Raw genomic sequence first — 68816 nt, 5'->3', positions numbered from 1 at the left:
GCATCAAAGTCATGCCTCAGAATGCAGAGATGAAAGTGTCTGGTTGTTGTGGAAGTGAACGGAGACATCAGTGAGGCTACATGGAGTAGTTTATGTTCAGCATCCAAAAGGTTCTCTACTACAAATGGTGGCAGCAAGTTCATAGTTTGCAGCCGGTCCGACAAGTTTATATGAATGAAATTTACGCAAGTGGTTCAAGCAACATTCAACCTTTCACCTCAAGCTCGCGCACAATGTCCCTTACTAGCCCACCTATGTTTTGTTTGTGAGAATAATGGGATGTTTTCCCTCTGACCCTTGTTGGCCAAACCTTTTGATGATTTTCTTCACATAATAGTAGAGTGCGCGTAAGGCATGCTCATGTTTTAAAACTCCCAATAAACAAGAATTTTATATCATTAAAAATGTAGTGAACACTAATTTTATGTTTATAATGGATACATATATGACTTTTCTTCCACTTCAAGGTAGTAGAGTGTTTCTAGAAAGATCTATGTAAACAAGAATTTTATGTTCATGCAAAATGTAGTAAACAAGAAAATTATGTACAAAACCACCCAAAGTTAATGCAGTATATATATTTGTACAAGTAACCAGAAAATAAAATGGGTAATATGTTCTCCACCATTGCATCTTCCAACATGACAACATGAAGAAAAATAACAATAAGATAAATTACTTTAACTAAAGTTCGGGCTTCCAACAATCTCCAGATAAGAAAACGTGATTAGTATAGTTCAGTGAAGAAATATATGGATAAAACACCATTGTTAAGGTAGAGTTCAGTACACTCGGCCTTTTTTATGCTTCCATTATATCTCTATAAACAATATTCTTTGTTCTTTTTCAGTAGGATCGACATCCTTGTTAGGCTTAGCCAATACCCATGCAATTTTTTGGGGAAATACCTCTAGACAACACAACATATAGCTGACCATGCGAGAACATAGGTTCAGGAAGGTACATGCCAACATTAGGTATAGTTTGCCTCTAAGCTTTGTTAATGGTCATCATAAAACTCAATCTGATTGAAAACTGCTTCCTTTTAACCTTGAATGAGAGTGTGATGTCCTCTAAAGGTGACAAAGGTATCCTTAGGTATAAAAACCCTCATCCCAGTATGCTGGTCATTGGTAATCTCAGCATCAATTATATTGTCTTCCAAACCCCTCATCACCAAACGAGTACCATTACAACGCCAGCCCATTATGAGGATCAAGGTTCAGAAAGGAGTATAACTGGACAATTCTTCTTGACCCTAAGTTCATGAGGAGGTAACTCATTTGGTTTAATTGAATTAAGAAAATCAAGGGGGGTAATAATCGTGTGAGTCATCATCAACTGAGTTATGGCTATAATACATATTTTCTTTGCCTGGAAATATGTTAATCATCTTAGCATTCAGCCCATCAACATGCTCATTCCTTGCAGATAGGATTGTGGGCTCGCTTATATAGCACAGGTATAATTTTCTTTGAGATCCTAAAACACACACTCTATAAGTGACAAAAAGCTTGCAGCTAACTCGGCTCGACTTACGCTAATGAGCCAGCTTGAGCTGATTTTTCTGCTTATCAGCATAACGAGCGAGTTCGAACCAGCTCGCAAGCAGCTCACGAGCTTAACAAGCTGACTAGTGCAGCGGGCCTGCAGCAGCAAGCAGCGCACGAGTGCTTTAAGGCCCAGCATCGGCCAACAATCTCCTGACTCTAGCGCTCCCATCATGTGCTCCCCGACGTTATCCATTCGCGTCACGCACGCTCGTCCTCTCGCTTCTCCCGATCCCGCCTCCCTCACGCCGTCACGCGCCGCCACCTCCACCCTTCGCCAGCGAGACAATTCCAAGCAGCCAACCCCGTCCGCCACCCATCTTTGCTTGGCTCTCGCTTTCTCGCTCCCTCCATCCCTCGGCCCTTGCTGTCCTCGTCGACACCGACGGCGGGCAAGCCTGATCGATTGCCGCGGATGAGGGCTCAAGGCTTCACAGAACCGACAGCCAGCAAGTAGATCGAGAGGCTCAAGCTGAAGTGGATTTGCATGATCCCAATTGCAGTTTGCAATCTTGTTTGCCCTCGGGCCCGGTCCTGAGTTTTTATTCGCCCGGGGCGGAACTAAAAAGAGAGCCCCATAACAATACTATAAACTAACAGCAGTAATAAAACACTTCAATATATCCAAGGCAATATTTATAGCATACAATTTATATTATTACCTTAAAAGTTTCTTCTACCATTTCTCTGCTCTGAGCTCCTGTTTCTTGCTTGGACCTGATCCAGTTGTATGTATATACTCATGTATATGTATTTGAATTTTGGAGGCCCCAACGTTTTGGGAGCCCGGGGCGGGGGCACTGCTCCTCCGCCGCCCCCCCCCCCCCCCCCCGCGGGGCCAGGCCTGTTTGCCCTTTTGCCTCTTTCACTCGTTGCCTTAGGCTCGCGAGCTTAGCGAGCCAGCTCAAGCAGCTACCAAGCTGAGCAGCATTTCGTGCTCGTTTCGATAACAAGCCGAGCCGAGCTAGCTCGTTATCTAACGAGCTGGAGCGAGCCGATCCGAGCCGAGCTATCCAGCCCTAACTAGGTGACTTGTTAGAGTTGTACTCGATCACGATCAGTGGTGGAGCTATAGGTGGCGAGCAGGGGCCATAGCCCCCTCTAATGCTGCCCAAAACTTTTATAGCCCCAACGTTAAGCGCGATAGAGTGACATGTTAAATGATCATGGCTATTGGCTGCACCTAGGCTTAGCTTAGATGTTCTGTCTATGTGATTAGCACCCTTTCAAACTCCCATCCACATTCCGATGTGTCTCGTAATTTCTTTCGCGTTTAATGGCATGCAAATCAAGTATTTGTGATCCTATTAATTTACATGTGTAGAGTGAATAAAAAAGCAATTGATTCTTTCTACAAGAGGAATCGTAGGGAAGTCAGATAATCTATTGTCCTCCCTTTATTTTTTTTATATCGTAAGGCTAACTGTTATACAGTGAATTTGTTCGGGCAATTTTATTTGGTGACCTTTAATACCATCTTAAGTAAACTAACAGTCTACCATACTTTTATTGTCATATCTCTTGGCAATCCATGCTTATGTTAATGATATATACCTGCCCCCCTCTATGATTAATTCATGGCTCACAACTGATCCAACTTATAATATATCTAACTATGTACCTTGAAAATACAAACCCGATCGAGTACCTGCAGGAGTAATTGACAACTTGATCAATGTCGCTTATTAAAAATAAAAAGCAAGAATAAAAGCAAGTCAAATGAAAACAATACATGTTGCAGTGGTGAGGCTCGTCATCAACGGTGTCATTGAAGCTCGTGAAAGAGAAAGTGTGTGTTGAAATAATGGATGATCTTTCTTAAATACAATGCATCCCTATATGTGACTTTTTGAACAAGTGACAAAGCCGATCGAGAACATCTGAATTAAATATATTCACCTTCCTCTTCCTATAGCAAAAATTGGGCCTTCACCAGGGAACTTTATAGCACGCCACAATACTCCCAATTTGGCACCTTTTGCAACACATGGTGCGTAATTGACAAAATGATCTTTATAAACTCCGTCAAAGGCATCATGTTCTGGGACAATGATGTTAGAATGGGGTTCGAATCTTGGAGATCGCATGTGCGCAATTGACACGATGGCCTTCATTTGTTTGAGTTGTTTCCTTATTTTTTATCTTTCTTGAATTATTGAAATGGATTGTTAGGAGCGGACTATGCCATTATCCATAGCATGAGCCATTCCTAAAAATCATTTCATTTTCAGCTGCTAAAAGCAGCTGCGGGCAACGTGACCACCCCAGCAAAGTAGTGTTTTGACTGGCCGTAAAAATGAGTTATGTAGAAGTGTTTTCAAAAAGTTTTTTGGGAGTGCTGTATACCTTGCGGAAAATTTGATGTCCTTTCTTGGAGATGTTCCGTACCCACTCACTGTATCTAAATTCTTAGATGTGAGATACGTAAGGCATCAGAATTGGATGTTCCACAAAAGCGCATTTCAAAGAGAACATGCTTAGCTTCACAAAACTATAACTTTTGAGACCTATTTTCAGAAAACTACAAGTAACAACTTGATAGTGTGTTGCAGAATCAAAACTTCCACACTGAGACCTACTTCTGTCACCATGGCTCCGCCTGTTAGCCTAATAAGTGGCATATATATAGCACTTCTGATCCTGTTTCCGAACTTTCATGACATGATGTCGGTGGACGGGCCCATGGTGTCAGTAACAAGTTCTTGCAGTGATAGAGAGTCGTATGTGGAATGCAGTTGAAATAGTTCTAGTTTTTTACACTAAATATAAAAAGTTGCAGTTTTGTGCAATATATATCAGAAGTAGTTGTATGTTTTGAAACTGAAACTTAGTATACTCTAAAAAAATTAACAATGCGCTATTTATTGAAAATTCCCTATATAGCGTCAGAAGTGAAATGTCATCATCTTTTCTTTCTTTCTTTCTTTCTTTCTTTGCAAATGGAATAGATAATAAATTTTAACATTGGTAACATTAAATATGAAAGTTCCCACAAAATATAAGTTGAATCTAGTCTCGGAAATCTTCTTATTTATTACAAGGGAATTTCTACCCCCTTATTGTTTGTTTGAAGTGTGCATGCATGTAGTATCTAAATATTATTAATTCTTGTCTACCAATATCTTTAATTTTTTTCTGCTCAAAAGTTGATAACTATAAATCAAATGTGATGAAAAAGTAATTTATATTTTTTCTAAAGATTTTAGCTTTGGCACCAGTTTATGTTGCAATAGCACTTTTTAAGAGTGTCTTGTTATTTTTTTGAAACAAATAATGCTTTGTTATTTCGTTTCATAAGTTCTTACGACATTTCTCCCTTATCAATTAAACTAGTATTGACCCCCCCCCTAAAACAACGTTACAGGTACATTGTTGTAATTGATGATGTATGGACGAAAAAAGATTTGAAACCTATCATGATTGCATTGCAAAAGAGTAGTAAAGAAAGCATAATAATTACAACAACACGTATTCATAATGTATCTGAAGCATTCCGCTCTTCACATGGTGCTTATGTTTACAAAATGAGCCCACTTTCTCGCGTGGACTCAAGAAAATTGTTGCTCAGAAGAATATTTGGCTCCGAAGATAAGTGCCCTGCACAGCTCAATCAAGTTTGTGATGAGATATTGAGAAAATGCGAAGTTCTACCTTTTGCTATTAGTTCCATATCTGGATTACTAATCAATAATAATCCAAAGAGGAAGGGAGAATGGGATAAAGTGAATAAGTCTATCGGCCGAGCACTAGAAAAAAAATCCAGAGGTTGAAGAGATGACACATATACTGTTACTTAGTTACATTGATCTCCCTCATCATCTAAAGGCTTGCCTACTGTATTTGAGTATATTTCCGGAGGATTTTATTATTGATAAGAGATGCTTGGTAAGGAGATGGATTGCAGAGGGGTTCGAAGAAGAAGAAGAAGAAGAAGAAGAAGAAGAAGAAGAAGAAGAAGAAGAAGAAGAAGAAGAAGAAGAAGAAGAAGAAGAAGAAGTATGAGTTAGGGGAGGTGTTTCAACGAGCTCATCAACAGGAGCTTGATCCAAGCAGCAAGCATGAGTGTGTATGGTGAGGTGACCGCTTTCCGAGTCCTTGACATCATCCTTGATTTTATCACAGTACAATCTGAACGGGATAATCTTGTTACTGTACTGACTGATGGTTACCAATTGCCTCGTCAGCATAGCAAGGTCCGCCGCCTCGCTCTCCACGGTAGCAGTGAAGACACCGTTTCGAAGCTGGATGAGCTGGATCTCTCTCATGTCCGGTCACTTGCAGCATTCAACTATTCCGTGGGACTGCCTTCTTTGCCAGGCTTGAGATTTCTTCGTGTTTTGGACTTGCAAGGGTTCAGGCAAGTGACAGTGATGAATTCCCTGGTAAATATGGGGAATTTATTTCAGTTGAAGTACCTGAGGCTGCCAAAACACATAGATTTGTTGGATCTAGAGTACCAGGAGGCACTGAGATTTCCAGCAGGAATGGAACTGCCCGCATGCACTGTTCAGCTCCGAAGATTGGTCTACTTGGTTTGCAGTATATTTGTGAAGCTTTCAGCTGGGATTGGGAGCATGAAGGCACTGGAGGAGTTAGAATGCATTGGTGTCTTCAACCAGTCCATTGGCGTTATACTGAGATTGGACAGCTGAAGAATCTTAGGAGCATTGCCTTGTTTCTGTGCTCTGATTACTCCATTGAAATCGCTGAGGGCTTCCAGCAACTGCAGGGGCATGTGGATAGTATGGTCTCTTCTCTCTGCAAACCATGCCAGCTTCATTCTTTATCCATTAATGTTGACAGTGCAGACCGCCTCATGCACCAAAGTGAAAGTGGCCTCGAAGAATCTGCAAGTGTTGCTGCTGCGTTTGAGCACCACAAGCGTGCAGAAAAGGTATTGTGCCTAGACTCGGTAAGTGGTGCTGCTCCACTTGGCCTCCGGCGATTCCACATGACCGGGGGTTACATCTACAAGGTTCCAAACTGGATCAGGTCCCTCACCGATCTCCAACTGCTGACCCTCCACGTCAACGAGTTGGAGGCACAAGATGTTCTGGCGCTGGGGCGCCTGCCGGCTCTTGTTTCTCTCCGGCTGACAGCACACGAATCTTTCCGAGGAGCAAGGGTCCGCATCGGCGGGCTTGATGGGTTCCCAAGCCTGAGGAGCCTGGAGTTCCGGTGCGCCGTGCCGGTGTCGTTCGGTGCCGGAGCTATGCCGAGGCTCGGGAAGCTCTCGCTCAAGTTCTACCCGTTAAGCACCGACATGCTGATGCTGACGAGCAATGGAGAGGAATATCGACGGAAGATCTAATGAGCTAGAAGAAGTTGCTTTGAATTGAATGGTGTGCCGAAGTACCATTCAATTAAACTGAGAAAATAAGGGGGAGAGGAACTGGATGGCTAGGTGCTCTAGCTTTGGAGTAAGCAGCCCGAAATCGAATCCTGTTAGACACGTTTTCACTAGAGTGGAGAGCGGTCTGATCGGGGCTATAGTGCTCCGGAGGCTAGCGTTCAATGAGGCAGGAGCTACTCTAGCTTTTGGGCCCTCCTAAACCGAGAAAATAAGCTGTTTATTTACCCCTTAGAGTAGCAGCTAGTTTTCCATTAGTTTTATCTATGTTGTGAGTATTTAAGATATATTGTCCAACTCTCAGACAGGATAAAAAAGTATCAAATTTTCTCAACCCGGTCTGATGATGATACTCCTCTCGTTTTAAATTATTAGTCGTTTTGGAGTTTTTAGATGCATAGTTGTTTTATGCATCTAAATATATACTATATTTAGATGTATATAGTAAAATTTATACATTTAGAAAATAAAAATAACTAATAATTTAAAATGAGAACATATCAGGTGCAAACCAGGGCGTCCGTGCAAACCCATGCAAACCAACTAACAAAAGTCGCAAAAAATTCTTAAAAAAATTATATATATACTTCATAGACTACTGTACCACTGTATAAAATTTCAAGTTCAAATTCATCATATGTTAAGAGATACAAAAAAGAGAAAGTTTTAAGAGTTTTCTCTTTTATTTATCTCTCAGAAGTTTCTCTTTTTTTAATCTCTTAACATACGATGAATTTGAACTTGAAATTTTATATAGTGATATAGTAGTCTATGAAGTATATACATAATTTTTTTAAGAATTTTTTGCGACTTTTGTTAGTTGGTTTGCACGGAGTTTACACGAACACTCTGGTTTGCACCTGATACGTTGCCATTTAAAATAGGGCGAGTAAGATTCAATCGAGGCATGTCCCGGAAGTTCGGAGCTGGCTGTCATCGGTCTCCCCGTTCCTCCAAGTGAGGTCCACCCGCAAACGAGCTACAGATCCTGTTCGAGTCCATGACAGTGGGTCCATCTCAGAAGCAGCTCCCACCGGGAAAAAGAGGAGGCCGGACACCAAATGTTTTTTGTGCCGTAAGAAGCCGCTTCGCTGGCAGCTTGCAAAAAGGTCAGCTTGTGTAAAAAGATTTTTTTTCTAGTGGTAATTTCACTCAAACAGTTCAAACGAATAGCGAATACGAAAATTCTTTTTGGCAACAGCTTGAATGGCTTTAGAGAGCTTCACTTAAACCTATGCTAAACGAGTATTTTATTAACAGCTTCATCCACGAAATACCTGGTAAAAGTCGTTTCTAGCTTACACTAATGAGAAGGAGTTGAAAATCATAGCTTCATCTAATTTCTTTCATATGTTCATATTTCGGCAAATAATTTTGAAAACAATTTCAGTTTGCTTGATCAGATATGCTGCTTCAAAAGCCGTCTTGAAAGAAGCTGGAACTATATAAGAAAAAGCCGAAATTGGCCCCATACTCTTTGCTCAAGAGTTCCTCCGACCAAACAAGCACGAGCATCCCACACCTGCACGGACCACGATGGCCACACTGCCACCGGGCCCCACAGGCAGTGGGCCAGGAAACACACGCGTCGGTGTACAAGGCTTGTCTCCCGACCCCACCGGTCTGTCTCGCCGAGCCTCTCCCCTTGCTTCCCTGCCCACCCGCGCCGCCGCCGCCGCCGCCCCACTAGGGTTTAGGGTTCTCACCACCGCCAGCAGCCGCCGCGGCCGCCCGCGATGGAGGCGCTCCGGGAGGCGGAGGCGGAGCTCACGGTGTACGTGCACCCCTCCAACGCCGCCGACGTCCCCCGCGCCGTCGCCCGCCAGCTAAGCGCGCTCCTCTTCTCGTGCGTGCCCCCATCTCCCTCTCCCTGCCTCATCCTCCCGCTCTTGCGGGAGCCATTCTCTTGCTCTGTCCCATTCACCTGAGCCAGGAAGAACCCTCGTAGCGTAGCAACGCCAATCCGCGTCGATTTGGGGGGCAATAGTCTCCGTCGCTTTGGCTGCTTACGAGCTCAAGCTCCGGAGCAAATTGATAGGTGTGGATATGATACTAGATTATGCTATTTGATTTGGTGTCCTCATATCCAATCCGTAGCATAACAAGTTCGAGGGAGATTACCATGAGCTGTAGAGCCTCCCATCCACGGGCCATGCTGCTCTGTGCTTTCTTGCATTTTTCATTTTCCCTTTTGGGGTGTTGCGGAGCTTCAGAATTCTGCGATCAATTTTGGATCATCCTCGTTTGCGACACAGGTACGAAGAGCGCTTTGATGGTGTGCTGCTGGCTCATGAAACTACATTAGTCGATGAGGATATCAAGGATGATGGAAGTGAAGTCAAGGGTAAGAAGAAAATCAGAGCCAAAATCCTGAATGGCTTGGTACCGTACTTTGGCGTCCGTGTGCATGCGAACCTGCTGATCTTCTCTCCCCAGCCGGACATGATCCTGGGTAAGTTGCTTTATTTTTTTGGCACACCACTGTAAAAGCACTTCTGTAGACCTGCTCGGCTGCATTTTGTATCAGCTCATACCAGCAGCCAGGAATGTTGCTCTTGGGGATACCACATCATATATATAACTTTCTGTCCCTATTGTAACAAAGCTTATCAGCGCTTTTGCTAACGGCTTATCTGCTTTCATATCTTGTGTGACGAATATATATATATATATAAGCCTGGTATCGAGTTTGAAATGCATAGCTCTGATGTTTAGTTGTTTGCTAACTTCAGAAGGGAAGGTTGAAATGCTCAGTAAGGAGTCGATTCATGCCATTATATTGGGAGTTTTCTCAGTGGCCATTATGTCTGATGATATTCGTGAAAAGTTCAAATTCAAAAGGGTAAGAACAACTGTTCTCTTGATATGATGAAAAAAAAAACACTATTTTACCATGATGGTTTCAAACTCCACTTTGTTCTGTTTCAACTTTATCAGCTCTTTTAGTTCCAGTAATCCTTTGTTGATAGTGTCCATGTCTTTTTTCTATTGCCTCATAAATTTTGTTAAACGAAATATATCTCCATAGAAGTAGGAACAACATATGGAATTTTATTGTCATAAGACAGCAGAAACTCTGTTTATTCTTAATTTGTTTCTATCTCTAAATGTTAGCATTTGCTTGCTTTCATTCGTTGACATATGTTGTAAATATGTATAAGACTATGTGTTTATGATGGCTAAAATTTGCTTATTTGTTGTAGTAATGTAGTTATGCGCTTGTGACTTTTGAGTGTTCTTTATACAGTAGATCTTCGAAGGTTTTGATGACAGTATTAGGATCAGCTTTACTCTGTTATATTATTTTTTTGAATCGAGGCCATACCCCATTTCCATTACATGAACGCAAATACTTTACTCTGTTATAATAAATTGGACTATTCTCAAAAGAATTTAAAGCTAATTGATGGTGTTTTACAATTGTCAATTGTCAAAAGATTCTTCTGGATGGGCAATTCCAGTGAAGCATAAATGTTTTTTTTTTAACTTTCCTATACGTGTGTGCACACAAGTCCTTTGTAGTTTTTACATGTTTGTGATGTTCTTCAGAATTCAGACCATTGTGCGGATCTTGTTATATTCTATGTAACTGCTAATTTTCATCAAGGATAATCAGTCTCATAAATATGTAGCCATAACATTTTTTATGTTATATTTCGACTTTTGCACAGAAAAGTGATGGGGGGAGATTTGTGAGCCGCTCGGATAGACAGCATGTGATTAAAAGAGGAACAATGATAAGGTTTCTTGTCAAAGGGTATGGGCTGATCTTGTTCCCCTTTTTGTCAGTGTGACATTGTTTCTCTCAACCTTTTGTTTTTCAGATGTCAGATACCTGTAGTTTTCTACATTTGTATTTTTTTCCCATGTTAGTTGCACCATCTATATGTTGCTCATGCATCTATGTGCCTGTGTACTATGGTAGCATGCTTTCTAGTGTCCTCCTTCCCTCTGCTGTGATTATGAGTGATGCCCTAAAACGTGTGATTGTATTACAACAGCACAGAATAACATGTCGTGTACAAGATGGTAGCTTTTGAATGTATCTATCATGGTTCAGCAATGTAGCAACATCTTTTGCTCATTGCATCATATACTTCGAATGAGCTTGAGCTCATCCTTGCAATGTGTTACTTGAGAAGTGTATTATATCATGTTGTTGAAATGATTGGAAATGGTTTGTGGATGATCCACATTCTGAGACTAAATAAATTAATTATTTTTCTTCTGATGTTCAATCGCAGGGTGGATACAGAAATGAATTGTCATATTACTGGATCTTTAATCCCACCTCACACTGGATCGATGCGTTGGTTGTCAGTACACGATGCTGAATATGCAGCAGAAATCAACAGGTCTGGATATGCACACATGTTTTCATGATACTATTAGAAATTTTACTTTTACCCATTCAGCCTATTCAAGCTCTCTGATAATAAGTGTTCTGTTCAAATCTTCAGTGGTAACAGAAGATCAAGGAATGTCAGCATCAAAATTGAGCAGAATGAACAAGAACACAGAATACTCAAGAATGAAGATAGCATGGTGAAATCTGAACGGGCACACAAGTCCCGAAAGAGGAGCATTGAGAACCGATAATTCATGGAGGTTGTGAAGAATTTTGTTTGAATGCAAGAATGTTGGCTGGATAGTTTTGTGCAAAGCAGACAATGAAGGCCAAGTGGGCTTGTATGTGGAAGTAATGTTTTGCTTCAATGGTTCTTGCTGTCTTTTGATGCTTACTGGGGAGAAGGTGCATCTCAGTTCAAGAAATGGTGCTTCAGCCTGTTCAGAACCTGGCAACCTGCTTCCCCTGTGGCTTAGAGAAGTGTACGGTGATGTAAAACAAATGAGGATTGCATTTGTAATGATCACTTTGTCTACGAAATGGTCACTGATCTCATCCAATGAACCAATGTTTAATGGCAAATCTGATGTTTCATGTTTTTTAAAAAAAACCCTGATGTTTCAATTCTAGCCTCGTGACTTAGGTGTTATTTCTTGGTCTTCCTATAAAATCGAAGCTGTTTTTTTGGTGTCGTGGTGCCTTTATTGTATACAACTCTTTTAAAGATAAAGTACTGCTACCAAGGCAATTCAAATGCAGATGACTTCAAGAATACTTGCTGCATATCAAGCTGGGTGTCAGCTGCATTCGAAGCAAGCATAATTGAAAGAGTTGCACACCCAATATATCCAATTTGAATCAAACAATATCTGAACGAGTTCAGACCCAGAGTTTACAAGACGATGTACAGGACGCTCTTGCACCTTCTCACATATGCACAGCTAGAACACGAATGCTGAGTAGCATCACCAACAAAAATCAAAATGATAATTATGCTTGGATGCTGCTTATCTACTTCCCCCATGACCACGGTTTTAGGGAGAGGATGACGACAAGCACGATTATCAGGAGGATGATTATCGCTATGCAGGTCCATTTTCGTGTGTTCTTCTGCAGCTTCTTCGCTTTCTGGAGAAGGTTTGTTCCGGTCTGAATATGCTCAGCTGCGCCTGTGACCTGAGCGGAGAAAATCAGAAGTCAGAACAGCCTGAATCTTGCAATGAGTATGGTACCAATAATTCCGTGCTGCACGTCCTCCAAAATAACGATACATTAGTGACAAGCACCAATCACCATACCTGTGTCTCAATGTTGTCCAGCATCTCTCCTTGAGCTTCGACCAAGACAGCCAAGTCGAGGAAAATCTGCATTCAGGAGCATTTTATACCTGGTAAAAGCAGCGAGTCCTTGAAACCTTAATGTTGGAGGATTGGCCATTCATTACCTGCTGCAGATCAAGAAGCTTCTTCTCAATCTCTTTCACTGCATCGTGTCGCTCCTGGATCTCCTGCAGTGTGTCCAGCACCTGCAAAAGCGTGAAATTTAGGTAAGACAATCCAGCTTTGTCAGCATCCAGGCTGCAATTCTTGCAGTTGCACGGGCCAAAAGAACTAGTACCCTTCCTCGCCCTTGCTCCTGAATTGCTCTCTGAAAGATCTGCTCGCCGTCGCCTGTTTCTATCAGCTTATCGATAGTCTGAAATTTTGACTCTGTGTTAGAAACAAGACGTGTGGATTTCCTAACGGTGAGGACTTGAAGTAAAAGGTTATATGAAATTTCTTACCTCTTCATTAGCACGCTCGCCAGTAACTGTTCATTTGGATGTTTTGCACGACCAGTGAATACAATAATTCAGACTAAGATAAAACTGAACTGCAACGAGCTAAACAGTGTTATAGAGTTTGAGAAAACAGACCAGTGAAAACACGGCGCTCCACTACATCACGGTATTCCTTCTGAATTTCTTCTCTTAATGTCTGTATACATATATCTCATATTAAATTCACATGCCGATTCACGAACAAACATTTATAATCTTTAAGTAGCATAAACTGGCATTTTAGCTCCTTTTCAAGCTTCATCAGACTAAATGTTCTACAGACACAAAATAACTGGCACACGTGTGTTCAGAAAACAAGTTTAGCATGCACAATCTGAACAAGAACTGAAATGCAAAGTTAAAAAGAAGTACCTGAAACTCCAATATACGTTCTCTCAACCTCTTTGTCAAAGCACTGCAACAAGATTACCAAGCAATCAAGAATACCTCAAGAGGGAAATGAACAAGTAAAGGAATAATCACAGGGGCCTTACACAGTTGTTGTTGTCCGGGATCGGTCCACACCTGATCCCTTGCCAAATCCTGGCTTTTGTCTGTTTGCAGCATTCTGGAGAAAGGAAATCAGCACAACTTAATATAGATGGTGAAATCTATTAGCAGACATAACTGATTAGTAGAAAAAAGTCAGGACGGCTGCACTAACATCTTTGTTCAGTTGCTCTACTTTTGATTTTGCCAGACGTGCAACCTTCGTCACTTCATTGACATCCTTCTCCATGCGCTTTTTAACCTCTTCAAAATGCAAAGAAATCAAAAACACATTAGTGATGCAACACTGGGGGGTGAAGAAAATTCCTATGCTGCTCTACATGCAGGAAAGAATCAATATCCTATATGTTACCTTTCATCGCAGATGCCTTTGTGACAACTTTGGACTCCTCATTTGAGCTCTGCATAAATTGAGAGTCTTAGATGAAAGCTAATATTGTTCAATCAGCAAACATGCAAACAGCATCTAGAAATGCATATATCAGACAGATTCTGAAGTACCGCTGTGATATGGCATTCCCAGATCCTAACAATTGACCACAATATCTTGAACTTAAATAATTCAACAAAAAGAAAGTAATTCCAATTTGGCGTTGGTAGTCACCTGAAGGTCCTTCAGTAGCTTTGTCAAGGTATTGAGCAGGTTTTCGATATCCTTGACCTGAATTTTGTGATAGCACAAATTATTCAGTTATTGACCACTTCAGGTGTTGTTAGTGGGAGACATATCAACTCTGCCAAAAAAGAAACACAGTGACCTGTTCAAAGAAGCCCTCGAAACCAGGCTGCGCAGAACTTGTCAAGTCACCCTGCAACCCGAGCTCGATGTCGACATTTCCAGGGACCTGCTCCCTCTTGCCGAGCTCAAACGAGTCCTGTCAAGTCGAGATAAAAAATAAGGCTGCAGAATACACATCTAGTTTCCACAAAACCACGGAGGTAGAAGCCTCCTAGACACGAAGTCAAACATGGACTCTGAGTTTGCACAGGCTTGGACTAGAAAAGTAGCACGGTGCCATTTTCATATATCAAGATTGAATTTTTCAGACCATGATGTTCGGTCAAGAGAAACAGAGTGATCATGCCAAAGCTGAAACTACCTTTTTCTCTGGAAGCTGAAAGAAAATAAAAACGAAACATCCAAATAATCATGATACTATCACCTAAAGTGTTTCAGGCATCAAATTTATTTTCAAGTATAGTACTACCGCACGAACAGAGCAAGCTCTGAACAACTCGAAATTTACAAGGACAGCTACACCAGGAAACGATACCATCAGCTGGCACCAAGTTTTTATCGAGAAAAAAATTAATTACATTATCATCCCAACAGAGCACGTTCTCAGCATATCAGATGTTCCATAAATAACTACACGAGCAAGAACACCGGGACCGGGTAAAGATCATCAACCCTTGCCTGCCGAAGTTCATCAAGAAAATTAAATGGAAAAAATCCCAAACTTTCCATAAACAGCAACACGAGCAAGATCATTTGGTACTCGCACCAAAGCTCATCAAGAAAAAAATATAAAACATGAGCTGATCAAGGCCGCCCCAGTCACAATTCATAAAACCACAACCGGAGCAAGAACCTCCGGAAACTGAAAACCCTGACGACCTCGACCGTCAGAGCAAAAGCAACCCGTGAACCCATCCTTTCCCGGCAAGAACACCGCGAGCGCAACCCAGCCATGCGACGCGAGAACAGTGAGGGGGCAAGGCGCGTCGGGAATCCGCACCGTGAGAAGGTTCCGCATCCTGGCCGCGCGTGGCACGGCCGGCGGTGCGATAGCGCGCGGGATCGGCGCCGGAGAACCGCGAAATTCTTCGCAGGCGCGCGCTCCCGGCGGGCGGAACGGGGCGGGGAACTGAGGGTTCGGCCGCGGATTGGTGGGTGGAGAAGGAAGGCTCCTCGGAAGGGAGGGAGGCGAGGAACGGGAGAGGCGCGTCAGAGGAGGTTTATTGACTGCGAAGCAGAATTTGGCCGCGGCCGCGTGGAAGTGGAAGACTTTCTAGAGGCTCTTTTGTTTTTTTTTGTGTACCTTGAGAGTGAAGGATCTAACCTATCGAGGGATTTTTCTCCACATTACTACAAATATAAGTTTTTTCGATAGGAATTTAACCGCTGATGCGTGAGTCCGAGGACCCACACGTCAGTGGGATAAGTCGAGGTTTTACGCTTGCTTAGTTGGTAGAGGGTGTTGTCGAACAGTAATATTTTTTAACGGCTCCATCTGTGTACCGTGGAATTCTTAATACAACTGAGAAAAAAATATTTGCTAGCTTTATAGTTTCCAATCCAATATAACATATATTTTGTGCCGTATAAATTGTTTTTTTTCAAGGCTGCAAGCCGTATCTTCGATCTCGTGCGTTTAGGACGAGGTCGGTTTCATCAAGATGAAACTGTATTAGTTTTATCCACTTTTTTTTAAAAAAATTAAGCCTTTGCATTTGCTTTTAGGAGTATTGATGTTCCATCCTTTTTGTTCTCATTCATTATTAGCTCATCCCTCAACTACATGGACTACAACTAATCTCCCTCTCATGTTTCGTTAGCTTGGCCATTTTTCCTCTCTTGGTTCCATATTTTTTAGTTATTGTGCCATACCAAACAAAGCCTTGTAGATTTGAGTGGGGCGAGTAGGATTTCAAAAGATGACGCGTGGAAGAAAATTATAAGCGCCCAATAACATCGTCATTGCGCAAACAAGAGAAGGGCGATTGTTCATTACTGCAGGACTTTCCTCTTTTAACCAGAGAGTCCGTTTAGAGCACATGCAAGCAGCTGGGTAAATTTCCAACGTTGGAAGTCTTCTTAGCCACGAAGGAAAGAGCATCGACATGGGAATAGTCAGCTTGAAGCGCGACAGCTACCATTCTCCGTGTGGTGTCACATTAGCATAATCTTGTCAGAACTACTAACGTGTCTGTCAGATGATTTTTTGCTGTATTGCCACCAATGATCTTGATTCATAAAACTGACAGTACTTGTTTTCTTTGTTTTAGTTTTTTTCTGTGAAACTATATATATGGTCTAGGTATATCTTTTCGAGAAAAAAATGGTGCTAGATCTGCATTAATTTTCCAAATACAGGACTTTTGCTGGAGGTGGTTAGTGATGCACAACAATGTGTTTGGGCCTAATGGAGCCTTGAAGTTTGATGGCCTTGCCACCAATTTAGGCCCATATTTCGGCTCCATGGGCTTATTCAGAATGCCAAAACCAATTTTATTTAGGCCACGGATTTGGAGATTGATACCAAAACTCGGCAACATATACTAGCAGGACTTTTGACAACTTTTGGCTAATATAACTGGATGTAGAAATGAACAAATTTTGTGTGGACCAGTTTAAATTAGTGGAGACTGACATGTGATCTGGCAGCAAGAAAAGGGCACGGGGTCAGCAGAATTTTAGCTCGCGTAGCAAAACGTTTGACACATTACAAGTATATTTTCTTTTTTCTTTCTTTTTGCATATGCTGCATGTTGGAATCTGATGAGCTTGTTGTCAGCACAAGATGCTGAACTTGCTCTTGTCACAAGTTGGAGGCTCACAAACACTGCGCACACCAAACAAGCTATGTGGTAAGGGGTGAAACGACACCGAGATCAGCTCCATTAACACTACTTTACTAGGAATTTGCAGGATTTAGTCGGGATCAACTAACCCCGGCAAAGACCTGGCTCCGTCCCTGTACGTGGTTGCATCCTAACACCTACTGTACGCCCAAAATAAGATTGAAAGTCTAGCCTCGTGTGGCGTAGACACGTGTCATATACCATAAAATAAATGCATCCATACGAAATCCTAACAATTAGAATTTCATTCGCTGCTGTGTCACAAATCTTTACCAAGCACGTAACATTTCCCTCTTAATTTTTGATTTGATCCATCTTGTGTCATCGATACGTGGGCCTTAGTCCATCCTGTATGTAAGTCAGATCAGTCTTCGTCCACTACTCGATCACGTACACTACCGGAAACGCAGCCTTTGCCGAGTGCAAACTATCGGGCATTCGGCAAAGGAAAACACACGGTGAACTCCTCCTTTGCCGAGTGCCATACACTAGGCAAAGAAAAACACTCGGCAAAGAATTTTTTGCCTAGTGTCGAGCACTCGGCAAAGGTATACACTTGGCATACGAGTGCCAGAACGTAACAGCAATTAACGGCGTTAGTCTTTGCCGAGTGCCTAGTCGAAGACACTCGGCAAACAGGAGTTTTGCCGAGTGCCTAGGCAAGACATTCGGCAAAATATACATATTTTTTTCTTTATTTTATCTAAAATTTTTTCTATTGTCATCCTACATTCTCCTCAACAACATATGTAATTTAGGTTCATTTATCGAAGTGTTTGCTATATTTCATCAATTTATTTTATTTTATTGCATTTCTTGAATAATTCAAATTTGAACTGCGTGGTCATTCGAATATTGAAAAAATGAATGAAAAAATGTTATTCATGTTAATGAGAATGCTTTGAGGCCTTATCCAAGAAAGGACCAGAAATTTCAAACCTACTATTCACGAAACATGGCGACTAAATTGTGTTCAAGTCGTGTTTAAATTGTATAAAAGGCAAATTTGGTCGGAAAATTATGAAACTTGTCGAGATGTCATGTTATCATGTGAGGACACTGTGATAAAATTTTTATAAGATTTTGTAAAAGTTTGACATCTACGATGCTTAACACCTAATCGGGCTTCACGTAAAATCATACACATCTTTAGAGAACTTTCAATTTGTATGCATCGTATGTTGTAACTCTCACGAAACCTCATCAGATTTTTATCACAGCTTCCCCATCTGATATCATTACATTTCGACAAGTTTCATGATTTTTGGACCATATTTGGTTTTTATACATTTTAAAAACAAATGGACAAGAAGTTCGTCGTCATGTTTCGTGGACAAGAAGTTTGAAATTTCTGATTTTTTTCTTGATAAGGTCTCAACGCATGCTTCAATAACATGAATATCATTTTTTTCATTCATTGTTTTCCATTATTCGTGTGACTTGTAGTTCAAATTTCAATAATTACAAGAAATTCAATAAAATAAAATAAATTGATAAAATATAGCAAACACTTCGAGCAATGGGCACAAATTGCACATACTGTTGCATATAATGTAAGTATCACAACAAAAAAAGTTCGGTGCTAAAAAGTGAAAAAAATGAAAATTGTTTGCCGAGTGCAAGGATAAGCACTCGGCAAATACGTCATTTGCCGAGTGTAGGGCTCAAGTCACTCGGCAAAGAATATGAATATTTAAAAAAAATTGGATTTCTTTGACGAGTGCCATATCCGGGCACTCGGCAAAGAGGGGCCTTTGCCGAGTGCCGCAGATCTGGCACTCGGCAAAGAGGTCCAAAATTTACCCGAGGCCGGCCCATTTACCTTTCCAGCCCATCAAAACCCTAAAATCCCCACCCTCCGGCCTCCAGGCACGAGGCACGCGAAGGACTCGGCGGCGGCGGCAGCGCTTGTTCCTTCTTCCTTGCAAAGGTCGCAGCCGCGCGCTAGTGCCCTGGCTGGCACCGGCCTGGCCCCTGCCGAACCTTCCATGCAGCTCCTCTGCTCCACCCCCTGTCTGGCCTGCAGCTGCTACATAGGACGCGCGCGTGAGGAGCTCCACCCCTATCCGGCCGGCCTGCAGCATCTGCAGAGGATGCGCGCGTGAGCAGCTGGACCCCCTGTCCAGCCAGCTGCTGCTGCTGCAAGGGGTGTGCGCGTGGAGAGCCACTGGCCGCCGGCCGCGAGTAGGGTGCGTGCGTGCTCCTGGCCTCCGCTCCCTGTCAGTGTTGAAGCCCTGAGAGGAGCTCTTGGAGAAGAACGTCAAGCGGCCGGACTTGAAGCAAAGCTTCCCTGTGAGTGGCTTCTAATTTTCTCTAGCGATTAAGGTTCCTCCTTTCAAATAAAGTAATTGATTTGTAGCTAGCATCTTTATTTCTGTTTTGAGCCATATGATCTACATCTGTGTGTTAAATACCAATTGGTTGTTCGTGAAGCAACATTATTTGTGATGATGTGTAGTGTAAAATTTGTAAGAAGTGATTGAAATTTTGGAGTGCATGAATGTAGTAGATTAATGTGCTCCTTTATTGCAATATTCTTTTGTTGTTATATGCAATCAGTGATAACTAATGGATTAGAGGCAATTTCAAGTGAAATTCTGCCAAAATTTTTAGAAAATTTGAATTTGATCCGATATTTCCGATATATCCTGTTTACCCTGTTTATCTGTAACCTCCGATAATTTTTTTTCCCCGGTAATGAAAACTCTGGTGCCGAGTAGCGCTCCCCGGCTGGAGCGCCCCGGACGCGCCGCCCCACCCCAACCTCTCCGGCTGCGCCGCGCCGGCCGGGCCTCGTCCGTCCTCACTGCAACCTCCTCCTCCCCGAAAGCCACGCCGCCCCGGCCGTGCCGGACAGCGCTGCCCCGAGGACACGCCGGCCGCGCCCGCCCCCTCCTCCTCGCACGGCCCGGAACGCGCCGCAGGGCCCCACCCCGAGGTGGCCGCGCCCCTGTCCGTTCGTGCCCGTGGTGATCCGAGACGGCGGCACCCCGGACCTCCTCACCGCTGTCACACCGACGACCTGCTCGTGGTGACCTCTCTTCGATCCTGCCCGTGGTGACCGTGCCAGCCGCGCCCCGATCGCACCTCACACCGCCGATTGGAAGGTATCGGGGACATTCACTCTCGGTTACACCATTCATATGCAAATTTCCATACTTCGTTTTTATTAATGAAAAACTTGCATTGCAGTTCAGCATCGTCTCCGGCAAACTTGCATTGCAGTTCACTTTCCTATAGATGTAGGGCCGTTACATCCTATAGACGTAGGGCAATTGATATTACTCTGTCTCCGGTGTATATGTTAGAGGATGGAAGACCGTGCGTGGATGTACACTGGCCGCCCAAGTCAGGCTGAGATGACTAGTGAGTGGATCAATAAGACCGATGCTTTCTTGGAAATGGCGTTTGGCGAAGCTGCTAAAGAAGCGAGCATGATTCTCTGCCCATGCAGCAAGTGTGCAAACAGGAAAAGACAAAATAAGAAGAACATGGAGGAACATCTTTGCAAGAATGGATTTACGGCAGACTATACCCGGTGGATCTACCACGGTGAAGCCAATCATATGAGAGAGGATGTGGTGAGACCACGTGTCGAGGATTATGATGCTGATGCCGGTGTAGCGGACATGTTGGATGACTATGGGGAGGCACGGTTCGCTGAGGGACAAATGGAGGAGGAGCCAGAGGCGACCGCAAAGGCATTCTACGACATGCTTGCCGCGTCACATAAACCCCTTCATGGACATACGACGGTTTCTCAGCTTGATGCCATTGGACGCATAATGGCGTTAAAGTCGCAGTACTGGATTGCCGATGGCGCAATCGACTCGTCCTCTACTCCTACTCTTTCTCAGATTCGAGCAAGGAGCGCGAGTGCGAGCCCAGCCATACGACCTTGGCAAGACACTTCACACCATCAGATACAGGCGCTCCAGGTTATTCCTTCTTTATCCGTCGTTCGTTGATTATTACATACCTTTTCTTTGCATTATTGTAATATTGGGGTGAAAACTGTGCAGGGCCGGCTGGAAGAAAAGACCAGGAAATGATAGGAGTTGGAGCAAAGAATGAGTGATGTACTTACATGCAGAGTCTTAGCGCTGCAACGGGTGTACCTCCGCCAGTTTCTCTGTTCGCGCAACCTCCACCACCTGATCCGTACTCTACTCCTGTGAGTGGGGATAAGTTGTATTTATGTATGATCGTCATTTATCTTGTCTCACATGCAATCTCTTCTCCTCTTTGTAGTGACAATCGGCGGCATCAAATGATCCGCATGCTACACCATCTCCAAATCAGGCAACTCCAAATCAGCCATCTCCAAATCTACCACCTTGGTGATGGTTCTCGAAATCGGTATGTCCTTGTCATTTTGGTTACAAATCTGCATTCCTAATATTATGCATGCTTGTTGGTCAAAAAGAGTATGAAATCTTTTGTAGTCAATGCCTTTTAATTTCGTAATATATTGGTACACTATCTATGCAGGAAAGAGAGGGATTTGAGAACCTTCACTTGACATTGGAAAGATTTGTTGGTGATGGCAAAGAGACTAGTTGTTGTAAAACTTGTATTGCACTTTGTAGACTTGGCATTTGAGAACCTTTATCGTTGCTAACTCTTGTGTGGTGCACTTGTGTATGTGATTTTAGTTGTGTGATGATGAGATTTTGGTAAATTTGGTTGTGTGATGATAAGACTTGGGTGAATTTGGTTGTGTATGTGAAATTTTAAATAATATGCCTATGTGTGCTTGTGTAATATGGAGGCTCCCCATCCGGGGACGGAGAAAAAACTAAATGAAATCTATCCTGTGTGTATGCAAAAATAGCTGGAATAATTAATGAACCCGCAGATTTAGAAGAAAGAAAGTCTATCCTGTGTGTATGCAAAAATAGCTGGAATACTCCGAGTTGCACGTGCGACTAGGAGTCAGTGCGTCGCAGAAGGAGGCCCTGGGTTCACTGCACTGCAATGTGAGCCCACACCGCTACAGTTGTCTTTTAGGTTAGGGACTAGGGGATGAGGGGCTGCTGCGGGATTCCAAAGGTACCAATATAGAAAGTTGAGGCGGGTTGGTCGGGGACCCTGCCAGCATGGAGCGGTGGCGAGACAACAGGCGGGCTAGGGCCTAGCCAGCGCGGGGAGGGCCGCAGGTTGCGGGAAACTGGGTCCGGTGGTAAGATCCGCATGGAGATGAGGAAGGCGGGGATACAAGGGCGAGCTGAACTTAGGAATGGGGGCTTATGCAGCACTGCTGCTCGGACAATGCATTGTGTATGGACGGAGGGACTCTGGCGTGCATCAAGATTTAGAAAAGAATGGATGAATGTCGCGTGCATGTGGCGACTAGTGGTAATTAATAAAAACCATTTCCGGCCTACCAACCTAGATGGGCCCGGTTGGCCCACCCAAAATTTACCCCCGAGCTCAATTTTTCTGAGCCATTCGATTGCGCCATCAAACGGAGGCCAACGTATCCGAATCACTCCTCTCCTACCTTGCCTTAATCCCTTGGAAGATCGGACCATAGCCCCACCCATCGTGATCGTTGAAACCCACGAGAAAACCCATGATCTCACAGTATGGCGGAGAGCCACCACCGGAGATAGATGACCCCTCCGATCGGTAAGAGAACCCTCACCTCCTTGCTAGGGTTCGCATTTGCCCACATTTCACTAATGCCCCCCTTTGTTCTTAAGGAATCAGAGCCATGGTGAGTGTTGTTTGCTCGTCGCTCCGGCAAAGTCGACATCACCTTCCTAGAGGCAAGGGTGCCCTCCTTGTTAGCAGCGGCTGCTCACGGCATATGTTCATGCTCCGGTGTTGCGGCCTTCTTCATCATACCTGGGTGCCGTCGGCTTCCCGCATCTCAGGGAGCCAATCATGCGGTTCACTTCGAGGGCCTACTCGTCCGTGATGAAGCGCGGGCTCCCTTGCAACTCGGCAATTGCTTCAACGCCAGTGAACAAGTCATATTTGTTAGCTAACATGGCATCATCTTCTACACGCGCAAAGCTACCTAGCCACCCAGAGAACATGGTGGCAACAACTACACAATTGAAGAGATCTACCCTGCCAAGAAGAAGGCAATTGTTGAAAAACCCGCGAACAATTCCTATCTACAGGTGTCGATGTTTCGATCACCGAGTAGTAATTAGCGTCGCGCTTCTCTATAGCTTGATGGCTAAAAATCAAAGGTAAGGGTTTAGACTGGTTCGGGCGAATGCCCTACATCCAATATGGGTGGTGTTCTTCGTGTTCCTTGCGTTCGAATGTTGGGTGCTTACAACGAGGTGCTTGCAAGCGGTGTGTGTGTAGCGTGGAGTGTTCAAATCATGAGAGAGAAGGCCCAGCTCCGCGTTATATGCCTAGTGGGCTGGGCTACAATGTGTGAGAGAGGGGTGCCTCGCCCCCTAGGGTTGACATCCCAGGAAGGAGGTCGACGATCCTACACATGTCCCGCCCAAGGCCCTCGGTCGATTGTGCTCTGCCGCGTCCCGAAGCCAAGTCCTGTCAGCTCGACTCGCGGCACCGCCTGACTTTTCCTTGGTCCCATCCGCCATCCCTGTGGCAGGAGATGGCGTCGTCGTACTTGCGACACACCCTTCCTAACACGCCGGGGGCGGGGCCTCTCGTCTAGTCGGCAGGGCTAGCCTCCCTCGCAAGGTCGGGAGACCAGGCGTCCTGCTACCGTTGCCATTGGTCTGAGACGGGGCCCGCTAGCTCGGCTCGCCCGCCTTGCCCTACGCCTGACAGCGGAGGGTGACCTGGCACGAACTATCTTGTCGAGCTGACGGAGGGGGGCGTGGTAGGCGTGGCGTTGGTTGCGGCGTCATGATGGCCCGGCTGACCGGAGGTGCTACCATTGGTCCTCCGGTCCGTAGACAACGTCCCTACCCCGGCTGCTGGGCGAGGGGCGCGCCTGCATGTCTTGTTGAATCCTGCATAGTTAATGCTCCTTCGTGCCTTTCCTAAGGGATCTCAGGGTCGGGCTCTGCCCTAGGCTTGATGCGAGCTCCACAACCCCGCATGGTTCATTGCAGGTCGGGAAGGCACCACGTGTCTAGGGCTCTGTCACTGCTGGACCTTCGCGCCTTCTTGCTGATGGGCCGGCACTGGCCAGGCCTTTGTCTTGGCGGATCGGGCTGCCTGACAATGGTCGGCTAATCCCTATTTAGACCCTTGAGGGCCTTGCTTCGGGGTACCCATGGTACTTAACCCTGTCAACAGGGCAGAGCAATTGCTTAGAGGGTTCGGAAGTGCTGCTACGCAGCGCTACGGCTGCAACGAGAGAACAGCTGGTATAGTAAATAGCCGAGTAGCTTAGGCTACGCTAGCTGTGAAGCTAAAGATTGTTCCATTCCAAAAGCCACTGCCCAAGTCACCAACATCACCAGAGGTGAAACGCTACATGAAGATACCTCAACTACCAAACCAATTTGGATGCCAAGGTGCACGGCGCAAGAAGCGCACCAAGCTTCCCCGCCCTCTGCCTCGTCCACCACTTCGTGACCCTGCATCTCAGCCCATAACCCTTGGTCCAATCATGAATATTGAGTCGTAAGTACCATTATCTTCTATAAACCTTGAACCATCAGTATTCGGAGAAGCATCGTTAAGATGAGCAATGCTGAAAAGAATGCAAGGCAATCTTCTAGAGTATTCTCCACCATGTAAGAAGAAGATATTTTTCATGAAGCACTCTAGATTTAGTAATAAAGAAAATTAGAAAATGTTAGAATATCTAGATATTCTCCCTTTGGCCTATAAATAGAGGTCTACTCTCTTGCCATGGCATTCAACCGAGAGCATGGTAGATGAGAGCAAGGGTGATAGAGTTGGGTACAAAAGAGTAAGGGAGAAGGGTAAGTGTTGGCTAGCTACTAAAGAAGAGAGAGTTGTATGCTCTTGTGTAGTATTGTTGTGTTCTAATAAAGTCTTGGTTTTGTAAGTGCTAGTTTTTCGGTTAAGCCATATAGTTTCTAAGTACTTAGTGTATAATTCTCATCCATCGAAGGTTGTGCTTTAGAACAATATGAAGTTTGTGTTGTAGAGCAGTACACATGTCAAATACATAGTCTCAGATTAGTCTTCTATCCCATTTACCAGAGTTTAAGTTGGTAGAACCCTTACACTAACCCGTGGCTGATGCAATAGTTTTGTTTCATACATAGTATATGATGTTGTAGTCTATGGAGATTTCTCCGTACTGGTATTTCTGTTGTTGCAGACAATGTTGGTTTGAAAATAGTTGGTGTTTGCATATATTTTTACTAGTTTGTGTTTAATTGTGTTTTGTTTGTGTTGTTGATTTCCTTGCAACTTAAGTTGCATTATGTTGTTATATTTTGTTATTGTATAGTTTTGGCAATCAAAACAGAAACATGGAAGTACGATTTCGCAAACCATTACTATATAAATGATAATTGTGTGTTTCCTTCATATTTGTTTTACAGCTGTGTATGTAGCGTGATGTAAGACTAAGAGGAAGAAGGGAAGTTACTAGTACTAATATATAAGCAGTGTAAGCTTCATAACTTTAGCAAGCATCAAATTAGCTAGGTCACTACTAGAGAAAACCCTCGTAGATACGCTTTAACTTAGGGATAGCTATGCTTTATTTCATCTCTAGTGGAGTTTAGATACGTTTTAGCAAAATGTATCTGGAGGTCTCCGCATGGACCGTATAAAGATTTGTAGAGACGAGTTTTGAAACGTGTCTAGAAAATATGAGACGTTTTGTAGATACGCATGCGGGGTCTTCCTGTTCACAATAATTGTAAAAAATAAATAGAAAAAAAGAGGATTCAAACCTGGTTCTCCCAACTAGCATTGAAGCCAACTAACCAGTGTACAACAACCAATTTATGATTACTAGTATTATTTTTATAATTTTATTGTCTACGCCTTGATCCAAGTGCCGGCCATGGACTCGATTTCAATGCCTCCAACTCCTCCTTGCTGCCACTATGCGCGATCCTGATCTTTATTCCGCACAGATGCTGGGCATTGAGGAATTGAGACAGGATCATGGGAGCGGACCTCCGCGCCCATGAGAGGAGGAACATCAGTCACGATTCACGAATACAGTAGATCGAAGAGAGGAGGAAGACTCAATGTATAGATTTTTCTTGTTACTATGCTGGATATGCATATATTTTATATAATATATAAAGGAAGACACATCCAATGGTGCTTCTTAGTTGGCATGCCAGGTGCTTTTTTTTATCTGGAGGTTGCAGGTTCGAAGGACAGTCTGGTTGTTGTTTCTTAACATTTTCAAAAAATGCCACTCTAATTTCTTTGTTGGTTGATACATGTTAAAAAATTGTACCTAGAAGCACATCTATAATTACTTCTACTTGGAAGCCGATGTGTGCATCAACACCAAGTTTTTGATGCGCTTTCTTAAGACATGTCAACACTATCTAATAACATATCTAGATACTAACTTTACAAGTGCTTTATTAAAACATGTCAATACCTGTTTAAATCGTATCTAACTTGTAAGTTTTGAAACGCTTTATTGAAACGTATCAACAACCATATTTAATAGCAGAACCACATAAAATGTAGATACGCTTTCAATAGCATAGCAATGGAAGCGTAGCTACTATCTGATTTTGTTGTAGTGGGTCTACAGGCTGCACCTTGCTTCTAACCTTCAAATTTAGATGCTAGGTTCACAGAGTTCAAGTGACGCTTTGTAGATACTTACTGATGATGGGAAGTTTGTAATTCGCTCGCTACTGCTGATACTTGTCTCATATCACCGTGCTTGTTAGTGTTTCTCGGATTTGTCAATTGAAGATTTCTTGATTAATGGGGAGGGCAAGTTCATGCTGAGAGAGAGTATTTATTTTCAAGGACGCACAAATACTGGAATTCATAAGGATTATCTTAATGCATCAAAACTGGTCTTAGAACTGTTTCATGCTTCTGGTGACAACGCTATGTCAAAATACCTCTCTTGATAGAGGAATGTTGTTGGATAGAAACCCAACTACTTCAAACATTTGAACGGCATCTTTGTACCATCTTTGTACATCGACAGCGTGTCCCCCTAACTCCACCCCTGATAAAAGTGTCACGCCTGCTCACGCGGCCACCGCCCCACCACGTCTGCTCGCATGCGCGGTCTCCCCATCGACGATGGCTTAGACACCACCCACCAGCTATTCGCATGTGCTTAGGGCACTCACAGTGCATCATGCCGCCGCCGCGCTCGGAGCACATCTCCCGGACGTGGTGCAACTTCTTGACGACAAGATTCGTGATGAGCTGCAGCAATGAAATGGGAAGGCGTGTTATATGGTAACTCAAATACTACTTGGTTTAGAACTCAATAGGGGTGTTCTATTAGGACTCCTTATTCTACTAGGACTTAAGCGTTGAATTCTACTAGGTGTAAGACTCCTAACTTGCTAATTTCTTTGTTGGTTGATACATGTTAAAAAATTGTACCTAGAAGCACATCTATAATCACTTCTACTTGGAAGCCGATGTGTGCATCAACACCAAGTTTTTGATGCGCTTTCTTAAGACATGTCAACACTATCTAATAACATATCTAGATACTAACTTTACAAGTGCTTTATTAAAACATGTCAATACCTGTTTAAATCGTATCTAACTTGTAAGTTTTGAAACGCTTTATTGAAACGTATCAACAACCATATTTAATAGCAGAACCACATAAAATGTAGATACGCTTTCAATAGCATAGCAATGGAAGCGTAGCTACTATCTGATTTTGTTGTAGTGGGTCTACAGGCTACACCTTGCTTCTAACCTTCAAATTTAGATGCTAGGTTCACAGAGTTCAAGTGATGCTTTGTAGATACTTACTGATGATGGGAAGTTTGTAATTCGCTCGCTACTGCTGATACTTGTCTCATATCACCGTGCTTGTTAGTGTTTCTCGGATTTGTCAATTGAAGATTTCTTGATTAATGGGGAGGGCAAGTTCATGCTGAGAGAGAGTATTTATTTTCAAGGACGCACAAATACTAGAATTCATAAGGATTATCTTAATGCATCAAAACTGGTCTTAGAACTGTTTCATGCTTCTGGTGACAACGCTACGTCAAAATACCTCTCTTGATAGAGGAATGTTGTTGGATAGAAACCCAACTACTTCAAACATTTGAACGGCATCTTTGTACCATCTTTGTACATCGACAGCGTGTCCCCCTAACTCCACCCCTGATAAAAGTGTCACGCCTGCTCACGCGGCCACCGCCCCACCACGTCTGCTCGCATGCGCGGTCTCCCCATCGACGATGGCTTAGACACCACCCACCAGCTATTCGCATGTGCTTAGGGCACTCACAGTGCATCATGCCGCCGCCGCGCTCGGAGCACATCTCCCGGACGTGGTGCAACTTCTTGACGACAAGATTCGTGATGAGCTGCAGCAATGAAATGGGAAGGCGTGTTATATGGTAACTCAAATACTACTTGGTTTAGAACTCAATAGGGGTGTTCTATTAGGACTCCTTATTCTACTAGGACTTAAGCGTTGAATTCTACTAGGTGTAAGACTCCTAACTTGCAGGTACAAGGGCCTTCGAGGGGACTATATACAAGGGGGTGGACGCTCTAGGGATCAAGCAGGTCAAAGACAAAAAATCCAAGAGCCCACACAAGGTCTCGTTCAAGGCTTGTAAGGAGCAATCATGAGCCTTCAAGAGGAATGGGAGGAGGGGGTGGTGGTTTATATAGAGGCGTGGAGGTGCCTCAGGTTCAACGAACCTGGACGTCGTCAACATTAATTCTCTGTTTTAATGCTCTTCGCACCTGCACGTCATGTCACCGGCCCGGCGAGGCAAGCGAGAGTGCGCACGTAAGGTTCACCGTCCTCCTCTTACCGGCTTCACAAGTGGTGTACACGAAGTCCACCATTTAAGTCGGTTGAGATCCTCCTCAATTCCCGGTACGGAATTAAGCTATTGATTCCCTAGCATTCAATAGTGGGCTTTAAATTGTTTTAATGTATTGATTAGAATGATCGGGCCAAGCCCATAACTCCAACAGGTTTCAATTGCTCATTAGGGAGGATTGGGAGGAGCCAATTCTATATTTGTGTCTTGGGTATGAGGATCAGCGGAGGAAATGCAGAAAGAATTGACGGAGAGAAGTGTGAGATCATAGTGGTGGGTTGGAGCTTGGGGATTTTAAAGATGGATTTAGTATGCTGCTGCTGCTATTAGAGAGAAAGAAGGCTACCTGAGTTGCTTCGTGCTAGCCGGTAGGGTGAAGGAAGTGCTATTGTTGTCTACGGTCTTGGTGGAGAGAAGAACATAGAGAAAGAGGTGCATTGGTGTTTTGAGATGCTGCTTGCCTATTGGGATGAAGAGCAAAGAAAGAAACTAGCTATTGGGGATTGTTTGCTTGGTGGAGAGAACAATAGAGTGACGGTGGCTTTTGCTGTGATGTTGTTGTCCTTGGATAGGGGATAGGGGGAGAAGAGAACATAGGCTTGAAGGAGGAAAGCTGCTATTGTGTGGCAGGAGCTCGTTTGCTGGAGAAGAAGAGGCAAGAGTAGATCCCCTCTTCATTTCATATGTCTCCATTAGCTGCTGTGATCGGCTTTGTTAGGTCTGTCACCACCTATGGCCAAGCAGTGGGCTAGGTTTATTTGCTTTTGTTAGGTAATTCAACCGAAATAGATGTGGGTACTATGAGTCTCTGGTTCTTTCTTTACTCAATTCGATGCTTCGTGTTGGGCAAAAAACAGATCCTATCTTTGAAGGTAGATTTCATGCCAAGCTCGCAAATCAAAACGCTTGACACATTTCAGGTACATTTTCCTTTTTTTTGTTTTTGGATATTCAGCATGGTTGAATATGATGATAGCCTTGTTGCCAGTACAAGATGCTGAACTTGCTCTCAGTACAAGTTGGAGGCTTACAAACATTATGCGCACCACACAGTTGTATCCTGACACGTACTGTATTACCTGCTGTCCTTAGAAAATTGATTCTGTTAGCTCTGATGTTAGCTCTCATCTGTTGCTGCATACCTTTAGGTATTGATTTTTCTCTTTTTTAAAAAAACAGATTTTGAAGTTAACTTATGAGCAAAAGCATTACAATATTTGAACTAACGCTAAACAGCCAGTCGCCTATCGTTTAGCTATTTATTCAAACTAAACAGCCATTTAAACGGATTAAACATTATTAAACAAGCTAAACGGCTAATTAAACAGACATGACTGGCCACCGTGTAATGTTTATACGGCGTGTACACGGGCTAAACGGCCGCGTAGGTGAACGGTGCTAGAAATATGTACTTCGGGTTGGGTTCCTTCTTCTTGAAAGGAAAAGGATTGTACTTCTAGAGAAAGATGCATCTCACCTTTCGAAATTGTAGTGATCTTGCTATGACTATAAGTAATGTAATAGTGTTCCTTGGTATTGTTCGAATATCACCTTATTAGTTCGTGCGAATTCAGCTCGCCTTCATCTTTTTGCGAAAATTTCATTGGTGGGCTTGCCATGGAATGAAGTCAGGCCACAACCTCACCGGCGTCATGTCTATCAAATAACGAGGTCATCAAGCACTATTACCAAGTATAGTGGGTTTTCATTAATTTTTTCTCAAAATTTGTTGGGATGAGCTGACCTGGTGAGAGCCGTTGCTCCGCTCCTGCCACGGACAGACAAGTCACCAACACACACGAGGTGATGGAGACACACCTTTTTAAGCATCGATTTCTAAGCTGTTTATCTCTCCCTTCGCTCACTGAAATGCGGGCCTAGATTGCAAAGTAGGGGAAAAATCGAGTGGTAAACTCAAAAGAAAAGCGAGCCATTGGAATTCGGCACAGAACGACACAGGTATTTTTGTTTTTGCGAACTGTGTCGTTTTTTCCTCAATCTAATCAGAATCGGATCAGAGCAAAATCTGATCAAAATCGCCAAATATATGTTTTTTTCTGGAAATTTCGCAAAAGAAGAATCTTGGGCGCACGCGCACCGCTTGAGGCTGGACGCCGCCCCGTTACGCGGCACGCGTCCATCGAGCCCTCCCCGCGACCCCGCCGCCACCCACGCTCCCCCTCTTCCCCTCCCTTCCGCCGCCGCGGCCGGCCGGTCCATCCTCCGGCCCGTCTCCCCACCCCGCCCCGCCCCGGCCGACGGGATGGCGTCGTCGGGCGGGGACGCGCCCGGACCTCCCGGTAAGCCCCTCGCTTCACCCGGCCTCTCGCTGGCGGGCGGCACGCTCTCTGTGCCCACCGAACCCGTCCCTAGCTGCGGGGACGGATTTGTCCGCTTGCTGCTGCTGCTGCTGCTGCTGCTGGCGCGGGGGAGTAGCGAGCGCTGGCCGTACGCCACCCATGGCTCCACTCGCTGGCCGTGTCTCCGTGTCTTTCTGTGTGTGCTAGTCCGCTGTCTGTTGCTTATGTGCTACTAGTATTAGGCTAAGACGGTTACTAATATAGCTGGACGCTCTCTTCGTTGCGATTGCTTGCTCTCCCTGGCCTGGATTTCCTGTCACCAGCTCTCATCACGAGGAAGTCCTGCCACAATTTGCCCGACTCGGATTTCGTGCGCGTCTCTCTAGTACTGATGCTGTTAGGAGATTACAATTGGGGTGTCTTGTTACATCATCGGTGGCTGGCTCCATTCGCTGGCCGTGGCTGTGTGGCGCTAGTCCGTTGCCGGTTGCCTATGTGCTCTGTTAAGCAGGACTATTACTAGTGTAGCTGGATGCTTTCTTCATTGCAATTGCTTACTCTCTCTGGCCTGAATTTCTTGCAACCAGCTCATCATGAGGAAGCATTGCCACAATTTGCCCGATTCGATTTCGTCTGCGTCTCTATAGTACTGATGACGCTAGACGATTAACTGGGGTGTTTTGTTAGGAGATTTTTGGCCTTGCCTGGAAGACCCCGGAGCTGGGGCCTGTCTTCGATTTAGCAACGGCCTCCCAAAGTGGCAGCTATTATTTTGTTCATCTGGCCTTTTCACACTAGCCCATTTTGGCATCTCTTTTGCGATTCTTGCGGGTTTTCTTGTATGATTTGTTGGATGTGTGCGTCCTTTTCCTATTCCAGTTGGGAAACTACAAAAAGAGGAACTTTCGACTGCGAAATGTGGACACGATGTAGTGAGCCTTTTCTTTGTTGCATGAAAGGAAATTTGGAACTTCCAACTGTGATGGACAGGTTTTGAGTTCATACTAACGCAAGCTTCCATGTTTGACTTTACGGTGATGCAAACATAAATAAAAGGATGAGATGATTATATGCCCTAAAGATTCTCACTGGATGGATTGATTTGTGAACAAGACTTGCATGAGCACCCGTGAAATAATGTCTCCAGATTATTGTGCACTAGCAGCAAATTAAATTACCGCGAAGCAAGTTGTACACCGTAAGAGCTCCCACAAGGTATTAGGATCTTAATGCACTCGTGGATCCTAGATTTTGGATATCTGGCCCTTGTTGGTTTAATGCCAAAAGTTTGGCAATATTCTATTTTCTTTTCCTCTTAGTATTTTTAGAACCAAGGTTGCTCAATAAAATGGTCTAGTTTCCTGTATTTTGGTATGCCGAGGTTTGGATTGGTTGGTGTGGGTGGATTTAGGTTAAACAGCACCTAAATTATGTGTGTGTGGCCTGGTGATAAATCTGGCCCCAAATGAACCGGTAGTGGCCCTTTAAAACTGAAGATTCTTGCTTTACTCCTTTCTTTGTACTTTTTAATCAAAAGGGGATATAGAAGAGCCTCTCTTCGTGACCGAGCACCGCATCTTCAATTGGAGCGCACCTTCATAGCCACCTCCCTTACGGCAACCATCCTTCTCTCTCACTCGGCAGCGGTTCCTCCCCTTCCCCTTCCTCTGCCAGGATGGCGCTGAGTGGGGATCCGTCCAGATCTGCTGGTAAGCCCTAACTCGCTTAGATCGTTCGAATTTTATGCATGGCCCCCCTCTTCTTTGCCATGAGCAATCAAACCTAAATCTTTCCCCGCTTCAATCCATCTAGTCATCTGCGAGTGGATCTATATATTGCTTTTGTGAGCACTAACCTAGCATACACATCACCCATATGCAGTTTGATTTAGTTCTTGTTCCGTTTCAGCGCGGGGTCAATTTCACATGGATCCTGTGCTGTGACACCATGGTGCGGGTGGGTATTACTGTTTATAGACACTTACTTTGTGATGTCTAAATTTGCCCAATTTTGTTTTCTATAGATTTCTGTAGCTCCACTGCTAGTAGGCAATTAATATTACCATTTGCTGAAAATGTTTCCTAATGGCATCTATTTTAAAATGAAAAGGAACGCTTCTCTAACAATATGTGTTTAAACTATGTTAGATTTGAGGGTGTGTATTGTTGAAGTAGTAAATCCTTAAATCAAGGTACTACAAAACACCTTTCTTGAATTAATTTGCATGTGAAGCTAGGATGTTTGGTATGTGGAATAGTTGAGCATTGTGTATGTCAAATGCCTACAAGTGTAACTATATTATCTAGAATTAACCCTATGTTGGCTGATGCTTTCTGAAGGTCAGATTGTTTTCCTTGATCCCAATAGCATGGGCTTCTGCAAAGTTGAGCTGATACTGTGAAGGCCCTTTTACTCACGCAGAAAGGGATGAATTTATAGAAACCATTCTTATTTTCGTTAGCCTCAAGCCTGGCAAGAAGAATATTCTAAAACTAGACATTTCATAAATGGGGATGTATAGTTTGTGTTTTGGAAAATGCCATCAGATATCTCACTGACGTGTGGAACCATGATCCATGTCAGCGTCATGGCTTGTTGAGTTTTTTAGAACTGCAAACTTTGTGGTGGCATTTTATCAGATTTTTTGTCATTTTTTGAATAATTTATTTTCTATAAATACTATATGATTTTCTGTTTCATCATGTTGTAATGAGTCACTAGTTATACATCGTTTTGCTTGTGTTGTGGATGGAGTCTAGAAAGAGTATAAGGATCTACATATGGATATGCCAAGTGTCATTAGGTGATGAATGCAATAGGCTGTTGGGATTAATCCGATACCATGCAGTGTATGGCTAGCTCAATAGTATTTTATCAAATGGCTCTTGGTTCATTGAAATGCCATTAAGCTTCTTTGGTTTCTTTTCTTTGGCGATAGTTCAACTTCACACTTCATGTTGGACTGAATTAGGTCCAGTTCACATGCCTGACAACACTTGATTGTTCAGCACTTTTGTTACTTTGGAAGGCATCCTTTCTACTTCGTTAGGCATATATCCTTGGAAAACTATTTTCTGGACTTGAACTCCCTTTTTTGCAGTGGTAACAAATGTTTCTAATGCTGCAAGTGCACCTGAAGAAAATAGACCTCCTTGTGGCAGCAACACCAGTTCAGAAAGTGCCCAGAAACCATTGAGTTCTTTTCATGAACAAGAGTCAAATGATGCTAGTGTTAACACAGAAAAGGAAGAACCTGGCATTTCAAAATGCAAATCAGTGGAAGAAATACCAAGAACTGTGACTGTAAAGGGGTGCAAGAACGTTGATTCAAAGAAAGTCTTCTCAAATAACAATAATAATTCAAGCCTTGTTGGTAGCCATGCTCAGAAAAAACAGGCAAGAAAGGGTGAGCATCTTGTTCAACTATGTGAAAATGGGATATCTCAAGACACAAAGCCTCCTAACATAAGGATATGCATAAATTCAGCCTGCAAAGCAGTCATGAACTTAGATGATGCATTTTGTAAGAGGTGTTCGTGTTGTATTTGTCATGAGTTTGATAGCAACAAAGATCCTAGCCTTTGGCTGGTCTGCTCATCAGAGACTGGTGGTAGGGATTGTTGTGGGTTATCCTGCCATATTGAGTGTGCACTCCAGCACCAAAAGGTAGGATGCACAGAACTTGGACAATCTATACAGCTTGATGGTAACTACTGTTGTGCTGCATGCGGCAAGGTTATTGGAATTCTTGGGTGAGTGATTTGCATCTACCTTGGACAGTAATATTTATTTCTGTTGAAAAACTCTTAAGCATCGCTGGCCACTAGATGTTCGCTATCTGATCCAGACCTTCACATCATTTGATTTATTGGGTTTTAAATTATTTGTTCTGGATGTTCCTTGATATTGGTGAACCTTTTGCACTCTAAATATTGGTTGAAGGATTCATTACAGTGATATTTGTAGGTACTTCGAGCATTATGGGCAGATGAGCTCTGCTATGCATTGTATTCATGTTTTTTTAAAAAAAATTGCGAACATGATATGTTGTTGGATCTAACGGCACCTTTAAACTATTTGAGCAGGTTCTGGAAAAGGCAGCTGGTAGTTGCTAAAGATGCCCGTCGAGTTGATAGTTTCTGTTCGCGCATATATCTGAGTCATAGACTTCTGGATGGCACAACTCGTTTTAAAGAGCTGCATCGGATTGTAGAGGATGCAAAAGCAAAGCTGGAAACTGAAGTTGGGCCCCTTGATGGTACATCATCCAAGATGGCCCGTGGCATTGTTGGGCGGCTGTCTGTTGCTGCTGATGTGCAGAAACTTTGCTCTTTAGCAATTGAAAAGGCAGATGAGTGGCTGAAGTCAAACATTCAATCTGAAACAAAACAAATTGGTAAATTATTTCAGTCATGTAAAATACACTTTCCTGTTCTTTTGTGCAAATGATAACTTTATGAACTTAGTGAACTTTTTTTTTTGCTGCAGATACACTTCCTGCTGCCTGCAGGTTTAAATTTGAAGATATTACAGATTCATCATTGGTGTTGGTTCTTAAGGAAGCTGTTTCCTCGCCGCACCATGTCATCAAAGGCTATAAACTCTGGTACTGGAATAGCAGAGAACCTCCATACACAGGGGAGCCTGCTGTTTTCCCCAAAGACCAAAGAAGGATACTGATATCCAATCTGCAGCCCTGCACAGAGTACTCCTTCCGTATTATTTCATTTACTGTGGATGGTGAACTGGGCCATTCTGAACACAAGATCTTTACCAAGAGTGTGGAGATCATTCATAAGAACAAAGAGAACAGAGCAGAAGGTTGGTCATCTTCTGCCAAGAGAGCTGGTAAGAGTGAAAATGGTACGTCGTCAGGCTTCCAGGTCCGCCAGCTGGGTAATGTCTTGCGGAAGGCTGACGAGAATGGTTACCCCAGTGCATTGTGTAAAGATGAGATTGAAGATTCATGCGACCAGAGTGATTCTGTAATACTAGAAAAGGACCAGGTTCCATGCAGTGCGTCCCACAAGCTCGATCTTAATGAGACCTCAGTCCCGGACCTGAATGCAGAGGTAGTCATGCCACCAGAGTGCTGCCAGGACGAGAACGGATGCAGCTCAGGAAAGAACACACTGACAAAGTCCAATGGTTGTGGCGACTCCCAGACTTTTGCCGAGGGGCATGTAGGGGAGGCGCCGGTCATGGAATCCCAGTCACAGAGTCGCAAGCAGACATCTGACCTGGAGCAGGAAACCTGTGCTGATGGCAGCAACTTGGCAGCCGCCTCAGCTAGGCTCTTCTCCCGTAGGTTAGGCCAGTTAGATGACAACTATGAATACTGTGTGAAGGTTATACGATGGCTGGAATGTTCTGGACACATAGAAAAGGATTTCAGGATGAAATTCCTAACCTGGTTCAGCTTGAGATCAACACAGCAGGAGCGTAGAGTTGTGATCACCTTCATCCGCACCCTCCTTGATGATCCCAGCAGTTTGGCCGGCCAGCTCCTGGATTCATTCCAGGAAATTGTTGCTAGTAAGAAGCCAAGAACTGGTTTCTGTACTAAGCTTTGGCACTAACCGGATTGACAAAAAAAAAACTCAAAAAGTGCTGCCTAATACTCTAATATTCTTACAGTAGGGAGAATAACTGGGATCATAGTGTAATGCTATTTTTACATTCTGATACATTTGTATATGTAGTTAGTTTGATGTTGCCGTGCTTGGATATTTGCAATGATTACATGATATATCGATGAATGTGGCGAGCAGAATGAAAGCTATTATCAGGATTACGGTGTTCAGTATTTTGCAATAGGTTTGGATCCCTGTTCGGAATGTGGGAATTTTTCCTTGTTCTTGCTAGAAATAATGTTATCGTATCAAATTCCTGCAGAGCCCTTATGAAACCTGAACCTGTGAACAATGTTTGTTCTACAATTGCTTGACAGCTTTATATAATTCAGAGGCATGTTAAACAAAAAGGAAAAAACACTCCAAGATCGCATGAGGATTAGATAGTCACATGCTCATGGTAACATTAACCTGCACATAATGGTCATTTCCAAATATTGTCCCAAGGGTACATATTTACCCATATTCAGGATCAGGCAAGTTTCCATCATGAATTAAAAGTTTAGACTACAGCAGTTACACATTCAACCAGGTGTTGAAAAATGGATCCATTGGTCAGTAATTTACAAGATTAACCAGCTGCAAATACACAATTCCCATCATGCCATGGATTCTAAACCTTCTTCCTTCTGTAGGCCCTTGTCTACTGCTTGGTCCTCAGCTTTCAGCTCAACATCCTCCATGGCCATCACCTGCGAGTTCATTTCACGCTGTTCTCTTGCACTTTCCTCCGGTATGTCCGCTTCAGTATTGTGCTCCAGCCTACGCAGGAACCCTTCTTCAACCTCGCTCAGATGCTCATCGATTTCTTGCTCGCTGTCAAAACAGGTGTTGTACCTCACGAGGTAATCGGCATGTCTCCCGGACTTGCTGATCTGGCTGTGCATATCACTCAGCTCACAGCTCCTATCCATGTCCCGCTCGCTGTTGTAGCAGCATTCAGTTGCGTCATGCCGGCTGGATGACGCTGGAGAGGAGTATGGAGTGTACTCCCCTCCAGTGGCTTCATCATCGCGCTCCCGGAGCGTCCTCAAGATCAATGTCTTGAGAAAGTTCATGACTTGGACAGCATGCATCAGGGCCGTCAATGGATCTGACATCTAGCAATAGAACAGAAAGGCAATTTACATGCTTAAGTTATGACAATTTACAGATTGCTCGCATTTTTTTTGTATGGGAACTACATGTACATAAAGGTCACCTCTTATCCTGCAAGAATAGTGCGGAAATCACCTGTGTCATGTTGGGCGCAAATACCATGGCTATGTTCCTAGCATTCATCTTGTTGAGCTCCTCCTCTTCAACAACGTCAGACATGAGCTCAACAGCCCAATTGAGGAGTGCTGCCTGAGTGGGGCGCAAGAGCGTCACAAGCTCAAGGAACTCCCCTTCAGAATTGCACTGCAGCACTTGCTCAGGGGAGAGGCCGTCGAGCACACCTTCTGGAAGTTCCCTGAACCATGCCTGTCCAATTTACATGTACACACGTTTCAGTCCTCTTCCCCTTCATCCATCAGCCACAATAGGTGAACTAAATTGTAGCAGTTGTTTCAGGCTGACAGATATCATACCTTAATCAGGCTAGCCAAACAGTGAACATCAATGTCCTCTGGCACAACACCTTTGTTTAGCTGGTCCCTCACGTGCTCCTCTTGGTCATTCTCTGGATTAATGCGAAATATCCCCTCGGCCTGAAAATGAAATGTCAGTATGAGCAAGTCGAGGTTCATCCATTCAGGGCACATAATAAACAGTCAGAACTCAGAAGGCATGTTTATCATGGATGATCACCTTAAGGCCCCCCTGGGCATACAGCCTCTCTTGCATGAGCACCAATATGGTGGGAACCGAATTGCCCTTGCCATCATAGGTGCATTGCATTGATTCAGCTGAGACACCAAAAACACTGGCGCTGCAGAAGGCAAAGGTAAACAAGTTTTCTGGATCATAAGTTGAGAGTTGACCGGTCCAAATGTTGAATCTTGGTGAAAATCATATAGCGAAACAAAACTCAAACTTGTTACAGTGCGTAGCTGATTGGATGAGTGATTCAGGAACTAGAATTTCATTGGGTGTGTGTTCAGGTTGCTGTAATTGCACAAAATGTACTTGTACGAGTTATCATACAGCTGACCACAATCTTATAATTCTGTCAGACAGTGCATGTGAAACAGGAATCGCATACATCAATGGAACTCGGTGAAACAGTCACATTAAGCTTATGACAATTCAAAACTGTGTGGATCCAGGGCATATAGGTGCAGCGACTGAAGTTGCTCCAGTTATCTGAACTGAAGAAACTGTATCCTTCAGACAAGAGCCGCTTCAGATTGGGGGAGCACTTGGACTCAGTAACCACCCTTTGAAAAGAAATTTCAAAACTTTCACCAAGGTACTTGCTCCCGAGGCCCAGAGACCCTACCCGGAAGCTTCGATTTTGAAATCTCATGGTGCCTGATGGAGGAAAGGGGAAGAGGTGGCGGCGGTCGCTCACCTGGCGCTGGGCACGCGGCACGGCATCTCGTCCTCGAACTCGACGGGGAGGCCGAGGAAGCCGTGGAAGCGGTCGAAGGTGACGTGCGCGACGTGGCGGACGTCCGTGGGCCAGCCGATCTCCATCTCCCCCAGCTCCTCCTCCTCCACCGCCGCGTCCTCCACGCCCTCCGCCGCCGCCCACCCTGCTCCGCCCCCGGCGGCGGAGCGCTCCACCCGGCACGCCACCACGGAGCGCCGCACGGCCGCGAGCAGCAGCTCCAGCACCGCGGCCCGCCGCCGCCGCTCCTCCTCCCCGCCCCCGCCGCCGGAGCTCCGCTTCCCCCCGCCGCCCTTGCACCCCGCGCTGGAGACCACCACCACCCCCGTCATCCCCCACCCTTCACTTCTCCTCCGCCTACTGCGGCCCCCAAAATCTCGCGGCCGACACGCAGATCGGAGCTCCTATCCCCCTGTGCGTGCCGCGGGAGGAGTTCTTGTCGAGAACCGAAGCAAAAGCAACGGCCTTTTTCCCCCTTCTCTCTCTCTCTACCTCTGCTCCTTGAAGGCAGCAGCCGCTGAGCCTGAGCTCCGTCAGCGAGGAGCGGCATTAATGAGGGGGGCGGAGAGGACGAGTGGGGACTGAAACGCAAATACTTTCGAACGGGGAGGGGGCGGGGCGCGAAACGCGGCCGCGCCGGATTCGAAGCGACCCGACCGTGGCCTTTTCCGCCGCAGAGACGCGGCAGAATAAAAGCGAGGACGACAGCGACGGACTCGTCTCCGAGGGGCCCTGTACCTTTTTTCACATGTTTTAAAATGGCTGGACTGATGACAGCGTGTGTCAGTGACTCGTGGGGCCGGACCCACCTGTCAATCTCCAAGCTCAGCGGCAATTTGGTCTTTGGCGAAGCAACGTCTTTGGAAAATGCAAACTTTTTTTGAGGGTGGAAAAATGCAAATTTTTTGTCCAGAAAAAATTGGACCGGGAGGAAGGCAAGGCCTACAAGTAAGGAGTGTTCTTTTAGCCCATCGGGTCGATTCTGCCTCGGCCTAGCCCAGCCCAGCCCGGCACGAATGGTAATAAATGGGCTGTGGCTTCGGCAGGCACGAGGGCTGGGCTGGGCTGGGCCTCGACAGGCCGCCAACCAATCGCGTCGCCCATTTTGCACCACGGGCCGTTCTGTGTCGGGCCGCGCATTTGGACCCCGCCGAGTCCACCCTGAGGCCTCAGCAGCCCTAACCTGCTTTCCTCTTCTCCCCTGGCGGCGGCGCTCCTCGTCTCCGAGGAACCTCCGCCCCCTCGCCCGCCACCGCCGAGGCAGCTCGCCGTCCTCCGCTCCGCCGGACCGGCGCGGGGGCGCGCGGAGATCGGACCCGGCCTGGAGCGACTACTTCCTCTCCCCGGTAATGGATCCCTCTCCCTCTCGCTAGCTCCTACGGTTCTGCAGGATCTTCTCTGCGCGAGCGATCGAGTCCGAAACCCGGGTTGGGTGCCCCGGTCCACCAGTTATCCGCATGGCTGCGGGCTGGTGCTGGTATTGGCGTGACAGGGATAGTTGTGGGGGGAGTATTTTTTCCCCCCGGGGAAATGGGAGTGATGTGTACGAATTTGCCATATTGCTCCTGAATACACTGCGTCGCCAAATCTTGGTTGATCCATCGATGATCCGGTGACCCTGTTTGTGCTGGCGGCCCTCGCCGCTTTGGTATGGCTCAACGCCCAGAATTAGCCACACAATCCTGTCACTGGAACCCTTCTGATACTGATGGCAGTTTCAGGCAATTTCAGACTGCAACGGCTCGCAACCATCCTGAATTCCTGTATCATCCGCCGTGCTGTGCTTCTGCGTGCACGGGTGACTCTGAGTCTCAACTTAGAACCTTTACGGAGCATAGCTCTGTTGCTAGATTGTACTTGGCTGGCTAGCTTACAATTCATATTGTTACCCCTATTTGGTACAGTTACCACTTGTCTGATTTACAACTGCCTTAATTTTGCCACCTTGGATGGTTAGAGAATCTGTATAGTATCTTACAACTATCATTGATCAGCACACTCACAGGCCTTTTGAAACACTGCAAACTCTTTAGTGTTTTAGCGACAATTGTCTTGTACTGCTTTCCACAAAAGGAGATAAACACTATGTGGAGGTCTAATTTATTTGACACTCAGTATGTTCCAGTGTTCTGTAGGTATTTTGTTCAGATGCGATGTTTATATCATTCACAGTCCATCATCTTAAATTGTACTTGAACTATTTACTGTTCTGATGAGAACCCTCTACTCTCCTTTTTTTCCTCTATGTTATAGGAAACTCAGCACCAAACACTTTACTGTCAAACAAACCATCCATCGATCTGCAATGGAAGCCAAGTTCTTCCGGTTTCTGAAGCTCGTGGGGGTCGGTTTCAAGGCGAGGTCAGAGAGCCAAGGCCGTGAGCTGTTCCTGAAACTGGGCTACAGCCACGAGGTGCAGTTCACCGCCCCGCCCGCCGTCCGCGTCTTCTGCTTCAAGCCCAACATAATCTGCTGCACCGGCATCGACAAGGACAGGGTTCACCAGTTTGCCGGCGCCGTCCGGAGCTGCAAACCCCCAGAGGTGTACAAGGGGAAGGGCATACTGTACATCGACGAGGTCATCAAGCTGAAGCCTGGGAAGAAGCAAAAGAAGTGACAGCCAGGAAGGTGTTAGAACTTTATATTTGGCTTTTAACCTCTTGAGATCGGTTCTGCTGCGCATTTGTAGCCATGCGGATTTGATGTGATTTCTTGTGCTAGGCAGAACAGCATTGTCCCAGACTTGCCTCTGTAGTGTCAGGCAATGCATGTACGCGAGGCGTGTAATGGAGTTGTATGCCCATGAATAGGAATAAGTTGCCAGTTAAAATTTTGTTGATGTCAAGCTGGAACCTTACTCTGAGTTTGGATTTCTGTCATATTGGAATGTTTCCTTCCAAAATTCATTCATTGTAGAGGTTCCAAACTAAGTGTGAACATGTCTTGGGTACTGGAGTTGGGAACCTGATGAATGGCATTGATTATTAAATATTATTCAGACTGTAAAATAGGTTTTATATTATACCAAAAATTTATCCAAATTCTACATGTCTGTTTTAACTCGTAACCACTAGGTATATATTCATCCATTGCACTACCAGACGCGTACCGTACAGTGCTACAATCGTACAGGAACATGATCATGCAGCTGTGACCTCTGAACATGATTTTAAACTAATGCAGACTGAAGGTCCTAATTCTTAGACGACTCTCAATTGAAGATTTGACTAATCAATGAGCTGCTCTTTGCCTATGTTTTAGTCTATTTTTCGAGAACTTTTGTTTAGTTCATGGATTATTCCTGTAGAACTGCTGTTTTTGACGCCAAGACCATGCAGAAGAGATGCTGTAGGTGGAGGCATCCTTGCAGGTGGCAACAGCCCGGCTGAGGATCAAGCCGCGTTGGCCGACCGGTCGGTCCCTTGCTCGATCGGCCGGACCGAAACCGGTGGAGCTGGTCTTCATCGACACGTGTACCCCCAACTTGGTACACGTAGGCACAGCACGTGGCACCCATGCCATTGCCTCTCGATGGTTGCTGCCGCGTACACCCAGACGTGGCGAAGCCTATTGGGATAGAAAAGCCGCCGGAGTGATCCTTTGGCACGGCGTCCCATCACGCAACTAGCAGCAGCAGTGGTCGACTCGAGCGATCGCCATGGAGGCGGAGGCGGAGGCGAAAGCGAAGGCGACCGCCAGCGGCAAGGACCCGCGTCGTCCCCACGGTGAGCCGCCGCCAGAGGCTGCGGAGGCGAGCAGCAAGCGCGTGGAGGGCGGAGGCGACGGTGCCAGCCGGAGCACGGCGAAGCGGGAGGCCGAGCAGGCGGCGGCGGTGGAGGCTGGTGAGGGCGTTACAAAGCCGCTGCCGCTGCGGCACGAGCGAGTGCCGCAGCCTCGCGACGTCTACAACGAGCAGCTGGAGCGGCTCTGAGCGGGTATGGTGCCGCAGCCACGGAGCTTCGCTCCCATTCCCATCACAGATCCTACTTTCCCCCAATCCCCACGCTGCTCCTTTGATATATTGTTACAGCAGTAGCTACATACCATCTATGTATACCATCTATGTGTACACGCGAATTGTATGTATGTGTACCATCGATTCTAACTCTGTATATTATCGAGTCGTAACCGGTTATAACTATATTTACTATTTGCATCTGATCTCAGGTTCATCTGTAATTCTGGATACAACCTGAGCAATGCAATTGACTTGCAAAACTAAGTAGTAACTAGGTTGTAACTGGAACGGCAACGGCAACTAGGTTGCAACTGGGTTGCAACAGTAGGTTGCAATTAGTAGTATCTGGTGGGTTGCAACTAGAGTTTCAATTAGTAGTATCCGGAAACCAACCGACCAGTAACTGATTCCAACTACGACTAACTGATTCCATCTAGCAGAGCAACCGGATCGCATGCAGTAGTAATCGATTGCAACTAATATAATAATAACTGACTGGCGTAATAAGTAGTAATTGGTTGCATGAGTAGTAAGGCAGTCACAGGTTACACTTTCACTAATTATAATTATAGGCTTGAACTAGATTAGTAGTAATCGGTTGCAACTAATATAATAATAACTGTAATAAGCAGTAATTGGTTGCACAAGTAGTAATTGGGTAGTAACAGCTTACACTTCCACTAATTAGGCTTGAACTAGATTCAATTCAACTAGTAGTAATCTAGCTTGAGCTTGAACTAGATTGTAACTAGTAGTAATCTAGCTTGAACTAGTTAGATTGTAACTAGTAGTAATGGGGTAAAAACTAGGTTCTAAGTGGTTGCTTGCAACAATTGCTTGCAACAAGTGCTAACAACGATATTGTCTGCCTCTAAGTGGTTGCTTGCAACAAGTGCTAACAACGATATTGTCTGCCTACGATACTGTGTAGCTGTGATGGCAACTTACAGTAATTAAGTTGCAATTACTTACTTTTACTTTAAAAAGAAGTTTAAAAAGAAGTTCATCCTATATATGGATCTCAGTTTGATTAGCATATTTTTTTCTAACAATTTACTTTTACTTTAAAAAGAAGTTTAAAAAGAAGTTCATCAAGTATAGTTTTTGTAGTTTTTATGGTTCTCAGTTTGATTAGCATATTTTTTATAACAATGAAACGATCTGAGATATTGTATTTTTTCGAATCATGAAAAGAATCAAGAAAAGATTCTCTCTCTGCATGATAGGAGAAGAAAAGATTCTCTCTGCATGATAGGAGATAGGTGGTGGAGGGTGAGGTGTGGTTGGTTGCTTTCATCTAATTTTGCATATTTTGCATAAATGAGGGGTGGACCATCAGATACGCGAGATCCACGAAGGGTCTGTGCGTTTGCTATAGTAAATGCATCCTGTTGCCGCATTTTAGTCTCATCTATATATAGAGAGATATATATATATATATATGTTTGGTTTAAATATGTGGTTTGCTATATGTTCATGCGTAGGATTATTTTTGTTCTTTTGTGATTATTGAAGATTTCATTTTATATGTTTTGGATCTAATTAGTTTTGAAGGATTTCTTTTAGGTTGGTGTCGGTGTAATTAGTTGTAAAATTTTACTCGGTACTCGATACTCGTCATGTACTATGAGTTTCTATTTAATAGATAGATATTTTTCTATAGATATCATATATATGAATATAATTATGCGGGTTAATTTTTCTATCAGCTTTTAAAGCATCTACTGTCTTTGTCTTTCCGGATAGTTCCACATGAATGGAATATTTCTTTACGGCTATAATATTCTATTAATAGTTAAATACGTGGTAATGAGAACTATCGAAGGTTCGAAGGTTCCTCCGTAAAGTTCTTAGCAAAAAAATTAATCACGTAATCGATCAGCGGATATAGTAAAATTAAAGAAACTATTTTATTAAATCAAATAAACTTACGTGTGATTTTATGTTTTAGGAACCTCCCAACTCTTAAAGCCTTTTTAAGAATCTCCAACTCTTAAAAAAAGAAAATGATTAGGTCTACTATAATTTTTCTTTTTGAAAATCTCCAACTGTTAAAAGAAAGAAAGAAAAGGATTAGCTTACAGAGGATAGAGGATATATTACAATGGGCTTGGTGGCTATTTTACAGGGATATATTGTAAAATAGCTACCAAGCCGTTGATATATATCTCCTGTAAGCTAATCTTTTTATTTTATTTTTTATTTTTTTTAAGGTTTGGGGTTCCTAAAAAGAAAAATCATATGTAAGCTTGTTTAGTTTAATAAATTAGTTTTCTTTAGTTTTTCTATATCCTTGCATCGGTTGTGTGATTAAATTTTTATGTGCTTGTTTAGTTTAATAAAGTAGTTTTTTTTAATTTTTCTATATCCTTGCATCGGTTGTGTGATTAAATTTTTATGTGCTAAGGATCCTATAGAAGATACTGTTTCAGTACTTCTTGTTTAAAATTTATATCTAATATTTAATAATTGAGATAATATTATAGCTGTAGAGAGATGTTCTCTTTTAAATGTAACTGTTTGGGCAGACGATAGAAAAGTTAAACCGCACAATTACATTTGCAGATATGATATCTAGAGAAAAGAAGGCTGCCTATTAAATAAAACTAATCATCTCCAATGTATATATAAAACAAAATCTTCAATAATAAAAAAGATAAAAGTAATTCTACACATAAATAAATTATATGTCGTATTTTCTATTCCGTATATTCAAAGTATATAGGCATAAGGGTTTTTTCCGTTTGCTGTTTGTAATTATTATGGATGTTATTCCTTGTATATTTTTGTTCTTTGCTAATTCAAAATTTTGAATATACTCTTTCTTTATTATAAGTATCTTTTAGTATTGATCTTGCTTTATTTATAATTTCATCAATTTTACTGTATTTTTACCATGACGTGCCAACTCCTCGACATCTCATCTATTTTTAAGCTTTATTTATAATTTCATCAATTTTACTGTATTTTTACCATGACGTGCCAACTCCTCGACATCTCATCTATTTTTAAGATATTATTTCTTCAAAGATTACGTGTATTTAAGATTTTGTTCCATCATATATTACATATATAGGAGGGAATAGGTAGAGGTTAAAAAATACCAGCAGTCTTTAAATGACTGGCTTTGACTCTTTGGCAAATATCACATTCTGAGATATGCTTGGTAATTTCTCGTTTTTCTCGTTTTATACGAGTCCACTAGAAGTTCTGCTTCAGATCCTGGTACATCTTCGTACTGCCAGAATGCATAGAGAATTTAGATAGGTGGGCCTCGTCCATTATTTGTTTACGGAGCTTATGGTCTTTAGGTACAACGATACGTTCGTTGAACCATAAGATTCCTTCTGGATCTACTTGGAAGCACTTATAGTTCCCTTCTCCTTGTGTTATCTTCTGTTTAATGATTCTGACCCCTTTGTTACGCTTTTAGGCTAGAACAATGTTATCCCTAAGCGTGGCTTCAACTGAGAGATGGTTCAAGTCACCTTGGGGAATGATTTCTAGACTAAGCTTTCTCATTTACCAACAAAAGGTCTCGTTGAAAGCTTCTACAGACAAGCAAGAGCAATGCGCCTTGCGACTGAGTGCATCTGCAATGACATTGGCCTTGCCTGGATGATAATATACCTCTAGATCATAATCTTTGATAAGTTCTGGCCAGCGTCGTTGCCTCATATTCAGATCTGCCTGTGTAAAGATGTGCTTGAGGCTTTTGTGGTCGGTGTATATATGACACTTCGTACCCATTAGATGATGTCTCCAGATCTTTAGGGCATGAATAACCGCTGCGAGCTCAAGATCGTGTGTAGGGTAGTTCTGTTCACGTACCCTAAGTGCTCGTGATGCATAAGCAATTACTCGGGTGTCCTGCATAAGCCCATAACCAAGCCCAATTCCTGAAGCATCACAATAAATGTCGAAAGGTTTCGACACATCTGGTTGAGCTGAGACTGGAGCAGTTGTAAGATGGCCTCTAAGAGTGTGGAACGCATCTTCACATTTTTGATCCTAAGAGAATTTAACACCTTTCTTTAGTAGTTCGGTCATAGGTTTGGCTATTCGGGAAAAGTGAGGAATAAAGCGACGATAATAGCCAGCTAGACCAAGAAAGCTACGGATCTGATGAACTGACGTTGGAGGTTTCCAATCCATCACTTTTTGTACTTTACTGGGATCAATGGATATACCGTCACCGGAAATAGTATGGCCCAGAAATTTCACCGTATCTAGCCCAAATTCGCATTTAGAGAATTTGGCGTACAAGCGGTGATCCCTTGATCACTGAAGAATGACATGAAAATGTTTTGCATGATCTTCTGAATTTTTGGAATAGATTAAAATGTTATCAATGAAGACCACAACAAATTTTTCGAGTTCTTGCATGAAGACAGAATTCATAAGATACATGAAATATGTTGGGGCATTGGTAAGACCAAACGATATGACTAGGTATTCATATAAACCATATCGAGTGGAGAAAGCCGTTTTTGGAATGTCACTTGGCCGAATCTTAATTTGATGATAGCCGGAACGAAGATCAATTTTGGAGAATACTTTAGCTCCGGCTAGCTGATTGAAGAGAATATCAATACGGGGTAGGGGATATTTGTTTTTGATAGTTACTGCAATGAGAGGACGATAATCTACATATAGCCTTAGGCTATTGTCTTTCTTCTTCGCGAATAAAGCTGGACAACCCCATGGTGATGCACTTGGACGAATAAAACTCTTATCTTGAAAGTCTTGGAGTTGAATTTTTAACTCAGCCAACTCATTGGGTGGCATACGATAAGGTCTTTTAGAGATAGGGGCTGTGCCGGGTTGGAGTTCTATGATAAACTCAATATCTCGGTTCGGGGGCATTCTAGGCAAATCGTCTGGAAAGACGTCTGGGTATTCACAGACGACAGGGATATCTTTTAACTTGATCCCTGTTGCAGCATAGGTGCAAGAATTGGTGTACTTCCATTGTGGAAGATACAGAACAGTAGGATCATGTTCAGGGGAATTTATTTCCACAATCCGGGAAGAAATATCCAATGACACGTGGTGATGAGTCATCCAATTCATATCTAGGAGAATATCCATCCCGTCTAGGTCCAATAATAGTAAATTTGTCATCATCAGATTTCTACCCATCTGAATAGGCACACTCCTACAGACTTGGTTTGCAGAAATTTTACCGCCAGGAGTTACTATCATATAAGTTCTATTAGTAGGGTAAAGTTCCAAGCCCATTTTAGTACCACATTTTGAACTGATAAAACTATGGGTAGCGCCAGAATCAAAAAGAACAATCACAGGTTGATGGTTGATAGATAAAGTACCCGTCATTATAGGCGCACCCTCTGGGTGTTCGGAGAGAGTGGTGAGGTTCACCTTCCTTGGCGGATTTGGACCACTTGCTTCTTGCCCTTACCCTTATTAGCTGGGTTGGATGTTTGCCCTTGAAAGGATCTTCTGGGTTGAGGGCAATCTTTGATAAAATGGGACGGGCTTCCGCAGTTGAAACAACGGTAGTTGTTGTTTCCTTGGTTGACTGGCGGAAAGCTCGGCCGCGGATCTTGTGGTTGTTGCTGCTGAGGTTGAGGGGCCGGTAGTCGTTTGAATCGTGCTTGCTGGGGTGGTCTGGCTATCCATCTGCCAGGCGGATTACTTCACGGCGGTGCGCAGGTAGCAGCGGTCTGGATCAACCGATACCTTGGCTGTTGTGGAGCTGAAGGACCTGTAGGTGTCTTCCTTTTCTTTTCTGCTCGGTGGGCTAAAATGCAGTCTTCTTGAATGATAGCCATATTGAAATGCAGCCTTCACCAAACTCAGTCGTTCTTTAAGTTTGGTACTCAGTCCTCGGTGAAATCAGTCACGTTTGCGGGCATCAGTGTCCGTATGAGAACCTGCATATTGGCACAAGTGATTAAAGGCTTGTGCGTACTGCATGACGGTGCGGGTCCCTTGGGTCAGATTTAGAAATTCATTGAGCTTTCGCTCAATGAGTCCTTCTGGAATGTGATGCGCTCGAAAAGCGGTCCGAAACTCATCCCAAGTGACAACATGACCGGCAGACTGCATGGCATGATAGTGATCCCACCAGATGCGAGTGGTGCCTCGGAGTTGTTGAGCGGCGAATAACGCTTTGTTCTCATCTGAATACGGGGCAGACAATAGTGCAAACTTGGACTCAATGGTTCGAAGCCAAGCATCAGCATCGAGAGGCTCATCTGCCTTATGGAACAACGAAGGTTGCATGCTGAGAAAATCCTGATAGCTGGCCGACGAAGGTTCATCACGGCCTCGGGGTTGGTGATGATAATGGCCCTTCTGAGCTTGCACAAGCTGATTGAGGAGTTCTGTTTGTCGGGCCATAACCTTAACTAGATTTAGTGGGGCTGGTGGCGGTTGCTGAGAACCGCTGGCTTGATCAGGCCGAAAACCTTCTGGAGTTCCGCGGGTAGCTCCAACCATCTGAAACAAAGGAGATATCCATTATTAGTCCTATTCTCACTCCGAATTTCAGATGATATACAGTTACCCAAAAAGATATTTAACACATGCTCCATTCAATCAACTCATTTCAGATGCAAGGATATCGAGTAAGATAACAAAACACAAGATTTAGATTACTATATAAACATTGATGGTCCTTACATCTTACATCCGGACACTCTGACAACTACAAGTCATTCCATTACTACCCAGGCCACATATAATACAACAAGTGGCTCTAGATCTAGATGGACTACCCTCTACCTATGTTACACCTTTCTACACTAATTACAGCTATGACGTCACCAACTCAACCCAAACTAAAAGTCATCAAGCTTGCCCACTGATGATTGACTGCCCGAAGAGGAATGATAAGGACTGACAACAGGATCTCCATGCTCAGAATCGATCCCGGAGACTCCTTCAATTTCTTCGGGATCTTCTTCTTCTTCGGATGCTGGTAGAGCAGGAGGTACAGGCTGCTGTTGCAGTTCGTTTTTTTGCGCATGGGCATCATCAACTTTGAGAATGAGATCATGGATCTGTTCCTGAAGAAACTCAATGATCGTGTTGCGTTGAGTGATTATCGCATCACTCTCATTGATTTGATCTTCTCGATGATGAATAGTCTCTTCTCGGGCGGCGATAATCCCATCTTTCTTGGTCACCAAGGCTTGAAGTTGCTCAACCTGGGTGACTTGTCTATCAGCCTCCCTATAATGACCTCGCGCGATATTGATCAACTGACCTATACCGCGACGTAGCAGTAATTGATAGTGATGCTGCACATTCATAAACCGCATAGTACCTCGAAGTGCTTCCTCCGTTGAACCTTCCAGCCTATGACTCAGGAACTACCCTGAGATTCCACTCAGGGTCGTTGGGATCTGTTGTAGAGAATAAACCAATGGGCTGTCCCGCGACTTTCCTTGGATGCTGATTACAGAAAAGGTAAATGGCCTCCAGTGCTGCTCCTTCAATGGTGTCAACTGTACGATAGCCCATCACGTCAACTTCAATAGGCTGCCATTGGGAACGAAAAGGATGTTGGGGAATAGTCATTCTGACTCGAGCTCGATGAATGCCTTTTTCCTGATACTCTACTGCATCATATTGTGGAGGCTCTGTATAGCAGAATGACCTTAAAGGTTCCCAAAGTAGACGAGGAAAACCCTCCCAATGCAAGGCATTTGTGTGGAGATGCCCTGCCGGATCCCAAAGATGTTGGAAGGGCCTGCCATCTGCAACAAGAATGCAAATGGTGATCCTCAACATCTTTTGGGATCCGGCAGGGCATCTTCACACAAATGCCTTGCATTGGGAGGGTTTTCCTCGTCTACTTTGGGAATCTTCAAGGTCATTCTGCTATACCGAGCCTCCACAATATGATGCAGTAGAGTATCGGGAAGAAGTCGTTCATCGAGCTCGAGTCAGAATGACTATTCCCCAACATCCTTTTCGTTCCCAATGGCAACCCATTGAAGTTGACGTGATGGGCTATCGTATAGTTGACACCATTGAAGGAGCAGCACCGGAGGCCATTTACCTTTTCTGTAATCAGCATCCAAGAGAAGTTGCGGGACAGCCCATTGGTTTATTCTCTACAATAGATCCCAACGATCCTGAGTGGAATCTTAGGGTAGTTCCTGAGAGTCATAGGCTGGAAGGTTCAATGGAGGAAGCACTTCGAGGTACTATGCGGTTTATGAATGTGCAGCATCACTATCAATTACTGCTACGTCGCGGTATAGGTCAGTTGATCAATATCGCGCGAGGTCATTATAGGGAGGCTAATAGACAAGTCACCCAGTTTGAGCAACTTCAAGCCTTGGTGACCGAGAAAGATGGGATTATCGCCACCCGAGAAGAGACTATTCATCATCGAGAAGATCAAATCAATGAGAGTGACACAATAATCACTCAACGCAACACGATCATTGAGTTTCTTCAGGAACAGATCCATGATCTCATTCTCGAAGTTGATGATGCCCATGCGCAAATAAACGAACTGCAACAGCAGCCTGTACCTCCTGCTGTACCAGCACCCGAAGAAGAAGAAGATCTCGAAGAAATTGAAGGAGTCTCCGGGATCGATTCTGAGCACGGAGATCCTATTGTCAGTCCTTATCATTCCTCTTCGGGCAGTCAATCATCAGTGGGCAAGCTTGATGACTTTTAGTTTGGGTTGAGTTGGTGACATCATAGCTGTAATTAGTGTAGAAAGGTGTAACATAGGTAGAGGGTAGTCCATCTAGATCTAGAGCCACTTGTTGTATTATATGTGGCCTGGGTAGTAATGGAATGACTTGTAGTTGTCAGAGTGTCCGGATGTAAGATGTAAGGACCATCAATGTTTATGTAGTAATCTAAATCTTGTGTTGTGTTATCTTACTCGATATCCTTGCATCTGAAATGAGTTGATTGAATGGAGCATGTGTTACATATCTTTTTGGGTAACTGTATATCATCTGAAATTCGGAGTGAGAATAGGACTGATAATGGATATCTCCCTTGTTTCAGATGGTTGGAGCTACCCGCGGAACTCCAGAAGGTTTTCGGCCTGATCAAGCCAGCGGTTCTCAGCAACCGCCACTAGCCCCACCAAATCTAGCTGAGGTTATGGCCCGACAAACAGAACTCCTCAATCAGCTTGTGCAAGCTCAGATGGGCTATTATCATCACCAACCCCGAGGCCGTGATGAACCTTCGTCGGCCAGCCATCAGGATTTTCTCAGCACGCAACCTTCGATGAGCCTCTCGATGCTGATGCTTGGCTTCGCACCATTGAGTCCAAGTTTGCACTATTGTCTGCCCTGTGTTCAGATGAGAACAAAGTGTTATTCGTCGCTCAACAACTCCGAGGCACCATCGCATCTGGTGGGATCACTATCATGCCATGCAGTCTGCCGGTCATGTTGTCACTTGGGATGAGTTTCGGACCGCTTTTCGAGCGCATCACATTCCAGAAGGACTCATTGAGCGAAAGCTCAATGAATTTCTAAATCTGACCCAAGGGACCCGCACCGTCATGCAGTACGCACAAGCCTTCAATCACTTGTGCCAATATGCAGGTTCTCATGCGGACACTGATGCCCGCAAACGTGACCGATTTCGCCGAGGCCTGAGTACCAAACTTAAAGAACGACTGAGTTTGGTGAAGGCCGATAATTTCAATGAACTGGTCAATATGGCTATCATTCAAGAAGACTGCATTTTAGCCCACCGAGCAGAAAAGAAAAGGAAGACACCTACAGGTCCTTCAGCTCCACAACAGCCAAGGTATCGGTTGATCCAGACCGCTGCTACCCGCGCACCGCCGTGAAGTAATCCGCCTGGCAGATGGGTAGCCAGACCACCCCAACAAGCACGATTCAACCGACTACCGGCCCCTCAACCTCAGCAGCAACAACCACAAGGTCCGCGGCCGAGCTTTCCGCCAGTCAACCAAGGAAACAACAACTACTGTTGTTTCAACTGCGGAAGCTCGTCCCATTTTATCAAAGATTGCCCTCAACCCAGAAGATCCTTTCAAGGGCAAACATCCAACCCAGCTAATAAGGGTAAGGGCAAGAAGCAAGTGGTCCAAATCCGCCAAGGAAGGGTGAACCTCACCACTCTCTCCGATCTCCCAGAGGGTGCGCCTATAATGATGGGTACTTTTTCTATCAACCATCAACCTATGATTGTTCTTTTTGATTCTGGCGCTACCCATAGTTTTATCAGTTCAAAATGTGGTACTAAAGTGGGCTTGGAACTTTACCCTACTAATGGGACTTATATGATAGCAACTCCTGGCGGTAAAATTTCTGCAAACCAAGTCTGTAGGAGTGTGCCTATTCAGATGGGTAGAAATCTGATGAGGACAAATTTACTATTATTGGACCTAGACGGGATGGATATTCTCCTAGGTATGAATTGGATGACTCATTACCACGTGTCATTGGATATTTCTTCCCGGATTGTAGAAATAAATTCCCCTGAACATGAGCCTACTGTTCTGTATCTTCCACAACGGGAGTACACCAATTCTTGCACCTATGCTGCAACAGGGATCAAGTTAAAAGATATCCCTGTCGTCTGTGAATACCTAGACGTCTTTCCAGACGATTTGCCTAGAATACCCCCGGACCGAGATATCGAGTTTATATAGAACTCCAACCCGGCACAGTCCCTATCTCTAAAAGACCTTATCGTATGTCACCCGATGAGTTGGCTGAGTTAAAAATCCAACTTGGTTTAACAGTTTCTGGGATATTTGGGGTTGGTAGAATTTATTTAAATGATGAAATATTGGCAAAGCTAATTAATAGTGGTAGTATATATTCTTTTTTACTTGTATTTTTATTATTATATATATCAAAATCAGAAATTATCTAGTATTTATTTTTATATTTCATCAATGACTATGTGGCCTTAAGGTTTAAAATATATGAATTTGATGCAAATATTCTAAGTCTATTATCTAATCCAAAAATTTAGATCTCGTTGCTACTGAAATGAACACTCTTATTCATTTAAAAAAATTGTTCATAAACAAAAGTCAAGTAACTTATTTTTTCTCTTAATATGTTCAAAAATTACTTTTTACCCATTGTTACTAATAATATCTTCAAATAAAACCCATCTCCTAGTAGAAATTTTCCTATTGATCTGACTACAATGAAGCCATTTGTCAATAGCAAAAACAGGTCATAATTTGAATATATTAGTACTGGCAATGAATACAAAGCAATTTTTTAACATATTAGAGGAAGGGAATGGAAAATAAATTATCTAACTTTTTCACGATCGTTTTTCCATAAATAAAGAAGAGTGTTGTTTCGAGTAGCATAGAGAACTACATCTTCAGACTAGACAATTGACTCAGAATTTTTCCATCAAATTCATATGAGTTCAAGCCTAAAGACCACATACTCATTGATTAAATATAAGAATGTATATTATATAATTTTGTATTTTAATATAATAATAAAATAGAAGAAAAAAATGATATATACTGTCAATTTTAAATAGCCTTGCCGAATACTTTCATCGTATTAATAAGGTTCTACCAAACCCAAATATTCAAGAAATAGTTAAATCAAGACCTATATGATGGGACAAAAGCTCGAATATACATAACCTTTGAAAAAACAATATCTTAAAAAATAGATGCCAATCAGTTTGGCGGAGTTCGCATATCATGGAAAAAATACAATAAAATTAATGAAATCTTAAATAAAGCAAGATTAGTATCAAGTGTTAATTATTATATGGAACCAGCTTCTAAAGAATATATTTAAAACTTTAAATTAGCAAAGAAAAAATATACAACAAGAACATCCTTAATAACTACAAACAGAGAAAGCTCATTTAAACCAACATAGAAATAGAGTCTGCAATAGAAAATTAATCCTTTAGCTAGTGAATATCTAGACTGGAAGATAATAGAAAGTTTTGAAAACATATCTTTACAATAAAAAATAATGAGAAAGCAAATTATAAATGAATTAAAAGGAAGAAAAGGCCAAATTATAAATGAGTTAAAACAAGAAATTGAAGAAAAGTTTGAAAATACAAAGAGTTTGATGAAAATTTTGAGTTTTCAATGATAGATGACAGAATGGTAGACTCTTCAATTGACAAAGTAGATATTCGTGGCAACGACCGGACTTAAAAATATCTTAATATTGATAAGAATATACCATTATAAATTCCCACAACCTTGATTTGACAGTGGTACTATCAAAAATCTTCGGGCGTGAAAGATCTATCCCAGCAAAATCTAAAATTTACTGCCTTATTCAAAACGAAAGCTGGAAAGTAAAAGTAATCGCAACAATAAAAGAATAAATAAAATTGAAACAACATGCGATAAAGTTAAGGGCGCCGGTGAAGTACACTATTGTATGCCCGCACACAAGAATTTGTGCTGTCCAAATCCATGAGGAGTCCCAAGAACTCCAGTTAGAAGCAGTTCGGGCATTAAATAATAGTCCGGATAATACCTCAACAATAAAGATCAGCAGAAAAGAAAAGAATCCACAAAGAAAAAAGAAAAAAACTATTCTCTGCAGCACTATAATAGGAGGCGTTATTGCACAGAGTATGATCATCGAGGGCAACCTAGAAGCTCTAGAAGTAAACAGGCCTGCGAGTCCCTAGCCACTAAATCCTTAATACTAGCATAGCAATTCACGCTTTATAATAGCTAACAAACTCTATTGCAACACATCCTTTGTAAGTTAATTTTTTCCTTTCTTTTTTCGAAAGTTAGAGGTTCCCGAAAGAAAAACCAGATGTAAGCCTTTCTATTTTAATAAAATAAATTTAATTTAATTTTCTATATATGTTAGGCCGATTATACGATAAAAGTTTCTACGGTAATGTACTGTCAGACCTGGGGCCACGGGGCTGTGTACATAGCGTAGTTTAAGAGATTAAGTCTGTCTTATCTCTTATTCATCTTGTTTATCTCTTATTTATCCCGTTTAAGTAGAAGATAGAGCTAACCGATACAGAAGGAATCTACCCGAGATATGTTCTGGTACGATTCCTTAGCTAGGGTTGGTTAGTATCTTTGTAACCCTGGCCTCTCGGATATATAAGGGAGGACAGGGACCCTCTCAAAACAGACGATCTCTAGATCATTCTACACCAAAGGCAATACAAATCACTATACAGGACATAGGGTATTACGCATCGCGCGGCCCGAACCTGTCTAAGTTTTGTGTTCCTTGCACCTTCGGGTTCCTGATCTCGGCGTCTCCTCACCCAAAACTTACCACCTTGGGTATATCCCTCGGTGGGCAGCCGGTAAAACACCGACAGCTGGCGCGCCAGGTAGGGGGCTAGGTCGAAGATCCATCGGCGAGCTCGATGGCGTCTTTCAAATTCACTAGGTCAGTTCCCTCCCAGGGCACGACATTCGTTTTTGGGTCGTGGGTCTGCATCGCAGATGGTGTGGACAATTTCCGGCGATTCCTCGTCAACATGAAGCCAACGACTTCCGCTGCGGATCCCCGCAGCGACCTCGACAAGTTCGTCGACGATCCCGGCAACTTGTCAACCTGTGCTTCTACAACAAAGACTGAGATGGAGTCCGTTACAGGCTCGACTTCTTCCAGCGTTGCAGCAACTTCCCCTGGGTTGGACTTGTTCCAATCTAGGGACCTGCATAACCGATCCCAACTCGGTTCATGCAATACGGCCACTGATCTCCAGGAGGCCAACATCTCTGGGTCCCTCTCCATGCTAGAGAAGGACCTAGATTCTCTGCTCCAGGTCAGAAGACCCGAAGCCACCGCGCGTCGGGGGGCTTCGAGTTGTTTTGGCTCCAGTAATTTGTTGATCACCTCCATACCGGGGGGGGGGGCGCATTGTGCATTGGAAAGGCATGGAGTTCTCCAATATACTCGAGGCTAAGGGTCGGCTTGTGGCACACCTCGAGCCCTTTCCTTTTCAGGAGGGCAGACTGTTGGCCACCGTGGCGGAGGGTTCGACTGAGCTAGTCGACGTGAGTTCTGACGAGCTCACCTCCCGCCAGGTGCTAATGGCGGAAGAGGGCGACGATGATGGTCGATGTTCCATCGTCAACTTTGAAGCGGTCTCTGAGGATGAGGCCACCGCCAACGCCGGCGAGGAGAACGACACTGATCGCGAGGCGCGGAGGGCTAGGAACAGGGCCCGCGCGATCCGGCGAAGGAGGGCCAATGAGCGTAGCCGATCTATGTATCGCGAGCTTGACCCTGAGTTTGTCGCCGTAAGCGAACGGGGTTTCAGGACCCCGGTGGCCAACATTGCTAGGGTTACGGCCATCCTCAAGCGCAGCCATGATCCGGACGTGCGCCAAGCACTCCTTTATGCGCAGAGGGCCTGGATCCAGTTGGATCAGCAAAACCCGGCGTCCACCGTCAGGGAGGAGCGCGTCGGTGAGAGTCGGAGCCAGGCTCACAGCCGAACGGCTGGCGGTCGTCCTCGACATTAGCCCAGCCACAACAACGACAACGCTCGTGGGAGCCAGGCCCCTGGCGGGAGGCAACAGCCACCTCCAGGGGGTAACCCGCGACAGGCTAATCATCGACCTCCTACAGAAGACTTGCGGCAGCACATTAATGAAGGCTGTGACACGCGGACCGTGATCTCCTCCAGGCTCAAGGTCCGCGAAGAAGTCGAAACTGAAGGTACAGAGTGTAGCGACCATTTCCCAGCTTTCTCTGCACGATTCAGCAGCTACAAGTACCCAGAGGGCTTCAAACCGATCGGCATCACCAAGTACGACGGCAAGCAGGCTCCTCAGCAGTGGCTTCGTTGCTACTCCACGACCATTGAGGTTGCAAGGGGCTCGAACATCACCAAGGTCGTCTACTTCCCGATGGCTTTGGACCCTGCGCCGCTTACGTGGCTGGAGAGCTCAAGAAGGTCTTCATCGACAACTTTCAAGGAGCGATCGTTCGTGCAGGTACTCGTCACGATCTTGCTCAGTGTAAATAGGAATGTAGCAAGCTCCTGCGGTCCTACACACGTCGCTTCTTCGACGTTCGTGCCATAGTTGCGAACATTTCACAGGACGACATCAACGAATGCTTCTACAACGGCATCACCGACCCGGGCATCTACAGAGATTTTGGGCGGAACAGGCCGAAGACTGTTGCGGGCCTTCGTGATATGATGCATGATTGGTCCGAGCAGGAGGAGAAGATGCGAGAGCGGTTCCCGCGGCGTCAAGATAGTAATCTGAGGCGCCCAAACGACAACCGCAACGACAAGGGCCAGCGGGACTTTTCGGGTCCACCCCGGAAACGTAAGCCAGATGATATCATCGCAGCTATGGATCGTCCTTCGCGGGGCAAGAAGTCGACTACGCAGGAGGAGTTCGAGAAGCTCCTGCAGAAGAAGTGCCCATGGCATGCAGGTGCCAACCATGCTGCCATCGACTGCTATCACCTTCAGAGGACGTTTAGCAGTTCCGGTGGTAGTAAGAAGAACAAGAAGCCTGCAGACAAAGAACCCGAGGATGACGACCAAGAGGACCACAGGCGCAATCCAAAGTTCCAGGACGCTTCGAAGGTTGTCCACGTCATCTTCGGGGGAGATGAGGATTTTAGCTCCAGGCGAGACCAGAAGTTGCTTCTCCGGGAAATTATGTCCATTGAGCCGGCAGTACCACGACCACTCCGCTGGTCGGAGGTCCCCATCTCATTCTCTTGCGATGACCAGTGGACAAGTTTTTCGGAACCCGAAAAGTTCCCCTTGGTCCTCGACCCTGTGGTGGCAGAGGTCAAGCTCACCAAGGTCCTCATCGACGGCAGGAGCGGGCTCAACCTCATCTTCATCAGCACTTTGAGGAAGATGGGCCTGGATTTCAAAGACATGTTGGTTCCCAACAAGTCCCCTTTTTACGGCATCGTCCCAGGTAACGCAGCACACCCACTTGGTACGGTTGCCCTCCCAGTCACCTTTGGCACGAGGGAGAACTACCGTACTGAGTTTATTAAGTTCGAAGTAGCTAACTTCGAATCTTCTTATCATGCAATTTTGGGTCGTCCGGCACTTGCCAAATTTATGGCAGTGCCGCATTACGTTTATCAACTTCTCAAGATGCTAGGGCTAAGTGGAGTACTTACTCTCCAAGGCGACTTGAAGAAGTCGTATGACTGCAATCAGGAGGCAATTCAGTACGCCTCGACTACTCGTGTGCCAGATGCTTTCGGAGAAGTACTCGCGGCCACGCAGCAACTCTCCCAGTCTGGGCTGGAGATTCCCTCCAAGAAGGCCAGCAAGTCGAGCATCCAGTCGACTGACAACGTGGCCCTCAAGACGATCCAGCTCCAGGAGGGAGATTCATCTAAAACCACTGTCATTGGCGCGGGCTTAGGTGACAAATAGGAACTCGCGCTTGTTAACTTCCTTCGGGCCAACCGAGACATATTCGCGTGGAAACCAGCGGATATGCCAGGTGAAACGAACCGGATTCCCAAATTGAGGAATCCGACTCCCTGTATCATTGTGATAGTCCCTGGATCAAGCGCTATCACATACAGAACTCATTTCAGACATAATATCATAGTCATGCTTCGCATAAGGTCAAACACGGGTTTAATTACTACATAAATCCAAAGGATCTATAGTACGGAATTTATTACAAGCCTCTCGGCTAGAACGAACAAGCAGAAAGCACAAAGCGGTAGCTAGATCTTCGGCTGTCCTTCATCTTCGGGAACCTCCTCCACAGGTGACTTGAGCGTAGCACGGGCTTCAATCGTACCAACCGTCATCGTTGGGGTCGAACTCCGGATCGGATCCTGCATCGTACCAGGCTATCCCCAAGGAATGGGATAGGTTCACGTCACCATCCGAATGCAAGCTTTAAAGTGGACTAGTCTAATGGAAATACAATTTTCAAGGAAAAGCTAGGATTTCCTAGGCATGCAACATCATATATATATATATATATATATAAGTATACACATCTCCTTCCATCCCCGACTCGGGCCCTTCCAGCATTCCGGACTCCCGGTCAACGCACACCTTCCAAACCACCAAGTCGATGCGAGAACTCCCTCTCCTCGCATCTCAACTGCCCCCTGGCAGGAAGTTATACTATAGGGAGGTAGAAGTCATGAGTAACACTAACTAATAAGAGTAACAGTAGAGTAGGGATGTCCATGACCGAGGACGTGGCTATACGTATAGTTTTCACCCTGCAGGGGTTGTACACGTGGACCCACTCGAATCGACACTAGCCGGAGATCAGCCGACTAATATACGAAACACCGGTCTACTGAAACGGAACTAGGAGCCACGGCACCATCCGGCTTTCCCGGGTCTTGGGCGCATCCTCCCACAGGAGGTCGCCCCCGGGACTGTGAAGCCTCCCATGCGTCTTGGGGAAACGTGAGGTTAGCACCTCCTTCCCCTACACTGATACTCGATCCTCCCACCGGCATGGTACCGCGCTTGCTAACCCCGGACCGGGCCCACCCTCATAATGGGTAAGTGGTGTGCACACTTAACAGATTCCCACAAATCATAGTTACTCTCACTCAGTCCTTAACTGCCGAAGCGGGCATCTTCGTCAAAAGCGTCTCCACCACGGTGGTCCGCAACTGCACCCTTAACGGGTGCCTCCAACACCTCAACCTTGTAACCAAAACTGTACCCGCCACAGGTACTCCGTAGGGTGTGCCAAGATACACACCCCAAGCCCTCAATCCACGATCGAGTTAGGTTGCCCACTCCCGGCTAAGACCCTATTCACCAACTCTTGAAGAGTACCACTTCACACACACCAAGACTATCCATCCATTCCCATACATGCACATTCAAGGATTGACAAGGCATTTCATATAATAAACAAGTGAAATTGGATAGCAAGGAGTATGGGTACATAAAATAGGCCATGCAGGTTCATCTCGATAAAGTTACACACATAGCGATAGCAAATCTAAGCAAGCAATGCCTAATAGGTATTTAAATTATAGATGGGCGTGAACCTGGCGTCTCTTCGAAGTCCTCCTGGGCTTCCGGGTAGTCCTGGCCGTCGGTCAGCTCCTCGTGGTCGGATCCTATTCGTAAATACGAGTAAGAGTAGGGACCAAAGTACAAAAATGCATAAAACTCTCCAAATAAGATCGAAATCACCACAAAACCTACTCTAACGGGTGTTTTATGATTTTAGAAGAATTATGGAACTGGTTTCATAATTTTCGGAAGTCCGGTCGATTTATTATGAATTTTCTAAGGAAAAACCTATTTCTGAAATTAATAAAGGAATTTTGGAAAAGAAAATCAGTCAACAGTGGCACGTTGCAGCACCAGGGTGTGCCACGTAGCATGCTGACGTCAGCATGATGTCATCAGGGGGGTTCGTGTCTGTTGGCATCAGTAGTGGGCCCTGCTGACGTCAGCGTTGATCGGTCAACGGTCAAGCGCAACGGGTCCCACTAGTCAGTCTCGCCCTGAGGCTGATAGGTGGGCCCCTCGGGTCAGGCCGGGAAGAGAAAAAGAAAATGGGGCCAGGTGGTTTTTGGGCTCAATTTCAGTTGGGCCGGCTCGGTCGGCCCAACAAGGCTCGGCTTGGCTCGCAGATCAGCTTGGCCTGCGGCTCAGCAGGCCGGCTCGGGCAGTGGGCTGGCTGGGTGTGCAGGCCGGCATTCTTTCTCCCGCGGGCTGGGCTTGCTTCATTTCGCGGATTGGGCCTGCTCCCTTCTCCTCCTCGCTGGCTAGGCTGCCTCTTGCCTTCTCCTTCTTGCTGACAGGACGGCCCCACGCGTCAGCCTCGGCGGGATCCAGTGTGGCGGGGTCCGGATTCGGTGCGGTAGGTGGGTGTGTGTGTGTGCGTGCCAAAGTGTGTGTGTGTGGGGCGCCCGAAGGGTGCTCGGGGAAAAGCCTAAGGGGCTTGGCCACGACGTGAACGCGACGTCGCGGCCGCGTCGCGCGGTCACCGCGCGCGGCGAGGTCGTGGCGGGCTCGTGGCGTGGCGACGGCGATTGCGGCGTGGGGTGCGTGGCAAGGCAAGGCTAGGGCCAAGGCAACGGGCAGCGGTACGGCTCGGGATCACGGTGCGGGTGCGCGCGCACGCGCGCGGGTTCTGGTCTTCCAGAGCCGCGGCGTGGCCGTGCCGTGCGCGGGGCACCAGCATCCCGGGCCCGCGGCACGACGCGGCGGCGAGGGGCGACGGCGTTTGTGGGGGCACGGTGGCGGCGCGGCGGGTCCCTGCACAAGAACGCCGCCAAGGCCGGAAAGGGAAGGGGCCCTAGGGATTGCTACAGAGGGTTCGTCGGCAGCCCGCGGCTCACGCTGGCAGCAGGGGGAAGAAAAAGGGACGGCGGAAGTGATGCTCACCGGCGGGGCTGAAGGGGGAAAGTGCTCGGTGCGGCGGAGAGACGGTGCCGTGGCAAGGCGAAGCAGGGCCGTGCAGCGCGGGGTCGTTGGTGTAGTCGATCAGAGTGCCGGCTTGGTGAGGATGCTCCGGTGGTGGCGGCAGTGGCGTCGTCCTCCTCGCTCGGCTCCTGGTCCTCCTCCTCTCCCCTCTCTTCCATTGGTGTGGCGACGGCGGAAGGGAAAACCAGGGGCGTCTAGGGTTTAGGGGTGCGGCAGTTGGGGCTCTTATACACGGCACCGGGGCTCAAGTGCGGCTGCGGCCGGGGCTTTTTGGCGTCCGCGCCGAGACGCGTGGTGGCATCGCTGCGGCTGCGGCACGGGGCTAGGGCTAGGGCGCGCGGCGCGGGCGGCCAGGCCGCGGGAGGAAAAAGGGGAGCGCGCGCGCGGGCGGTTACGCTAGGTTGTCGCGGAGCGGGGCAGCGCGCGGGGCTGGCGGATGACGCGAGCGAGCGGGGCCGCGGCGGGGGAGAAAAGGGAAAAAGGCGTGGGCGGAGGAGAGGGCGGCGGTTACAGCTCGTTGTCGCGGAGAGGGGCGAGCGGCGACGCGGGGCGGAGCGTGCGGGGGCGAGCGGCGAGGCGGAGCGCTGCGGCGGACGGAGCGGAGCAGCGGGCGAAGCGGAGCACTGCGGGCGAAGCAGAGCGCTGCGGGGCAGAGCAGAAGCTTTGGGTCTCGACCGTAGAAGAAGGAAGAGGAAAGCTGATGGGCGGGACCTGCTCGTCAGTCACCCCGGGGGAAGGTGAAGTGTCGCGCGGGCGGCGACGGCCGTCGGTGGGCTGGGCTGCGGTGGCTCGTGGGCCGTGCTGCGGGAGAAGGGGAAAGGGGCGCGTGAGCGGGTGAGGCCAACTGGTGGGCTGGGCCGCGCGGGCCGATTCCAGGCTGAGGGCCAAAAGTGTTTTAAGGAGTTAGGGTTTGAATTGAATTTGAGTGGCCCACTCAAATTTGAATTCCACTCAACTGGTTCACACAAATTGAAAGCCAAACAATTCGAATTCAACACCAAATTCAAAACAAGGGGGATTGCAATAAAATCTAAAGACTTCAAATAATCACACTAACATTTAATGGTCCTTAGTTTCAAGTTAAATTTACTAAGATCTCGAGGTAGAGGGAGCTTAATCTTATATTTAGGTTCTAACTAAGGCACAACATAAGAAAAGTTTTTGAAATTCACGATTTTTGTATTAACATAACATTTCGGAAAATCCGGGATGTTACACCAGGGGTGCCCAGAAAGTTGATCGAGCATGCTTTGAATGTACACCCAAAGGGTGTGCCTAAGAAGCAACGCCTGCGAAGGTTTGCCCACGATAAGCGTGAGGCCATCAAACGGGAGATAGCTAAACTTCTCGCGGCTGGATTCATTAAAGAGGTAATCCATCCAGAGTGGGTAGCTAATCCCGTTTTTGTAAAGAAAAAGAACAATGAATGGAGAATGTGCGTCGACTACACTGATCTCAACAAGCACAATCCAAAGGACCACTTTGGGCTGCCGCGCATTGACCAAGTTGTCGATTCGACAGCTGGTTGTGTCCTTCTTTGTTTTCTTGATTGTTATTCAGGATATCATCAGATTGCGCTCAAGGAGGAGGACCAAATCAAGACTACATTCATCACCCCGTACGGGACATATGCCTACAAAACCATGTCCTTCGGGTTGAAGAATGCAGGGGCAACCTATTAGCGCGCGATCTAGATGTGCTTCGCGGATCAGCTGCACCGGAATGTTGAAGCCTATGTGGATGATGTGGTCATCAAGACCAGGGATTCCGACGACTTGATTGCAGATTTGGAGGAAACATTTAGCAGTCTGCGCAGATTTCGGTGGAAACTCAATCCTACCAAGTGCGTTTTTGGAGTACCTTCAGGGAAATTGCTCGGGTTCATCGTTAGCAACCGGGGCATTGAAGCTAACCATGTAAAGATCACGGCCATCACTGATATGGGGGCTCCGGCCATAATCAAGGATGTGCAGAAGTTAACAGGTTGTATGGCAGCCCTGAACAGGTTCATCTCCCGACTCGGAGAGAGAGGACTACCCTTCTTCAAGCTCCTGAAACGCCAAGATAAGTTCCAATGGACGGAGGAGGCAGAGCAGGCTCTGCAAGATCTAAAACATCACCTTCAGTCTCCTCCGATCCTTACAGCACTATTACCGGGGAAGGATCTACTACTCTACATCGCGGCAACAACTCATGTTGTCAGTAGTGCTATTGTAGTCGAGCGAGGTGAGGAAGGCCATGCATTTGGAGTGCAGAGGCCTGTTTACTTCGTCAGCGAGGTACTCTCTGAATCCAAGGTATGATACCCCGTCGTTCAAAAGCTTTTATATGCAATTCTAATCGCATCAAGAAAGCTGCGCCATTATTTCGACGAGTACAAGATCACTGTGATTAAGGATTTTCTGCTGGCGGATATTCTTCATAATCAAGATGCCACGGGGCGTATATCAAAGTGGGCAGTGGAACTGGGGGCTTTGTCAATCGACTTCAAGCCATGCACTACAATCAAGTCTCAAACTCTAGTCGACTTCATGGCTGAATGGAGGGAGAATCAAGTCCCAACTCCGATCGACAAGCCAGAGCACTGGACCATGTACTTTGACGGGTCCCTCAAGCTCGACGGCGGAGGCGCCGGAGTTCTACTTATTTCTCCACGAGGTGAACAATTGAAGTATGTCCTTCAGATCCTGTGTGCGGTATCCAACAATGAAGCCGAGTATGAAGCCTTGCTTCACGGGCTTCATTTGGCGATATCACTAGGGATCAAGCGGCTACTTGTGTATGGCGATTCTCTTCTCGTTGTGCAGCAAGTTAACAAAGAGTGGGACTGCAACAAGGAGACGATGGACGCCTATGTGCAGGAAGTGCGCAAGCTGAAAAACAAATTTTCCAGCTTGGAGGTTCATCACGTGCTACGAGAGCACAATGTTGGCGCAGATACCTTGTCCAAACTGGGGTCGACACGTGCTCAGGTCCCATCGGGAGTCTTCGTCCAGGAGCTCAAGCAGCCATCCATCAAGTCTTCTCCGCAGGTAACCATCGATGCGGGTCCCCAACAACCCGATCGAGAGGTTATGGTGCTGCGAGAGGACTGGCGAGAGGCTTTTATCGACTTCATCCGGGATCACAAGCTACCAGCAGGAATCGACACCAGGAGCGCAGAGGCGGCACGCGTCATGCGCAGAAGTAAGAGTTTTGTTCTAGTCGACAGCAAGCTCGATCGGCGCGGCGCTCGGTCAGGTGTTCTCATGAAGTGCGTCACAAAGGAAGAGGGTTACGACATACTGCAGGAGATCCACGAGGGTGTCTGCGATAACCACACAGCTTCAAGAACGCTAGTGGGGAAGGCATACAGGACTGGTTTCTGGTGGCCCACTGCAATATCCGACGCGGAGGATCTCGTACGCAGGTGCCAAAATTGTCAATTCTTCGGCAAGCAGTCTCATGTTCCAGCCCACAGCCTCATCACCATACCGCCATCCTGGCCCTTTGCTTGTTGGAGCCTCGACATGATTGGGCCCTTCACGACGGCGCCGGGCGGTTTCACCCATGTGTTGGTGGCTATCGACAAGTTTACCAAATGGATCGAGTACAAGCCGATAGCTAAGCTCACACCAGATCGGGTTGTTAACTTCATCTCTGATATCTTGCACCGCTTCGGCTTCCCCAATACAATCATCACAGACTTGGGATCCAATTTCACGGCCAACCAGTTCTGGGAGTTCTGCGAGAATGCATGCATCGAGGTTAAATATGTCTCTGTTGCACACCCAAGGGCCAATGGACAAGTCGAAAGGGCGAACGGTTTGATAATCGACGGCCTCAAGAAGAGACTCTATGATGAAAACAGCAAGAAGGGAGGCAAATGGATACATGAGCTGTCACATGTCGTCTGGGGGCTTCGGACTCATTCGTCCAAAGCCACAGGACAAACGCCTTTCTTCCTCGTATACGGATCTGAGGCTATCTTACCGGCCGATATCATGTGGAAATCCCCAAGGGTTGAAATGTACAACGAAGGCGAGGCGGATGAGCGAGGCAATAAGAGCTCGATTCTGTTGAAGACGCTCGCTGCACCGCTCTTGTACAGTCAGCCCGATACCTGCAGGGGATTCGGCGATATCATGATCGCAACGTGAGGGAGCGGTCATTCAGCACCGGTGACCTAGTCTTGCGTCGTATTCAAGACGAGTCCAGCCTACACAAGCTCAACTCAAGGTGGGAGGGTCCGTGCATCGTCAAGCAGGTTACAAGACCGGGGTCATATCGACTACAATATCCCAACGGTCAAGATGTTCCAAACTCTTGGAACATCCAGAACCTGCGCAAGTTTTACCCATGAGAAGATCTCCGGTGATAACTGAATCCCCAGGGGCTTAGACGGTCTCCTTCTCTTGAAGCAATTTGGAGGCTATGTGCCGCAAGATTCAGGCTGTAAATTCCTTCAGGAACACACGGAGGCTATGGCCACGTACACTATTTATATAAATCAACTTCTTGTCATGAATTATATGGGGGCTACGGCCACATCTATAACTTATCGACTGAACGTTTTGACGGAACACTCAGCTCCGCTCATATCCTGTACGAATCGATCTCCGCCGCGGCCTTGGATGGCCGCACGCGATAGTAGTCGTATTTATCCCAACAAAATCGATCCGTTCGACTGGTTTATATCCAGCTTGTTGGATGGGCTCGCGTGAAGAGCTACCTCGACTACATCCTGAGTCGTCGAACTCAGGGTAGTTTTGTTTTGACCATGAACATGGCAGAACCGTGGTGATGCCCGCGTTTGCTCCCAACGAGTTCGAACCGTCCGTCCGGTTCTTACCTAACTCAAGGAGCGCGCTCATATGAGGAGCGACTTCGACTACATCCAGAGTCAATGCACTCGGGGTAGTTTTGTTTGCTTAAGCACAGCAATTCCGCGACGATGCTCGTGTTCTTTCCTAATAGTTTAGACCCACTCGATCGAGTTGCGGCTAAATTATTAGATGCGTTCCTACTTGGAGCTATGGCTACCTTCCGGGTCGCTGCACCCAGGGTAGTGTCTACTACTTAGCCTTTAAGCCTGGATTCCGATTCAGCCATGGCACGAACACAAGTAGAGACATCACATACAATATTTATGCAGGGGAATGAGTACTTGTTTTTTACACCCTAATCCTGCACTACACTTTGAACTATTCATTCTGATAATGGTTGGGCTTCTAGGAGGTATCTGTCGAATTGATCCTCGGTGCAGTCCGCTGCCATCCCTTGAGCAAATATTTCCAGCTGCGCGTTTGGCAGGAAGGACTTCACAATCGCGAGGGCGTTGCTGACGCATGCGACAGGAGCCTCCGAGAGGAATTTGAGTACTTTCTTTGGGGCTTCGCGGAGTCGCTCTAGCAGGGGCCGAGGGTTTGCTTCGCCTTCCTCCGGTGGATCCACCATGTCCACCAGCACCCGGGTGGCCCCCCTGAGGTCTTCGAGCTCTTTCTGTCGCTGCTCTTTCTCCTCACCCAGCGTCTTGATTTGCTGAAGGCAGTCGACGAACTGTCGTTCAGTGTCGCCAATCACCTTCTGCAACCTCTCGACGTTATCTGTACGCCGATACAGCAGGTTCTTCACGTCAGTAAGCAGCTCTTCTTTATATATTAACATTTTCCTAAGTTCTGTGGTGCAGAGCTTTTTCAGAATCTAGGACAATTTGATAAAGGCAAGTACTCGAGTGAAGCAATGGCTTACCTTGGTGCGCCTTCTTCTGATCTTTGAGCTGCCCCTGGCGCACTTTTTCCAGCTCTCCGAGCTGCTCTTGGTGCGCTTTCCTTTGCACCTCGAGTTGTTCTCGGAGTTCGGAATTCGCCTTCTCGAGGGAGCAGATCTTTGCTTTGTCATCGGCAATGCGCCATTCCAGGGCGGCGAGCTCTCGGTGATCACTCACAATGGTTTTCAGCTTTTTCTGATTTTTTCTGGGAGTGGGAGATTACATTCTGCATAAGGAGGGAAA

At 45.4% G+C, this 68816-nt stretch overlaps 6 protein-coding genes across 8 annotated transcripts; 4 read left to right on the top strand and 2 right to left on the bottom strand.

The window, feature by feature from the left end:
• The first annotated feature begins 8523 nt into the window (after window positions 1-8523).
• LOC112886159 (DNA-directed RNA polymerase I subunit rpa43) lies at window positions 8524-11830 on the top strand. Its single transcript, XM_025951960.1, has 6 exons — window positions 8524-8746; window positions 9156-9352; window positions 9633-9742; window positions 10572-10657; window positions 11145-11255; window positions 11361-11830. The coding sequence occupies exons 1-6, from the start codon at window positions 8637-8639 to the stop codon at window positions 11497-11499; spliced, it is 753 nt and encodes a 250-aa protein (XP_025807745.1). The 5' UTR covers window positions 8524-8636; the 3' UTR covers window positions 11500-11830.
• A 237-nt stretch (window positions 11831-12067) lies between these two features.
• LOC112886158 (syntaxin-132-like) lies at window positions 12068-15554 on the bottom strand. The gene is made up of 13 exons (XM_025951959.1): window positions 15317-15554; window positions 14336-14452; window positions 14182-14238; window positions 13930-13978; window positions 13732-13820; window positions 13562-13635; window positions 13440-13482; window positions 13164-13224; window positions 13032-13057; window positions 12866-12943; window positions 12693-12773; window positions 12547-12612; window positions 12068-12424 (listed from the first exon to the last, which is right to left on the bottom strand). The coding sequence occupies exons 1-13, from the start codon at window positions 15332-15334 to the stop codon at window positions 12260-12262; spliced, it is 924 nt and encodes a 307-aa protein (XP_025807744.1). The 5' UTR covers window positions 15335-15554; the 3' UTR covers window positions 12068-12259.
• Window positions 15555-31150: 15596 nt separating this feature from the next.
• LOC112884138 (VIN3-like protein 1) lies at window positions 31151-37142 on the top strand. Of its 3 annotated transcripts, XM_025949482.1 has the most exons (5): window positions 31154-31350; window positions 32888-33059; window positions 34451-35102; window positions 35436-35746; window positions 35839-37142. In XM_025949482.1, the coding sequence occupies exons 2-5, from the start codon at window positions 33026-33028 to the stop codon at window positions 36927-36929; spliced, it is 2088 nt and encodes a 695-aa protein (XP_025805267.1). In that variant the 5' UTR covers window positions 31154-31350; window positions 32888-33025; the 3' UTR covers window positions 36930-37142. The 3 variants fall into 3 exon arrangements, with proteins under 3 accessions (XP_025805265.1, XP_025805267.1, XP_025805266.1); XM_025949480.1 differs by lacking the exon at window positions 32888-33059 and having other exon boundaries at window positions 31151-31350; XM_025949481.1 differs by having other exon boundaries at window positions 31154-33059.
• A 253-nt stretch (window positions 37143-37395) lies between these two features.
• Window positions 37396-40085, bottom strand: LOC112884135 (rho GTPase-activating protein 2). Its single transcript, XM_025949476.1, has 5 exons — window positions 39478-40085; window positions 38775-38895; window positions 38555-38674; window positions 38217-38447; window positions 37396-38083 (listed from the first exon to the last, which is right to left on the bottom strand). Exons 1-5 carry the CDS (start codon window positions 39846-39848, stop codon window positions 37583-37585), a joined length of 1344 nt encoding a protein of 447 aa, XP_025805261.1. The 5' UTR covers window positions 39849-40085; the 3' UTR covers window positions 37396-37582.
• A 588-nt stretch (window positions 40086-40673) lies between these two features.
• LOC112884136 (60S ribosomal protein L6, mitochondrial-like) lies at window positions 40674-42446 on the top strand. The gene is made up of 2 exons (XM_025949477.1): window positions 40674-40862; window positions 41770-42446. The coding sequence occupies exon 2, from the start codon at window positions 41822-41824 to the stop codon at window positions 42131-42133; it is 312 nt and encodes a 103-aa protein (XP_025805262.1). The 5' UTR covers window positions 40674-40862; window positions 41770-41821; the 3' UTR covers window positions 42134-42446.
• Window positions 42447-43114: 668 nt separating this feature from the next.
• Window positions 43115-43624, top strand: LOC112884137. The gene has a single exon (XM_025949479.1). The coding sequence runs from the start codon at window positions 43175-43177 to the stop codon at window positions 43445-43447; it is 273 nt and encodes a 90-aa protein (XP_025805264.1). The 5' UTR covers window positions 43115-43174; the 3' UTR covers window positions 43448-43624.
• The last annotated feature ends 25192 nt before the right edge of the window (window positions 43625-68816 follow it).

Source organism: Panicum hallii, chromosome 3 (assembly GCF_002211085.1).
Source record: "Panicum hallii strain FIL2 chromosome 3, PHallii_v3.1, whole genome shotgun sequence".
Lineage (NCBI taxonomy): Eukaryota > Viridiplantae > Streptophyta > Magnoliopsida > Poales > Poaceae > Panicum > Panicum hallii.
Note: the sequence above shows the minus strand (reverse complement) of the source record. Positions and strands in the feature narration are given on the sequence as shown.

Excerpts from the sequence above, each read along its gene's own strand:
- LOC112886159 (XM_025951960.1), top strand. The coding sequence starts at position 8,637 with ATGGAGGCGCTCCGGGAGGCGGAGGCGGAGCTCACGGTGTACGTGCAC. Across the intron at positions 9,353-9,632 it reads CCAGCCGGACATGATCCTGG|AAGGGAAGGTTGAAATGCTC; the intron begins GTAAGTTGCTTT and ends TGCTAACTTCAG. Across the intron at positions 9,743-10,571 it reads AAAAGTTCAAATTCAAAAGG|AAAAGTGATGGGGGGAGATT; the intron begins GTAAGAACAACT and ends ACTTTTGCACAG.
- LOC112886158 (XM_025951959.1), bottom strand. Across the intron at positions 13,821-13,929 it reads AAAGGCATCTGCGATGAAAG|AGGTTAAAAAGCGCATGGAG; the intron begins GTAACATATAGG and ends TGCATTTTGAAG. Across the intron at positions 13,058-13,163 it reads GGAGCGCCGTGTTTTCACTG|TTACTGGCGAGCGTGCTAAT; the intron begins GTCTGTTTTCTC and ends CCAAATGAACAG.
- LOC112884138 (XM_025949480.1), top strand. The coding sequence starts at position 31,314 with ATGGCGTCGTCGGGCGGGGACGCGCCCGGACCTCCCG. Across the intron at positions 35,103-35,435 it reads AAGGTTATTGGAATTCTTGG|GTTCTGGAAAAGGCAGCTGG; the intron begins GTGAGTGATTTG and ends CTATTTGAGCAG. Across the intron at positions 35,747-35,838 it reads ATCTGAAACAAAACAAATTG|ATACACTTCCTGCTGCCTGC; the intron begins GTAAATTATTTC and ends TTTTTGCTGCAG.
- LOC112884135 (XM_025949476.1), bottom strand. The coding sequence starts at position 39,848 with ATGACGGGGGTGGTGGTGGTCTCCAGCGCGGGGTGCAAGGGCGGCGGG. Across the intron at positions 38,448-38,554 it reads GTTTGGCTAGCCTGATTAAG|GCATGGTTCAGGGAACTTCC; the intron begins GTATGATATCTG and ends TAAATTGGACAG. Across the intron at positions 38,084-38,216 it reads TTGCGCCCAACATGACACAG|ATGTCAGATCCATTGACGGC; the intron begins GTGATTTCCGCA and ends TTCTATTGCTAG.
- LOC112884136 (XM_025949477.1), top strand. The coding sequence starts at position 41,822 with ATGGAAGCCAAGTTCTTCCGGTTTCTGAAGCTCGTGGGGGTCGGTTTC.
- LOC112884137 (XM_025949479.1), top strand. The coding sequence starts at position 43,175 with ATGGAGGCGGAGGCGGAGGCGAAAGCGAAGGCGACCGCCAGCGGCAAG.